General features: G+C 43.0%; 2 protein-coding genes across 2 annotated transcripts in view; both read left to right on the top strand.

Annotated features, from left to right (window-relative positions):
• The window catches only part of LOC118833232 (DEP domain-containing protein 7-like), a 23,933-nt gene extending 5,611 nt beyond the window's left edge, over positions 1-18,322 (top strand). Inside the window, 8 exon segments of the mRNA XM_036740595.1 lie at positions 3,794-4,187; positions 4,942-5,072; positions 5,916-6,105; positions 10,603-10,814; positions 15,349-15,491; positions 15,629-15,754; positions 15,844-15,922; positions 18,108-18,322. Coding sequence (XP_036596490.1) covers positions 3,794-4,187; positions 4,942-5,072; positions 5,916-6,105; positions 10,603-10,814; positions 15,349-15,491; positions 15,629-15,754; positions 15,844-15,922; positions 18,108-18,322 — 1,490 coding nt within the window.
• Positions 18,323-19,229: 907 nt separating this feature from the next.
• Positions 19,230-51,143, top strand: LOC118833236 (proline-rich protein 14-like). Its single transcript, XM_036740600.1, is given in 7 exon segments — positions 19,230-19,244; positions 21,801-21,969; positions 26,169-26,395; positions 30,238-30,292; positions 30,762-30,959; positions 37,066-37,180; positions 49,802-51,143. Coding segments are annotated over 7 exon segments (2,121 nt in total).
• Positions 51,144-72,089: the final 20,946 nt, after the last annotated feature.

The following is a 72,089-nucleotide window of genomic DNA, read 5'->3' as shown; positions in this document are numbered from 1 at the left end:
TGAGGATTCTTAACAGAACAAGGAGCTCACAAAAGAAAATAAAAATTCCAATTAGAAAGTTTTTGCATTAGTAAAATTGGGACCATCAATTGGAGGAAAAAATACTTGGCAACTTATGTCTTTGATAAAGGCCTGATATGCAAGGGAATGATTTGCAATGTTTGATATATGGGGAATTGATACAAATGTAGAAGACCAAGTGACATTCCTCAATGGATGCGTTCAAAAGACACTGAAAAAGCATTTCTAAAAAGAAATTACAAGCTATAACAAGCATAGGAAACATTGCTATAAATTATTAATAAGAGAAATATAAATCAAAATAGCTCTTATTTAGTAAAGTCTCATTAGTAAGTTAGTAAAGCTGACGAAAGATGAGAATAGTCAGTATTGGGTATTTTGGAAAATCAGCCACATTAATACACTGGGAAGTAATGTGGAATTATGCTTAAAAGGGACTAACATGTTTGACCCAGAGATCCCCCTAGAAGGCACCTGCCCTGAGGAGTCAAAAGACACAAAGAAAGGTCCCACATCCACCAGAAGATTCATTGGAGATAAGGGCTAGAGCTGCTTTCATGGATGTGGGAGAGTGGGCTTACCAATGCATTTTCTCTGCAGGATAGTCATAGTCATGCTTTTCTGTGGTAGCAAACAACTAGAAACAAAGTAGGTGCCCATTGATTGGAGGAAGGCTGCCCAAGTTGTGGTATGCAGATGTGTTGTGAATAGGGAGGAAATTCAGAGAGGCATGGGAAAATTTCAACTGAAGCAAAGGGGAATCAGCAGAACCTGGAAAACAACATGTGCCATAACTCCAGCAGTGGGAACAACCGACCAACCCAGACACAGTGACCTCTCGTCCATCCTAATGAGGAAGTCCCCTTCCCTCTTTTTTTGGGTGGGCCAGAGGTCAGCAGCTATGGACATGAAATAGTGAAGTGAATATGCTATCAGACAGAAGCAATAGTTTCACTGAATTTTTTTCCTTCTTCTCATTCTTTGTTATAAAGGGATAGCCCCTGAGTTAGGGAGAGGAGGATATGATATGAAAACAAAGGCATCAAAAAGAATAAGATTGTTTAATATAAATAGCTACAAAAAGTTAGTATATTTTTTGCTTGAAGTGTTCAAAATAACGTTAGCTTTGGGCATGTGAAAAGTTTATAGGTGAAGGTGTGTTTGTGTGTGTGTGTGTGTGTGGGCACCAGTAATTGTCCCTAGATCTGGCTGTCCTTTCTTTCTTCAACTCCAGAGCAAAATGCTAAACTTTTTCAGAACTGAGCCCCAGACAGACAATTCAAACACAGTATGTCCAAAGCTCAGCCTGTACTACATCTCCCAACCGTCTCTTCCTTCTGATTTCCTTCTGTCTATCAAGACAAGAGTGCCTGTTCTGCAATCTTCATAGGCTTGGTGTTGGTTCTAATTCTCATTTACCTCAGAATTAGAGTCACAAACATTTCTTAAGCACCTCCTCTGTGCCACTCATGGATAATGAGGACAGAGTCCTGGTCCACCACTACATTCCATATCTGCCCTATCTCTTAGACTCTGGCAGCTTCTCTCTGCTCCTGCTAGCCTCCTCTTTGTGCAGCCACAAGACTAACCTCGAAGCACTGACCTAGTCTTGTTCTTCATGTGTCAGAGATACTCAGTGGCTCCATATTACTTAACCAAGTCAAATCTAAGCCCCTTTGCCTGGCATCGAAGATCTTCCATTGCCTTGGCATCCTTGAACTCCTCTTCCTTTACTCTCTACTGTAACCAAACTGGATAATGCTCTGTGTGTGCACATACTACACTTTCCAGCCTCCTGTGCTAACCCACTTCCATGCCTGGAGTGCCTCCCCTTTCACCCAGTTTACCTGTTTAATTCCTCCATGTTTTTAAAAAAAATTTTTATAAGGTTTCTTTTCATTTAAAAAAAAACATTTATTTTTAGTATACAAACATTGATTTCTACAAGCTTTTGAATTCTAAATTTTCTCCCTTTCCCTCCCCTTCCCCTCTCCCCAAGATGGTGTGCAATCTGATATAAGCTCTATATATACATTCATATTAAACATATTTTTTTGCATTAGTCATGAAGATTTATAACCAATGGAAAGAACCGCGAAAGAGAAGATACAAAACAAAAGAGACAACAAATAGTATGCTTTGATCTGCATGCAGACTCAGTAATTCTTTCTCTGGATATGGATGGCAGTTTCCATCATGAGCCTTTTGGAGTTGTCTTAGATCCTTGCATTACTGAGAAGGGCTAAGTCTATCAAAGTCAGGCATCGCGCAATGTGGCTGTAACTATGTACAGTGTTCTCCTGGTTCTGCTTCCCTCACTTAGCGTCAGTTCATATAAATCTTTCCAGGTTTTTCTGAAGTCTGCTCCCTATTTCTTATAGCACAATAGTATTCCATTACATTTACATACCACAGCTTGTTCAGCCCTTCCCCAATTTATGGATATCCTCTTGATTTGCAATTCTTGGCCACCATGAAGAGCTGCTATAAATATTTTTGTATATGTGGGTCATTTTCCCATTTGTATAATCTCTTTGGGATACAGCCCTAGAAGTCCTCCATGTTTATTAAAGGCTAACTCACATGCTACTGCTGTATGGCTTTCCTTATTTCTTCCCACTACCAACCTTCTCTTTCCAACCTCCATAGAGTGTTCTCTATAGTGGACTTAAATGCTGGACTTAAAGTTAAGATGATCTGAGTTCAAATCCTACTTCAGACACTTAACAGCTTTGTGGCTCAGAACAAGTCTCTGAGACTCAGTTTCCTCATATGTTAAACAAGGATGATAATAGCACCTACTCATGAGGCTGCTGTAAGGATAAACCAAGACTCAATGTTATAAAAAATGTTAGTTATTATTATTGTTAGTACTCTTATCCTATCTCATATAATTAGGACAGCTAGGTGGCACAGTGGATAGAACACTGGGCCTGAAGTTAGGAAGACTCATCTTCCTGAGTTCATATCTGGCCTTAGACATTTACTAGCTGTGTGACTCTAGGCAAGTCACTACATCTGTCTTCCTCATTTGCTCATCTGTAAAATGAGCTGGAGAAAGAAATGGCAAACTACTCCAGAATCTCTGTCAAGAACACCCCAAATGGGGTGAGGAGTCAAGATCAGATTGAAATGACCGAACAACATGATTGTTGTGTATTATAGTTATCTTCAGTTGTGTCTTATCCTACTAAGCTCCACAAGGGCAGGGACTATTATCTAAACTATTTATTTAGAACATTGCTCTGCATGTTGTAGGTGCTTAAATATTTGGATGATTATTCCTAGCATAGAATTATAATCTCAGAACTACAAGTCAGAGATAACAGAGATCACTTAGTCCATCAAGTTCTGCGGCCTTGAGGCCACATGTGGCCTTTTAGGTCCTTGGGTGCGGCTTTTTGACTGAGTCTGAGTATTAGAGAACAAATCCTTTTCTTAATTGGATTTGTTCTGTGAAGTTTGGATTCATTCAAAGGGCTGCACTTGAGGACCTAGAAGGCCACAGGTTCCCCAACCCTGACTAGTCTAATAGTCATTTTTATAGATAAATAAATTAAGATGCAGGGAAGTGACTTAGCCAGGGTCTCCCAGCCTTTGTCAGGTCTCATGACTGTTCAGGATTCTTCCCATGATACTAGGTCTTCATTTTCCTTGCAGAAGACCAAGCTAAAAACTCATCTGTCCTTGCCGCTGGTCCTGAAAGGTGACTTTGCAGTTGTCATTGGTTGTCTTCCCTGAATCTTAGTTGCTGTGTTCTTTTCACTGCCAGGTTTCAGCGCAGCACAGAAGCCTTTTGGGGCCACGTATATATTTAGCAGCATTGTAAACACCCTTCAAACACAAGTGGAAGTTAAGAAACGAAGGCACCACTTAAAATGGTATGGTGACTGTTTTGTTGGTTCAAATGCTGTGGATGTTGTCTTCTCTCATCTAATTCAGAATAAGTATTTTGGAGATGTAGATATTCCTCGTGCCAAAGCTGTGAGAATATGTCAAGCATTAATGGACTTTGAAGTGTTTCAAGCAGTCCCAACCAAAGTCTTTGGAAGAGACAAAGAATCAGTGTTTGAAGACAGTAGCTGTAGCCTTTACAAGTTCACAGCTGTGCCTGACCAAGAGGATGTTCAGTCAGGAAAAGAGAATAGAGTGTGTTTACCTTCCAGGTTTGTGGCGAGTTCCTCAGTCATTTGGGAGTGGGGGGGTGGGGAGGGGGAGTTAGACTTTATCTCTCTTTAAAAAAAAGGGGGGTAGTTGTCTTTTTGCTCCTTTTCATTAAAATCTTGGGCCTGTGAGTGGTCTCTTAATACAATGAACTCATTGAATTTTGTATTTCATAAACATAACATTTAAGGGGAAAAGTTTATGAAAAGCATTTAAAAAGTGAAATTATTTTTCATAAAATGTGTTTGGCTTTGGAAGGAATTTAAATTTTACTGGGTAAGTAAAGCCTAAATTTGAATCTTCAGTAGGATGAGTGAAGTAGGGAGTCTTAAGTATTTTCGACTACTATACTATATGACAGTAACAAATGTATTAGAAACTTTTTCGTAAGATCACATCGTTTATCTTCGCAGCTTCCAAAGCCACCAGCTTGAGAACTAAAATGCCAAAGAAAGAACTTGGGAGGTGGGTTAGGGGAGAAGCACACTTTCTCTGGGATACTTAGAAAATGCTCAGCCCTGGCTCAATCAAGGCAGCTCAGAAATTGGGCTAATGAGGTGATTGCTTTAATCTTGGGGCCACTGCCCTTTCCTCCATTCTTGTACTAGAAGCTGACAGTTCAGTTCTCAAATGAATAAAAACCCAAAAGATCAGTGAGCAGAGCAGGATGCAGTCAGTGCAGCTTGTACAATTGATGAAGATGGTTGGATTCAGTTTGTAAGTACTGATTTCTGAAATTGGATCTCTTGCTTTAAGATGTGAGAAGACACCATTATTTAATTTATCTGCTTTGAAATCAACAAATTTGGAGCATCTGTGGAAAAATCGGAGTTTAAAGCATGCTAACTCGCCCCGTGTAAATATCTCCACAAACTTGTCTCCTCAAGGTAAGCTAAGGTGATACATGCTGAGAAATTAAAAATGTCTTTAAATAGGATTAGAGTTGTTTTTTCCTTGTTAATGTCATCTACTTGATATTTTCCTAGTCTTTTATGAGAAATAACTCAGAGAGAACATTGTGTTGAATTTGTTTGTATTTTTCAGTTCTAATAGAAGTCTATTATCTCTTTAAAGCATAAATCAGTGAAGCCATTTTTGAAGAATACAGGCTGCTGTTATATTGGCTGGCAGAGAGTCAAAACTGAAGTCTATTTTGCATGCATCTGTGTTAATTATAACTTAATGAGACCACTTAATTATAACTTAAGTGCTTTCTGAAATGCAAATATTTTCTTTTCAAATTGTAATAGGTGTAAGATCAACTAAAAATGCATATCACAATCCTATCCCAGTATTTAGATTTTTATTCTCTGGCTTACTAGTTTACTCCTCTGTCAGTGGAATGCAGCATAATGACTTTTCCTCCCTCTAGCGGAGTTGTAGAAACCCTGAGTGGAATAATCTGCAACCATTATTTCAGAGCTATTTTTTCGTTTCAATGAATCATTCTTTCTTCCAAAGTCCTTATTAGCATAAGTTATGTGCCTTGATCTCTTATTTGACAGATTGGACAACTGGAATTCTTTACATTCTTTGTACAGTGGAAAGTAAAGTCTATTCTCCTATATGTTAAACAAATCATTAATTGTTCCCCTTCTTAGAAGAGAGCATTTTGTGAAGTTTATATATCTTGTATTGGCCACTAAGTTATTGACATATGTCTGTCAAGGAATTATTGGGGTGACCATCTGAATTAGTAATCATTGGTTGTTGCTGTTTTCCCTGTGTAGTTATTAATGAAGTATGGCGAAATGAAATCATTGGGCGCCTGCTACATCTTATAGACGTCCCCTTCCTTGAGTCCTTGCTTCAGCATCAAGAGATGGTACCTGAGGTTCCTCATCCTGAGGCACAACCAGACGAGATCAACACCAGTAGCCATTTGGACCGATGCATTCTCAAGGACTATAGTGACTCTCAGTATGTAGAAATGTTGATAATTTTAAGAGTATTTGTAAGTCATATGTAGAACTCCAAATAGTTACAGCAGCTTACCCGCTCCTTAGCATAATGACAGGTCATTGGGCATATATCTGTAATTTGATTTCCTCTCATTGTCACCAACTTGCTTTGTGACTTTAGGTAACTAAATTTTATTATTAAAAATTCAGCCTGTTCTTAGGCTCTGAGCAGCCTCCAACAACAGTGATGCTCTGAAGGCAATGAACTAACTATATTGGCTGAATTTTTAAAAAAAATTATTTCTACAATCACAGTTCAGTTTTACCAAGATTCTTAAAGTGAGACTTGACCTAAGAGAATTTCATAAATTCCTACCAAGTTTGACATTTTATTGCAGGATTCAGTTGAAAGTAAGCATTCAACAAACTTATTAACGTGCTTGATACCTTCAAGGCACATTGCTAGGTGAATCAGGCATGAAAGTAGCCCTAGCCCTCAAACAGCCTACTGTATTTTACTGGAACATCAGTCAATTCTTAACTTTTTTATCCCAGTTAGGAAGGAGGAAACTGATGGTTTGTAATCAACCCTTTGAATGCCATATATCAATGAATTTATTAACAATTGAATAGCAAAAGATAGTTGACCTTGGTCAATTAGGTTAACTCTAACTTTATACACCCTTTTAATTAACAGCATAGGGATTGTTAATAATAAAAATGAATAACTGAAGTCTTAATTAGAGTAACTTTCTGTATTTGTCTTATTTGGATATAGGATGTTAGTATATAATTTTGGAATGATCTAGGCCAGTGGTGTCAAATTCAAAGAAAGCCACAGATTGACATTATCTGTAGCGTATTTTATTCTTATTTATTTCATGTGGTTCAATCCCAGTTAAAAAGTTGCACCTTTTCCTTCAATTTGACAGATACCTCCAAAGATTAATCCTTTCATTGCATAGATGTTACGATCGAGGCCCTAAAGTTAAGTGACTTTTCTAGGAGTTAACAAATTTACACTGAAATCAAGAAACATTTGTTGAGTGCTTACTATATTCATGGCCCTATTCTAGGGTCTGGGGATATAGAGACAAAAATAAAAATTGGTCAGTGCCTTTTAGGACCTTGAATTCTAGAAAGGTTACAAACCAAATTAATGTCAGAACCCAGATTTCTTCACTCATGGTCCTTTTTCTCCTACTGAATTTAACAACTAAAAAATTCGAATGTACAGGAGTCATATTTTACTTTTCCTGCTGGTGCTTTTAAAAAATTACTTTCTATTTCTGTCTGAAGTTAACATTTTGAATAATAATTTGACAATTAGCTTTAAAGAAAACTTTACCTCTCCTCCTAGCAAAAATAAGAGACCATAAATTATTGTACCATAAGCTCTAGAAAGAAGCAGGCTGGCACCATGGAAAGAATACTGGACTTGGACTCAGTGTCAGGAAAATCTAGTCATAGCTCTAGACTTTGGACTTCAGTTTCCTCATCTGTAAAATGAGAAAGTTGGCTTGTGACTTGTAAGGTCCTTTCCAGCTGCAGAATGTTGGGGATTTTCTTTGTGTTGCCATCTCTTAGCATAGGTGGGAGTATCTTGATCTAGTCTAAAGGCCTTGTCTGTTCCAGGAGGCACACAAGTTTTCCAGCAGAAGTGTACAGTGGAAGCTTGTAGAATATAGGAGCTTTTTCCCTATCTCGGTGGGTCCATGATGTCACCAACAGAGCCACCCTCAGCCTGGCCATTTTAGTCTGTCCATGCCATTTGTGCCCCACGTGCTATAGACACTTGAGGAGCATGGGGCTGTCATTGGTCACATTACTGGCCATTATTGCAATGTGGCCTCATCTGTATTTCCACAGTCCTCCAGCCCTCTGTGGACAAGAAACACTGTAAACAGTAACCTGTTGCTGCACGTATTTTGCCACCCGTTTATGTTGACCATCCATCTCTCCATTGCTCCTTGGGTCACCTGCAGTTTCAGTTCTTTTGAGGCTGTGACACAGCATCACTAGAAAAATATTGATATTTTTTAAAAACAGGTCTGGGCTTTCGGGAGTAAGTTGGCATTGCTAAATCATTACACAATTTCCCAAATTCATTCTAGCCTACTCTTTTGCTCCTTTTGATTTTGGTTACAATTCATTATCCAACTGTGGTGTCTGTCTGAGATGGATGTTCTGGTAGACCAGTTCAGCCAGCTTTCCATAGAACTGCATCTCACAGGCTTGACCTTAAGGGTTCTTCATCCACTTATTTTTTTCTTTGTGGATTGTTTCGAGCAGTGGTTGTTAAAAACCTAATTTCAGAGGCTTTGTAGGGTTCCAGGGACTGATGAAATCAGCATGATGTCATTCACTGGACCCTTAGGAGAACACTTTCTCTTGCAGAGAATCCTTCTTCCATTTGTATTCAGACATTTTCCATGACATGGGCCCATGTCTTTGTTAAGCATCTGAGTCTTGTTTTGCTTTGTATTGGCATTGCTTTGCTTGGAATTAATATTCAGGGGATCATTCAGCATAGTAGTTACTTAACAATGCTTGTGTTACTTTTTAATAGCCAAAAAACACAGTGGGATCTCAAGTCTTTTGTCCTTTTCAATCAGTTGTATGCCCAGTAGGATCTCAGGTTTAGAGCTGGAAAGGACCATTGAGATAATCTTGGTACTCTCACCTAATCCCCTCTCGTGGTAGACTGGGAAGTGGAGTGACTTGTCCCTGTGGTCTTCTGTAGAGTGTTGAGAGGACCTCCCTGTTCCTCTCTTCTTCATCAGGATATGCCTGAGTTCCTGATGTCCGGAGTATTCTTTAAGTTCTTAGAGAGTTGTTAATGTAGGCATGTGGTCATTAGCTATTGGCATCTTCTTGATTTCCTGTTTGGATGGATACTGGCCATGATTTTCTCCTAGCAGCCTCCCGGTGCCCCCAGAGCATGCCTCTAGTCAGGGGGATCCTATGCACTTTCTTTCTCTTTCTTGATATTTCTGCTTCCTCAGGTTTCTCATAAAGTACCATCCTGATCCTCCAGCTATGGTAGGCCCATTGTCATGAATGAAAAGATGTTTGTTATATTATAAAGATGTTGTCAGAGCTTCCTTATTTTTATCAGTGTTTTGCCCTCTCGTTACATTTTTAAATGCTTATGGTCTCATCTAGTTGAACTAGATCTGTGGCCAACTTCCCTGCAAACCCGCTTCATTCCGCCATGCCTTCCTTTTCTCATCTCCCACCATTCCCTTCTGTAAATTCTTCTAGAGGGTTTAGTTGCTGACCTCGTGCTGCACACTGCTGCCCCATTTGCTTAGCTCAAGCATTCCTTGGGCTTGGTCCTCATCCTCATGGTAAACTTTATTTGAACTTGCATAGAGGGATTCAGTGATAGTCTTTCTCAGAATTTTTTAATAAAAATTTGTTTCCCCATTTGAGGGTAAAGGAGCATGATTGGCTTGTTTAAGCCAGAGTACAACTGTTTACACTGCATGCTATGCTTTTTCATCTTACCCTTTTAATTTGGCAGGTTTTAATCTTTGCTCTAGCCAGGTGAAGAAGTTTGACTGTCCATCAGCAATGAGGTCAGAAATGACTCCCACACTACTAACCAATTGTTTTCTGTCAAGGCATAGGCAATTTCCATTCTCCCTGAGGTTCAGAGCCTTCTGACTCTCTGCAAATAAAATATTCATAACATAAAACCAGCATTTTTGGTCATCTCCCCTTGTATTTACCTTTTGCCTTGATGTCGCCATCTAAAAATATATCAATTTAATTTTGGAGGTCTTATAGAGTTCTTCATAGGTTCATTCTTCATACTTCATTCACTTTTCTCCTTTTTATGACAGATGAAGTTAGTATTTAAGCTACATTTATCTTTATGGTAGATATTTTTTGATTGTTTTCATAAGTACTTCAAAGCAAAATGGCCAAGTGTCCTATAAAATACCTGTTGCTATTTGAAAGGTGATTAAGCTATCTAATTCTGCGCCTTTCCAAGGACCTGTGAACTTCCTTCCACTGAGCTCTGTCTTCTTTATTTTCTGACTTCAGTCATAGTAAGACTATCAGTATTAATAGGATCCCGCTCTTTCTGTAGGATGTTGACTTAGAGACCTCACACTTGGAGGACCAACAGTGAAAATGTTTCTCGAGAAGGTCAGAATGGTGCAGTACTTGGCATCCATTGAGGGCTTTTTAGCCTCTCTCCTGCCGTCCTTGCAGAAGTGGAAAAGGGTGGCAGCCTAGGACCAAGGTGCCTTTGCACTTTTCTTTGGCTGTCCTGCAATGCGCCAACCAAGGATTTAGTACTCAGTGGCTTGGCTGTTGGTGAACCTCTCTGAACTTGTCCAAGCTGGTTCCCAGACAGCAGCCAGTCTGCATCAGGAGCAGATGACCCTCCTTCCAACAAGAGCCTGAGCTCCGCTGGCATAGCAGCCCGCTGTGAGGTGGTCCCAGGAGTAGAAAACTCTCGTGTGCTTAGTCTTGTAGTTTTTAACAATATCTGCTTTTCTAGGGATGATGAATGGCTCTCCGCAGCGACTGACTGCTTAGACTACCTTCCAGACCAGATGGTGGTGGAGCTAAGGAGAAATTCTCCTGAGCTGCAAGAGAAAGGAGATGTGTGGAAAGCACGCTTATTTTATGCCATTAGTAAATACTACAAAAATAGGGAACCTCTGTTAAACCACTTATTTGAAATCTACATGGAGATTACAGAACTCCTAGGTAAGCAAAAACTTGATAGTCCTTGTATTTTTGTCTTTTACAGGAGAAAAAAAATCAATTTCTGGATGAATGGTTTTTACTTAAAATCTAAAGCTGACATTGTAGACAGACTTAAATCCACTTAGAAAACTGCCCATTAAAATTCCTACATTTTAATAACAACTCATAAATTTTTGTGACTGAATTAGGGGAGATTCAAAATAATCTAGATATTGAACAGCCGCTAATGAAGTAGAAAGCACATTTGATATGGCAAAGCTAGCTTATTCTACAGTTGTAACTTCCAATCATAGTTAGTAGTGGCTGGGTACCATTCATTCTGTGTTTTTGAACATACAACATAAGCTGGTATTGCCTTCTTATGGATAATGGATTTATACAATGTATTTAAGTAAGGAAAGAAGGTCGGACAGAAATCCGGAGACCCAAGTTAGAATTTTAGCTGTTACTGTGTGGCATGGGATAACTCATTTGGTGTTTGTAAACCTGAGATTCCTCATCTGTAAAAGGGAAATAATATTTCGACAGGGTTGTTATGGTACTTTCATAAAAAAACCTTTTATAGTACTTTGGTAAAACTGTAAAAATAGTGAGGAGTTATTTACACAATAAGTGATGTCTGAAACTATTTTATTCTAAAGGTAGTAAGCCCCCCCCCCAAAAAAAAACCCAACCCAAGCATTTCAATAAAAATGATAAGCTCCAAATTATTCATACCTCATTTTTAAAGGTATATATTTAATAACCAAAAAATACTGTGTGCTTTTATGTTTTGCAGCTGATCTTTTTATTTTAGAATGTTGTTGCCAGTGTCTTTTGATAATTGGTATAGGGTATTTAAAAGTTGTTGGTCACATTCGCCTAAGCTTGAGTGACATAACACTCACCATCTGGCTTTCCATCCTTGAGTGCCACTGGATGGAGTAATCTCAACTAAACTTTCTCTTCAGTTACTCCTGCCAAATTAATTCTATGTCATTTCCCACCTTCTCTCCTCAAGCCTCCCCCCACCACCCTTCCCTCCACCCTGAGCTGGGGAAAATAAACAGCCATTCACCTGGAGTCCCCTCCTTTCCCCTTTGCTGTCTTAGCCCTAATTTCCCTTTCCTTTAGTCCAGTCTTTAGTCCAGGCTTCTTCACACCAAAGCCAGCAACCCCTGGATCCCATCGCCTCCTGCCTCCTCCAGCCCCCAACCTTCAGTCTCTCCCTTTTTACTAGTTCCTTCCGTAAAACATACACAACCTCCTTCACCCTTAAAAGACCTTCATATGATTCTGCCATTTCCCTCAAGTTGGCATTCTACAGCTGTCCTCCCTTTCACAGTAGAACTCAGGGGAAAAATGGCCCGATTTTGTCCTCTTCCTGTTCTGCCCTTCTGTCTGTACCACTCTCCCCAGTGGGCTCCTCGCCCCCTTGACCTCTCTGTCAATCACTACCTTTAGGCTTTTGTGGTTCTTCTCCGAAGCTTCACTCTGACATCACCCACTCCCTCCTGAACTTAAAAACATATATTTTTTATGTAAACATGAACCCTGCAGCAGAACACTAAAAGAAAGTTCAATATGAAACCTTCATCTTAATTTCATACAGCTTCTTCAAAGTATACAAGGAATTCTACATGTTCCCTTCAAACTTGTCTTGCTTGTTCGTGCTCTCTTCTAGACTCTTCTGTGCATTTTTAAAAATGGTACAGTGGCCTTCATTTTGTGCCATCATTGCTACTAACCCTGGGTCCCTTGGCCAATCCCCTCACTTAAAAATGTAGGAGAGAAAGGGGAAAACAAAACAAAACCCTGTGACAAATAAGCCAAGTGAATCCATACTGTAGCAGCCATGGCCAGAAGTGTGTCCCTGGACCTCTCTGCTCCTGGACATTTCTGCCTGGACATCCTGGAGGCATCTCAAACCCTACATGCCCCTGCAGAAGAGAACTCATTCTCATCCCCCCATCCCCCTTTCCCTGCCAAGTTCTTTATTTCGATGGTGCCGTCCTCCAGTTGCCCTGGGACTCATCCTCTCCTCCGTCTCTTGTCTGTCAGTTGTCACATCTGGCTGCTTCTACCTCAAGACCATCCTCACCCAGCGCTCTTCCTTCCTCCAGGACACCTTAGACACAGCTCCCGAAGGGATTTTTGTCAGCATAAGCCCGGCTATCTCATTCCCTACTCTGGCCTATCTTTGGAGCCTTATTATATATTAGTCCCCTTCCTACTTGCCATGGCCCAGCCAAACTGGCCCCTGGCTAACCTTCCCTGTACAACTCTCTGTCTCCCATCTCTGTACCTTAGCACCAGATCACCTCCCTATTTGGATGGCACGTATGATGGCACACTTCCTTCTCCCTCCTAGAAACCCCTAGCTTCCTTCCAAATTCAGTTCAAGCACCACCTTCAAAAAGCTTCTCCTAATTCCACCCTTGGCACGCTAAGGTTGCTAGTGCTTTTCTCTAAAAAAATATTTTAGGGTTATTTCATATATGTTTTGATATGTAAATGTTATATCTCTTGAGAGAATATAGGGTCTGTATAAGAGCAGGGAGTTATTTTCACTTTTGTCTTTGTATTTTCAGTGCCTAGCAGTACCTGGCACATAGTAGGTGCTTAATAAATGCTTGTTAATTGATTAAATGATTACAGTTTCAGTGACTTAAAGGTTTTCTTTTTTCTCTTAAAGGAGAAATATCTAGCATGATGAAATTCCCAATCACAAAAAAAATGCTTTTAAAAACCTGATATAAGCTTAATAAGTGTAACTTTAGTAGTGGTAAGATTTTCCCTGGGACAAATCATCATTCTTCAAGCTCTACCTTAACTATACATATGCATGCTTTCCTTTTGCATCACTTGCTTTCCGAATATAGATGTGGTTTTCTGCAACAATTATTTTCCAAAAGAATTCATAACAAAATAATTCTTTTTATGCTGGGTATAGCTCAGGGTGGACTAATCGTTGTATTATTGAAGCCAAAATTATGAGATCAGCCCCTACTTGATTGCATGAACACAGATGCTACCACTAACTATGAATTGTAAATTGCAACCATGGGGTCATTGGAAGGAGGGACTATTATAAATCTATCATTTCTTGGAAAAATAAAATAGGCCCTTTACTGATAGTAAAATTAATAGCCTCCTCTTCATATATTAAGTATCCTCTGGTAGACTGGGAAAAGTATGTCGATTTGGATTTTAAGTTTAGAGTACGGTAAAGTACTTTTAAATTTCATTTGGATTAACTGGGAAAAACTGATTAATCAAGCTCTCTAAAGGGGGGTTAGTACCATTGCCAGAGGCACGGAATCAAACTACTTTAAGTCTATTTTTTCATGGGGGTTTATTAAGGAGCCACAATTCTGTTGTCCTCAGCCCCGTGGATACTCTCTTAAGGTGACTCACTGGACTTAGCCTTTTATCCCAGAGTTCCTTGATGTGATTGGGAAGAAGCTGTAGAGACAAGATGGATGTGAAACCTGTGGGTTCACAGGTCACCGTAGCTTGGTGCCCACAGAAGGCTCACTGGGAACTCGGGCTCAGAGCAGGCTACATCTGCCAACCATCCTGCACACCAAAAGAGCCCAGGTCCTCAGCATGACCAGCCAAGAGCACATAGAGGACTTCCCCAGCCCATCCGCCTTGGAGGAGGAGGAGGCTGAGAACACTAGGGCTTGGGCATTGGGAGATTCTGTGAATATTTGCTGAGTCAAGACAGACAAGGTTGTGAGATCGAAAGTGCCTTGGTCCTTTCTGCCATTCCATCTCCGTGATCTTTTTTACTTCTCTCCCTCTGTCAGAATTTAGGTAAGCCATATCACAGCGTCAGGTATAACATGTAATAAAAACTTAGTTTCACTTCACTCCTTCAGAGATTTAGAACTGATTTTCTTTGATAGAGTAGCAACCTGAGGGGACCGAGCCTCTTGAGTGTCAGTCCCAGTGAGACTGGGAAGTCTGTTAGTGTTGTGACATGGGATAAATCATTTGGCCTGTCCAAGCCAGTTTGGCGTGTATGGTGGAAAGAGCCCTGGTTCTGGCGTCTAATGATGATAATAACAATAAACAATAACAGCCCCCATTTACATAGCGCTTACTCTGTGCCAGGTGCCGTGCTCAGCTCCTCACAACAACTCTGGGTGGCAGGTGCTTTTATCATCCCATTGTACAGATGGGACCTAGGTTCCAAGCCTGACCCTCATGTTTACTTCTCACATCACCTTGAACAAGCCCCTTAACTTCTCAGAACCTCAGTTTCCTCATCTGTACAGTGAGGGTATTGGGCGAGATGGCCTCAGAAGTCCCTTGTGCAGATTCTTTGTTTCATTCTGCTCCTGGATAGTGGTGTGAGTGGGGATGCCAATGATAACGACTCCTGTAGAGAGCAATTGTGAACAATGACCTTTGTACTCCAAAAAGGAACTTCTTGTTGTTGAAGGCATTGCTTTTTATGGGTAAAGGTAGTAGTTTCATTTAGGAGATGACTTGGCTTTCTTCTCATCTTCCTGTAGTTTGTAAAACTAATTTTCTGCCTTGGTTAAAGTGAATGGGAAGACAGACAAAGCATTAGAAGCCACGAAGCTCTGCCTGAAGCTGTTGGATTCCAGCAGGAGAGAGGAGTTTAGGAGACTGTTGTACTTCATGGCTGTGGCAGCTCGTCCTTCTGAATTTAAGTTACAGAAAGAGGTAAGTCAGGGCCTGTAGGTATGTCTGGGCCTCCACCTTCTTCACCAAGTGAGAGGAAGGCAGCTACTTCAATGATCATGAATGCAGAACCAGGAGGCACTAATCCTCTTCTCTCTGTGTGCTTGGGTTTTTTGTAGAGTGAGAATCGGATGGTTGTGAAAAGGATGTTTTCTAAAGCGATTGTAAACAACAAAAAATTATCTAAAGACAAAATAGACCTTTTGGTGCTGTTTTTAGTGGATCATCAAAAAGATGTTTTTAAGGTAAGTTCTGAAAGTGGCTGGGCTGAGCTGAACCCTGCAAGAGAGAGTTGAGATGAAAGGCTTGAATGGTATCCATTCTGTCTCTTAAGGTCCCAGGACTGCTACACAGAATCGTCAGTGACAAACTCATGGCCATACAGAGCAGAAGAGATCCAGATAGAGACATAGGTAATTTGGAGGTGACTTTCTTCGTGGGGCATTAGAAGCTGAGACACTGCACCAAATGAAAGTGACTTACTGTGGGGAGGTTTGCATTTACTGAATTGTAAGTTTCAGATATTTACTCAATCAACATTTATTAAGTACCTTTCATGTGCCAGGCACTGTGCTAAACACTGTAGGTATAAAGAGAGTCCCACCCTTCAAGGACCTCACAATCAAATCGGGGAGACGGTAGGCAAAACAAATATGTACAAACAAGCTACATGCAAGAATAGATAGGAAATAATTAACAGAGGGAAGGACCTGGAATTAGGAGGGGTTGGGGAAGGTTTTCTGATGAAGAAGACATTTTAGTTGGGCCTTAAAGGAAGCTGGGGAGGTAGGTCAGTAGTCAGAGCAGAGAAGGGAGAGCCTTCCAGGAAAGGGAGGACAGCCAGAGAATAACCAGCAACAAGAGAGAGCTTTGTTTGTGGAACAGCCAGGAGGCCAATGGCACTGGATTGAAGAGTATGTGTTGGGGAGCAAGGTGTAAAAGACTGGAAAGGTGGTAGGAGGGGGCTAGGTATGAAGGGCTTTGAATGACAACTAGAGCATTTTGTGTTTGATCCTGGAGGTAATAGGGAGCCACTGGAGTTTATTAAGTAAGGGGAGGACCTGGTCAGACTTGCTTTAGCAAAATCACTTAGGGATGGATTGGAGTGGGGAGAGATGAGGAAGGGAGACAGACCCACCAGCAGCGATTTCAGTAGTCCAGGTATGAGGTGATGAGTGTCTGCACCAGGGTGGGGGCAGTGTCAGAGGAGAGAAGGGGGCATCTTCAAGAGAGGTGAAATCAACAGGCCTTGGCAACAGCTTAGATATTTTGAGGGAGTGTGGGGTGAGATAGTGAGGAGTCCAGGATGACACCTGGTTTGTGAGCCTGAGGGACCTGGAGGATGGGTTTTCCCTCTACAGGAATAGGAGAGGTGGGGATTGGGGGGTGGGCGCTTAAGGGAAAAGGTAATGAGTTCTGCTTCGGTCATATTGAGTTTAAGATATCTACTGAAAATCCATTTTTGAAATGTCTGAAAGGTGATTGGAGATGTGAGATTGGAGGTCAGCAGAGAAATTGGGGCAGGATAGATAGAGTTGAGAGTCAGCTGTATAGATAGTAATGAAATACACAAGAGCTGATGAGATCACCGTGGTAAGTGTAGTGCAGAGAGAGAAGAGAAGAGGGCCCAGGACAGAAGGGTTCTGTGGGAGTGGTCTAGATGAGGATCCAGCCAAGGAGAGGGAAGAGAACCAAGAGGAGGGTCCCAAAACCCTAGAGAGAAAGAGTTATCAAGAAGGAGAGGGTGATTCAGGGAGAGTTCAAGGAGAATGAGGATTGAGAAAAGCCCATTGGATTTGGCTCTTAGAGATCATTGGTGACTTGGCAGTTGGGGTGGGATAATAAGATCAGAAGCCAGATTGTTAAGGGGTTAAAAAATTCAAGAGGACAGAAAGTGGGGCACCTATTGTAGGTGGCCTTTTTGAGGAGTTTAGCCACAAAAGGCCTAAGAGATGAGAGTGGGGAGGGAAGGATCGAGTGAAGGTGTTTTTTAGGATGAGGGAGACATGGGCATGTTTGTAGGGAATCAGCCAGTAGACAGGGAGAGACTGAAAATAAGTGAGAGTTGGGAGGATGGGAGCAGTCTGTTGGAGGAGATGGGGTGGGATGGGATGGCTTGAGCAGGTAGATGGAGCCTTGGCGAGGAGTAAGGCCACCTCACCGTGTGGGACAAGGGTAAAGGAGGAGATGGCAGCAGAAGGCACTCGACTGATCACAGATGAGGAAAAGGGGAGAAGGGGGAGCCTGTGGGGACTGATTTCAGTTTTGTCTGTCAAACATGAGGGGAGGTTCTCAGCTGGGGAGAGGGGGAGCTGGAGCCATGGGTGGTTTGAATAGGGATGAAAAGGTTTAGAAGAGCCGCTGTGGAGAGCTTGTCGAGTTGGGAGGGCACAGCCCCAGCCCCACCCCCAGGAGAAATGGCTCAACCAGAGCTAGTAAATCAAGGCACAAGTTTAGGATTTGATGGCTGAAGGCTTAACTTGTTTCTAATGAGACAAGAGAAGTTTACACATGGTTTTATGAAATATTGCCTGAATGGCATATATCTATAGGTAAAAAAATCTGAACTTCCCTGACAATTTCTCCCTTTTGTTTAAGGTTATGTTTTCTACCGGACACATGGCCAAAGTGAGTATTACAGCAGTGCCCAGAAAACCACTAAGTAAGAGCTTTTATCTTTGCTAAAAACGATTGATGAGGACTCCGAATTATCTGCCAAAGAAAAGAAGAAATTACTGGGTCAGTTTTATGAGGGTCACCTAGACATCTTTGTTGAATATTTGGGAGATAGAGTCTCAAACATTTTTATATAATTTGTGTATGTGAGAGTGATCATGTATATCTGAAAATAAAATGTATGATCTATATTGTGAGTTTTGAAATGTTGCTTTTTAAAATATGAAACTGTGATAAATACAATATTTGCTTCTATATACACACCTTTCGTGTGTCTGAAACTCAACATGAAGTCTGGAAGTGATAAGCAGGATGTTTTTCGCCATGACTTTTTAAGGTGAATTGATTTAGAACTACAGCTCCCCAAACAGAAGGTAAAATAGCCAAGACATCCCCTAGCTGATGAGTGGTAAGGAAGCTCCTGGGAATGTCCTCCTAAGAGCTCAGGCCAAGACCCATGTTGACAAGGTGCACAGACTCGAGAATGGAAAAGAACCAGATCCAAGTTCCCATCTTCAAGACATCTTGGAGGGTGCAAAGTGCTTGTGAGCGTCATAGTGCCCTCGTACCTAATATCAAGGAACCTGCATTCTGTGGGGGTGGGGAGAGCCACGTGGTCACAGACAAGTAAATACAAGATATCAAATGTGTGTACATATACACACAAAATAAATACAATTTGGAGGAAATGAGAAAAGGCCTCTTAAAGAGGTGGCATTTAAGGCAAGGCTTGAAAGATTCTAGGAGAAGGAGAGCTTACCCAACATGGGCTTGTGCCAGGGCACCAGTGTGGGAGGGAGAATGTCATCTTCCAGCTGAAGGAGGCCAGTCTGTCTGGAATATAACATCCAATTAGCCTGGAAGGACAAGCCGGAACCAGATTGTGAGGAGCTCTCAAGGCCAGATGAAGGCATTTCATTTTTTCTCAGAGGCAATGGACAGTAACCTAGTCAGATAGGAGCAGTTTTGGTGGTTTGTCAGAGGTGGAGAATGGATGGTTTGAAGAGGGGAGGACTTGAGGCAGAGAGATGAAGTTAGGGGGCTATGGCAGGCATCCAGGTAAGTGATAAGAGCCTGCACTAGGGTGGTTTGGTTGTAAGATGGCCAAGGATTGGCCACTTACTGCTCATTGAGAGTGAGAGTGACTGGTGTGCAGAACCAGGGAATTTAGGAGGGGAAAAGATGGATTCTCTTTGGGACATCCAGGCAAAGAGGGCTAGCAGACATACAGCGGCAGAGCTGGAAGGAGCTTCTGACACCAGCCAGTATAATCTGCTTCTTTGACAAATGAAGATGACCTTGGGAAAATTATTCCGGAGTTGGGACTCAAAGCCAAGTTTCTTTATTCCTCATCCAATCCTTTACCTCTCTTACTAGTACTCTTACTTATGCCTACTAGTAAGAGTATTACCTATTTTTAACTTGCTGCTCACACCACCTAGGAAATTGTGGGCCTGGGCCTAGAACTCAGGTGTTCTGACTGAAAGTACAGTTCTTGTCCATAGCCCAGGCTGTAGAGTTCTTTCTAAGAAACCTAAACCAGAGGCAAGTATGAGAATGAAACATGCCAAGAAGACTTTTTAAAAATTCTCTTTGGGGGGGAGCTAGGTAACACAGTGAGTAGAGCACCGGTCCTGAAGTCAGGAGGACCTGAGCTCAAATGCGGCCTCAGACACTTGACATATGTACTAGCTGTGTGACCTTGAGCAAGTCACTTAACCCCAATTGCCCAGCCAAAAAACCAAAAAAAAATCCCTTTGATTTTTTTCTAAGAAGCTGTCACTAAAATACTTATACATCAGCATTATTTAGATGGAATACTCAATTGCCAGTCTTATTGCATTCTTAAGATTCCAATTTAATTATAAAAATAACTAAAAATCTGGTAAGGTTCCAGAAAGCAGAAGTAAAATAGATGACAAATTGCTTTAAAACATCAACCTTAAAATTTTTTAAAAAGATAAATCAAAACTTTTCTCTATGAAATAAAAAAGAACAAAGGAACTGAAATTAAGAAGGGAAAACATCATTTTCTTCCTAGTTATGACACGTCACACACATCTCCTTTGATCTTGATTCTGCCACCGGTAGCAGTAGCTTCCTTCTCTAGTTGCGGGAGCAGCCTGATGCCCTCAAGGGACCTTCCTGTCACTATAATACAGTTAGTCCAAATTCAAACCTGGGTCTGTCCTGATTGTCATTCCTACCCCTCTGTATACCACAGTTACCTCCCTGACAGGTGAGTGGAATACAAGATTGTGAAAGCTTCCCTATGAATAACTCAGGCAAGGTGATACTCAAATAGTACAAATTTAGTTAGGATGTGGACCTCACTAGGCCTAAGTTTTGTTTTCCTGTAAATCATATGATTTTGGGGAAATCAGGTGATATTCCCCTCTCCCCCTCCCCTAGCCATCTTAACATTAAAGTTTCCCTATAAGGTAATTCTGTAGTTTCTGTGCTGGTATTGGGTAAAACTTATTCCTGGTTAGATTGTGAGGCCACCTGTCCCCGCAAATGGGGACAGGGGTCCAGCCTCTGGGCTGGGATTTCTTAGAATTGTTTGTACAAGGACATATATCCCCTTGCTTGCCTTCTCCCCCTTGCCTCTCTTCACTACTATCTCCACCCTGGTAGTGGGAGATGCCCAATTCTCACAAGATTTGATCAAATAAAGCTTCTGTTTTGTTTTTACCTTGAGAAAGCTGAGACACCTCTGATTTTTATTTGAGTCAGTGATCTGTTGACCCACACAGTTTTGGGGGCTTGTCTCGGGATTCCCCTCGATGGGGGGGGGTTATCCTCACCAGGGAGCAGGATCCAGTGCCCGTGCACCAAAAAAGATTTATTGGGGGTTCCTGGTCCTGGTGTGGGGCTCCTCCCCGTTGAGGAAAAATCCCGAAGAGAGAGACTCAGAGGAACAGAAGCTGTGCTAGGCTCCGACATTCCAAAGTGAAAAGTAAAAAGCCTGGCCGGCCGGTGTGGTGAAGTCATAAACAAGTACGTGTACTCTCTGGAGGTAAGCACTCGGGAGGTCTGGGGGTTATCTGTTGAGTCTAAGACTCGGGGAGTGCGGTGACAGCTCCCAACCAAATTAGGATGGGATAAAACCCCAAGGTCGAGGACGCTTCATGGGGGACTTCCGGGGAGTTGGGCGACCCTCCCCATTCGGCTAAGTTCTTCTGAACTTGGGGGGTGCGGTGACGGCCCTCGTAAATTATGGGAAAAAAACAGTCTAAGTCTGTGCAGTCGGAGCACAAGTGTGAGGTACCTGTAGATAGTCCTTTAGGCAATCGATTGCAAAATTGGAATGAACAACCAAAGTATAAAGGAAAAGATAAGAGAAAGATGATTAAGTACTGCTGTTTTGTCTGGGGCGGAATGAATATCGGGGGCGGCATAGCATGGCCGAAATTTGGCTCCTCCGAGGATTGGATATGCCCAAAACTAAATTTATATGTAAACTCAAAGGAGCCCTTCAATTTGGAGGAGAGCTCCTACTCAGCTCTTTGGCTGCCGGGAGTACAACAACTGGTGATTAAGGATAAAAAAGAGTCTAAACTCAGTCCTTGGGATCCACTCCTTTCTCTTCCTCCCCCATATCTGCCTCCTCAGGGTGCAGCTGCTGCAGAGGCTCCCTCTGAGCCCGATCCTGAGCCTAAGGGGGAGGAGCAGGAAGGCAATCTCATTGATCTCAGGGAACCTCCCCACAGGCCCCTGAGAGGAGAATTGAGGCAAAGCCTTAAAGATCAGGAAAATTTACCCCTGGAGCAAAAGAACCCAAGTATGTTCCCCTTGAGGGAAGTCCCCTTAGCTCCAGGAGAAATAGGGTTTGTAAATGTTCCCTTGAATACAACTGAGGTCAGGAATTTTAAGAAAGAGATGAAGATCCTAATGGAGGATCCAGGTGGCTTATCAGAACAGCTAGATCAGTTCTTAGGCCCTAATATTTACACTTGGCATGAGTTGATGTCCATATTGAATATTTTATTCTCTAGTGAAGAAAGAGGAATGATTAGGAGAGCTGCCATGGCAGATTGGGAACGGAGGCACCCGATTGGTCAGGGGGTGCCTGCAGATCAAAAATTTTCCCTGGGGAATCCTGGGTGGAACCATAGTAATGCAGACCACAGGATCCACATGCAAGACCTTAGGGACATGGTGATTGCAGGAGTTAAAAATGCAACCCCAAAGCCCCAGAATCTTAAGAAGGCCTTTGAGGTGACACAGGGGAAAGATGAATCACCAACAGAGTATTTAGAGAGACTAAAAGAAAGTATGGCAAAGTACTCTGACTCAGACATGAACGACCCCACCACAGAGACAATGCTAAAACTAAACTTTGTGACCAATGCATGGCCGGATATTAGTAAAAAGATTCAAAAGATAGACAGATGGAACCATAAAGCTTTAGCTGAACTGCTGGAAGAGGCCACCAAGGTGTATGGAAGAAGGGATGATGAGAAGCAAAAGCAGAAAGCCAGATTAATGATACAGACAGTCCAAAATATAGCAGGAAAACCAAGAGGTTCGGGACAATGGAAAAAGCCCCAAGATCAAAAAGACGATAAAAAGGAGAGGGCACAAAGTCAATGGGATCAGAGAGGGAGTGGAAGAAGGCCTCTAGTGTGTTGAGAGTATAGGAAGGAGGGACATATAATGAGAGATTGCCCCCAGTGGCTGATGGAGGAAAGAATGCGCTCCCTAGTAGAATTAGAAGATTAGGGGTGTCAGGGGTTCATTGAACAGCCCCACCCAGAACCCTTGATAAACCTAAAAGTGGGGCCCCAGTGGGAGGAGATGGTGTTCTTGATAGACACCGGGGCATTTCGGTCATCTATGACCCGCCTCCCCTCTGGGACTAAGTTATCACAGGAAACTCTTATGATCTCAGGAGGAAAAGGTGAAAATTTCCCAGTACCACTCTCTGAAGTTTTGGAAATCCAATATCAAGATACCACAATCTTGAGTTGACTACTACTGGTTCCAGAAGCAGGAATAAATTTGTCAGGGAGAGATCTGATTACAAAACTGACTATTCAACTGACCACTAGGGGGCCCCGGATCATTCCATTTAGAACTTTACTTATGAGAGAGGGAGAAGAAGGATTAATTCATTCAGAGGTCTGGCCAGGCCCCAACAACAGAGGGAGGGTTCAAATGACACCACTAAAAATTAGACTGAGGGATCCAACCATGGTGGCAAGGGTGAGGCAATACCCTATATCCTTAGAAGGCCGATGGGGACTCCAACCTGTCATTCAGGGGTTACTGGAGGGAGGACTCTTGGAACCGTGCATATCCCCTTTCAATACACCCATATTACCAGTCCGAAAAGGGGATGGAACATACTGACTGGTACAAGATCTGAGGGAAACTAATAAGATTGTCTTGCCCTCCTATCCAATAACCCCTGATCCCTACACGATCTTAGGGAGGATAAAAGAAGGTAGTAGCTGGTTCAGTGTAGTAGACTTGAAAGATGCATTCTGGGCCTGCCCTTTAGATATTGAAAGTAGAGACATTTTTGCATTTGAATGGGAGGACCCCAGACCAGGAGAAAACAACAATACAGGTGGTGTGTTCTTCCCCAGGGGTACACAGAGTCACCAAACTTGTTTGGACAAGTCCTAGAGAGAGTGTTGGAAGGGTTTGAAACTCCTCCAGGGACTCAAGTACTACAATATGTAGATGACTTACTGGTAACAGGAAACAAAATACAGGATGTCAGTGCAGCTACTATTAAATTGCTAAATTATTTGGGATCAGAAGGCTTGAGAGTTTCAAAGAATAAATTACAATTTGTTGAAAAGGAAGTCAAGTACCTGGGACATTTAATTAGTGAAGGGCAAAAGAAATTGGATCCAGAACGGGTGGTGGGTATCCTTCAAACCCCACTCCCCAAGAATAAGAGAGAGCTCAGGAAATTCTTGGGGATAGTAGGATATTGTAGGAATTGGATTGATTCTTATGCTACTCTCACCAGACCAATGTACAAGTATTCGTTAGAGGGACAGCCAGATGAAATTGAGTGGGACTCAGAGGGCGAGGAAGGGTTTAGGAAATTAAAGGAAATACTCATCACCCCTCCTGTACTGACTCTCCCATCATTAGAGAAGACTTTTCATTTATTTGTGAATATAGACAAGGGGGTGGCATTGGGAGTCCTTGCCCAAATAGGAGGGGGACAGAGTAAGCTGGTGGCCTTCCTCTCGAAGATTTTAGATTCCGTTGTAAGCGGGTGGCCCACCTCTATTCAGTCTGTTGCAGCCACTGCCATACTGGTGGAAGAAAGTAGGAAGCTCACGTTCGGGGGAAGCCTCATTGTGAGTATCCCACATCAGGTCCGAACCATCCTTAACCAGCAGGCAGAGAGACGGCTTACTGATTCTAGAATTCTAAAATATGAAGCTGTACTTCTTGAAAAAGATGACTTGATCTTATCCCAGGACAATAATATAAACCCAGCTGCCTTCCTATCCTCAAGAGGTACAGATACTGCTACTTTAGAACACTATTGTATTGATTTAATTGATCTCCAAACCAAAGTCAGGGAAGATTTACAGGAATCCCCAATTCCAAGGGGAATGAACTGGTTTATAGATGGGTCCTCCAGGATAGTGGAGGGAAAAAGAATAAATGGATATGCTATAGTGGATGGTGATAGTTTCTCTCTGGTTGAGAACGGTAGATTGCCTAATTCACGGTCAGCCCAAACCTGTGAACTATATGCATTGAACTGAGCCCTGAAGTTATTAGAGGGAAAAGATGGAAATATTTATACTGATTCTAAATATGCTTGGGGTGTGATTCATGTCTTTGGGAAGATATGGGAAGAAAGGGGGATGATAAATAATAGAGGAAGAGACCTAGCCCACGTTACCTTGGTCTCTCAGCTGTTAGTGTTATACCAGAAGCGAGTGAGACATGCCACAGAGTATAAGTTTTAAGTGGAGAATTTATTAGCCAGCGGCCATTGGGGCTTCCCAAATCAATGGCCCTGTTTTAAAGTGAAAGGGTAGTTTTTATAGAGAATACAGGATTCAGTGCTTAATTATCTCTTGAAATGTCATTTTGCAGACTTGGCACGCCTGTACCTTTTATGACCATGATCAAAGGAAACTCCTTAATAGATTGTAGATACAACATATCAGACAGCTGACTAAGTGTCGACTGAATTACAACCCAGAATCTCTGTGTCCAGTTTGCCATACATCCCACAACATGACTCATGAGATAAGAGCTAGGAACAGTCACATAATTCAAAAGAATATCTGGGGCTGAGGCTTTCATCCTTCAAGGCCATAGGCAGACCGAGGGATGCTCCAGCTGGGTTTGTTGAAACGAGATAGAGTCGTCTCTCAGCCCACTCAGGAAAGAAACAGAGATTGCTAAGCATCAGGCCCTTCCCTTGGCCATACTCCATACTCTCAGAACAGTCATGGGGGGGGTGTGTCAAGGACACCCACTGAATGCCAAACGGCAGGAACTAAGTCTGATTTTCTTACACAAACTGGGGTTTGCAGTTAGGGGCTGGGGGCAGGGTTTTTCTAGCAATAGCTGGCTACTCGAGTATCACATTAGAAAGCTTATTATTACCAGAAAATAAATCAATAATCCATGTGAATGGTCATCAATCTGAGCAGTCCTTCAAGGTTAGGGGTAACCACCTTGAAGATGAGGAAGTACGGAAAATAGGAGCTATAGAATCTGAACTACCCGACCATTTGCTGGTACTAATTCCCTCTTTTCCTCTGAGTCTTCCTTCCCCAACCTTTACTACAGAAGAACAGAAGAAGATGTCATCTTTGGGGGCCCAAGAGTGGGAAGGCCGATGGTATCTCCCAGATGGAAGAGAGGTACTGACCAAATCAGGTATGAGGCAGGTCCTTCAACATTTACACCAGGGCAGTCACTGGGATGTCCAGAACCTGTGCGATGCTGTTCTCTCGTGATATGTGCCAACCGGCCTTTACACTCTAGCAAGACAATTGGTGCAGTGCTGCCTTGTTTGTCGAAGGACGAACAAGACTGCTTTGCGCCGAACCCCGATGGTTGGAAGGCCACCAGGTCTTCAGCCGTTTCAAAGCATACAGGTGTACTTTACTGAGCTGCCCCCCATAGGTCGTCTCAAATACCTGCTGGTCGTAGTGGACCATCTGACATCTTGGGTGGAGGCTTTTCCCTCGCCCCGGGCTACTGCCCCTATGGTACGTAAGATTCTGTTGGAACAAATAATCCCACGGTATGGGATGGTGGAATGAATTGACTCAGACCAGGGGACTCATTTTACAGTTAAGATTCTGCAGCTCCTTATGCAAGCCTTGGATATTACATGGGAGTTTCATACTCTTTGGCATCTTCCCTCATCAGGCAAGGTAGAAAGAATGAATCAGGAGATCAAGAGACAGCTTATGAAGTTGATGTTAGAAACATATTTGTCTTGGACTAAGTGTCTCCCCCTGGCCCTTCTTAGAATACGTACTAAACCTCGAAGGGACGTGGGGTTCTCTCCTTATGAGCTCCTGTTTGGTCACCCCTATCCGGGAAAAGGAGAAAATTGGGATCCTATATATGAACAGAAAGATAGGTTTTTAAGGGAATATGTATCTGCCTTGGCAAAACACCTCCGTATTTTACAGACTAAGGGGTTGATTGCTCAGACCCCACCTTTAGGCTTTCCGGTGCATAAGTACCAACCAGGAGACTGGATCCTGATCCGGACGTGGAAGGAGGAAAAGCTTGCCCCGACCTGGGAGGGGCCTTTCCCAGTTCTGCTGACATCAGACACTGCGGTGCGGACCACAGAGGGAGGCTGGACCCATCACTCCCAAGTGAAGACATCTACTAAGCCGCCTGGCGAATGGACGGTTGAACCATTGTCCCAGAGGGACCCATTAAGAATACATCTGAGGTGTAAGCCTCCCACCGGCTGGATGCATGAACCCTGAACACCTACCTGATCCATAAGGTTTCTGACTTTTCTTAGTATTGTAACTTCCCTCTCTTTTTCTTTTTTTGTTGTTACTGACTGTATTTGCATTAGAGATCTTTGCTTGTCTTTCCATCACTCTACATAATCAGTTTGCTTGTAACCAAAGTGTGACACCATGGGGGTACCTATACTTTTATTCCTGCTGGGTCTAGCTCCCCTCACTTATCCAAGCCCGATTCCTTGGCTTCCTCAGGAAAACAGCTTTCAGACCCTTATGCAAACAGTAGCTAATACCTTTAACCTTACTAATTGCTGGGTCTGTGGGGGGCCTCAGAGGTTGGAATCTTGGCCCTGGGTTCCAATTCCCCTAAGGCCTGAGTGGCTTCTCAGTAGCAAATCTACTGTCCATGATGGGACTGGGTTTTGGGATGAGTCTGAGCAACACACCTGGTCCCTCTCTAAAACAAGGAAGGGAAAATACTGCCTAAATCAGACTGGCCATGGGGAGAATTTAGGATGGAGCTAATGCAAATGGACCTTTAAAGGAAAATGGGAAGCAAAAGTCTATAACTGTACTGCTGTCCAGGCATGCTGGAACTCCACCCATATCAGGCTTAGTACTGGGGTTTGGACAAATTGTAGCTCAGGGGGATTCCTTTGTCATCTAGCACTTCTCGTGGTCATCAAAAATGAATCTGAATACCATGCATTAGTATCCATATTTAAGCATCAAAATCTTAATCAAACCCAAGGAATCATCTCCATCCCTTACAGACACTGGAGTTGGGATAATGGCTCCTATTTTGGATATTTTCAGGAGTTTTGGAGCAAAGAGAATATACCAGACCACATCTCTGGGACTCTCAGGTACAGAGTTAAGCAATGAAGGTGGAGGGAAGATCGTCAATCATGGAAGTGTCGGTATAATGAGATTGACACAACCTATTGGGGAGGGCCTTTATGACTCGAGGATCAACAGTACTACCGTTCCGGGATTGGCAATGTCTCTAGGATCTTCCCACGGAGTGAAGGAAGTCGGCCAGCCTTAAAAGGACACTATTGGGTCTGTGGCCACACTGCATATACACACCTCCCTGTAGATTGGACTTGTTATATAGGACTGGTTAGACCTAAGTTCTTTTTCCTCCCTGGACAGGAAGGTAGACATCTAGGGGTGTGTGTCTATGATGATTTAGAGAGAGAGAGGCGGAACCTTGATGCATCTATTGCCCAGACAGGAGATGCTAATGGATGGGGAGACACTTGGCCCCCCTTAAAGGATTGTTAAAGAATATGGTCCTGCCACCCGGGCCCAAGATGGAAGCTGGGGCTACAGAATCCCAATCTATATGCTAAATAGAATCATTAGACTCCAGGCAGTTGTGGAAATTGTGGCCAATCAGACACGTGATGCCCTACACCTACTGTCTTACCAAGCAGATCAGAGTAGAGAGGCAATTTTACAACATAGATTAGTTTTAGACTATCTATTAGCTGGGGAAGGAGGCGTATGTGGGAAGTTGAACTTATCTACTTGCTGTATAAAAATTGATGACAATGGCCAACTAGTGAGAGATATTGCAGACGACATTTGCAAAATAGCCCATGTCCCTGTACAAACATGGTCCTCCCCTTTTGGGAAAGGGTGGTCCTGGTGGTTGCGGTTTAGTGGACCTTGGTGGAGACAGGCACTGTGGTTCTTGCTAATAGCTGTAAGTGGAGTTGTACTCCTTCCAGTTTGCCTTCCATGTATGGTGCAATTGATTACCAGTATGATAAAAAGGACTTTATCAAAGATGATTAAATTAGAAGGAACAGCCAGTGGATCTGTCAGACTGATGATTCTCAAGGGGCAGGAATGGGAACCAGTTGAGCAGGAGGACCGACTAGATCCTGAAGAGAAGACCAATGAGTTAGATTGTGAGGTTGAAGAAGTGTACAAGGATTGGTGTGGGAAGTTTTCAACTATGGAATAAGAGGGGAGAATTTGAGTGGAATATAAGATTGTGAAAGCTCCCCTGTGAATAACTCAGGCAAGGTGATACTCAAATAGTACAAATTTAGTTACGATGTGGACCTCACTAGGCCTAAGTTTCATTTTCCTGTAAACCATATGATTTTGGGGAAATCAGGTGATATTCCCCTCTCCCCCTCCCCTAGCCTACTTACAAACAGCCATCTTAACATTAAAGTTTCCCTATAAGGTAATTCTGTAGTTTCTGTGCTGGTATTGGGTAAAACTTATTCCTGGTTAGATTGTGAGGCCACCTGTCCCCGCAAATGGGGACAGGGGTCCAGCCTCTGGGGTGGGATTTCTTAGAATTGTTTGTACAAGGATATATATCCCCTTGCTTGCCCTCTCCCCCTTGCCTCTCTTCACTACTATCTCCACCCTGGTAGTGGGAGATGCCCAATTCTCGTGAGACTTGATCAAATAAAGCTTCTGTTTTGTTTCTACCTTGAGAAAGCCGAGACACCTCTGTTTTTTATTTGAGTCAGTGGTCTGTTGACCCACACACAGGGCATGATGAGAGTGAGTGACGTTCAACTCTCCTGTTCCTTAGTCCTTATGGCTTGGACTTTACATTAAAATCCAACAAGTTACATTAATGTCCCTTCTTAAAAAAGTATCGTGAACTCATCTGTTGAAATGTAGACGTTTGCAAAGCAGAAATGATTGTATGTGAATTTACAAGCCGTTAGGTTTTTCCCTCCCCTGCCAAAGGATTTTTAATTTAAGACAGTAGCTGTCCTGCTTCCCTATGTGCCCTCCTGAAATTCTTTCAGCCCTCCCCAAAACCAGCTCGTTCTCAGATGTCTCGGGTCATAAGCAATCTGGGGAGACTGAGGCGTGGGAAAGAAGTCTGGGATGACTTAGGAGTGAAATAAAGTCCTCTAAAAGCCCTGGTGGGAGGATATAGCTAGACTCACTTTGTGGATGACTGAAGAGTCATTCAGGAAACAAGTGACTAAAGGACACCTCTTGGGGAAGTTTGTGTGGCTGTGGCCAAATAGCTGCAGGATCTCTGCCAAGAAAACCCCCAATGGGGTCACAAAGAGTCGGATGCTAATGAAAACCACTCAACGCCATGCCCACCTGTCCCACCCTCCTGTTAGGTGGAGGAAGGTCGTGAGTGGAGTGACCATGGTCACTGGGCTAGGGGCCGGCCAGGTGGGACGTGCAGAGGAGATGCTCAGAACGTCCTTAGGAAGAGGTGCATGAGAGGGAGAGGGGCTCAATCTGGAAGGAAAAGGTCATGGGGTGTTCAGGTGGCTGTAGCCATCCCTCAGCCGGATGCCCCCTCCCATACCTTCTAAGCCCAAGGGAAACTTATTTGGGGACCAAGAGCTATTCTGGGTTGTTTTTTTTTTAAGTGGAGGAGGTGTTAGGGTAGCAGGAAAACAAGGGAAGATTGAGTGCCAGATTCAAGGGGCGGCTTTGGACGGGGTTCAAATACTTCCTTTGCCATTGATTTCTTGTGTGACCAGGACCCGTGGTTTAATTGAATTTCTCTCAACTATAAAATTTAGGTTGTTGCTCTCTACCTCTAAGGTGTTTTCCAGCACCAAATGCTGCAATCCCTTTATAGATCAGCTACCACTTGTTCTTCCTCTTCTCTACGCTCCCCTCCCCAATCTAGAGAAGGCCAAAAGGGAGGGCTGGGGGAGGGGGGCCCACAGAGAACAGGCTGCAACCCGAAGCTTCAGCTGCGAGCTAAAGCGGGCCTCGAAGTTCTGCTCCCAAAAGGATAAAGAGGAGCCCACGGGCAGGGAGGCCCTCCGACCAAGGGCAGAGGCAGTTTCAGCCCCGATGCCGCCTGCGCTGACGTCATTCACACGTAAGCATTGCTAAGCAAGGTTTGTGGTACTCGTGGTTAAGATTCTCCTTTCTGTTAATAACTGTTTTTTAAAAGAAGGGCTGGCAGCGTGTGGGCCCTAGGGTTGCTGTGGCCTTTGCCCCGAGGGGATCACGAGGCGGGGCCCGGCGGAGCAGCGGCGCCCTAAGCGCTGCTGAGGTGAGGGACCAGCAGTAAAGAGTAAGACATCTGTGTTCATGTGTATTCAATATGATGGATTGTTTTGCCTTATATTTACTTGTTATGAGAGACCTTCTATTTGGGCGTGGGGGCAGAGTGAGATGCAATAAATGAATAAATGACTAAATAAATGAATAGATAAACGTGTCAAGAAAACATTAAAAATATATATATATAACAAAATAAAGTTCAGAAGGGCCATGTGGCCATTTGGTTATTACCATTTCTCGTTTAGTGCATACATTAAACATAAACTGTGAGAGGTTCACAATTTTTATATACCTTTGGTGTGTTTGGTTTACTGAAGCGTTCTTGGTGACTGTTAATATCATAATGAATTTTTTAAAAAGATTTACTTGAATCCAGTCTGATATTTCTGGACTTCCAAGAGAAACTGTGTGATTTGCTCTGAGGGGCTGAACTCAAAGTGAGGAGACGAATTCAGATTCCACCTCTTTCTTACTAGCTGTCTAAGCATGGAGCAAGCCACTCAACTTTGGCCTCAGTTTCCCCATTTGTAGAATGGAGATAATATTAGTTCTGGGTTCTTGTAAGGAAAAGAGTTTTGTGAATTTTTTAAAGGAAAGACAAATGTAGAGCCTTATGTCCAGTCTTGAATTTTCATTAAGCGCTGGTTTAGCCAGAAGTGAATACACAACATGGACATACTATATGTAGGCAATAAACTCTTGGCTCAGTCTGCCATTCTGACCAGTCTAGGGCAACTGCGAATTAAAAGCAATAATTAATACCAATTATTGGCTGATTTTCTCATCCCTTGCACTTTTGAAAGACATGAAATAAAGAGGAGAGTGAAGGAATAAAGGCTTTTCACAGGTGCCTTTAACACATCATCTGGCTTTCAATTGGTCCTGGGTGGCCCAAGACAAAGTTTCTCCTCTGTTCATGAGAAGCACAAACAAAAGATAAAACACATTTTCTAAACATGAGTGACTCCTTGGCTTGCGTGAATGCCCCACCCTTCCCTCGGCCCCACTTTGGCTCTGTGTCTTCTGAGAGCTCAGTTCACAATGAAGCTGAGCTGTTTCCAGATCAGATCACTCCACCTGGGGTCTCTGAGGGCTCAGCCCTCTGCTATGTGGGCTCAGAAGCCTCAATGACAATAAACAGAGCAGATGGAAGGAGAGGACAAGGCTTCCTTTTTACTGCCTCTTAGAAACCATAATTCAGAAGCTATTTCAATCAACCAATCAATCAATAGACATTTATTAAGCACCTATTGTATGCCAAAACTAATTCTGGTTCACAACTAAGAAACTGATTCATCAATTTTATGAGTAGCATCTGAACCACCACTACCCCTTCCCCCAAAAAATGTTTTAAAGTTACAAAAAAAGAATAGTTTGAACAGTCTGGGAGAATGAATAGCATTTTGATTTTCCTTTTTAAACTTCCCATTCTATTTGACTTCCATATCCTTGAGTACTGACAAGAGGGAGCTGGGTAGGTTGGTCACCAGGTGCAAACGGAACGCTATGGTGTAAATTTGGCTTTGAATTCATTTTCAGTATTTCTGATGGTTTAATGCTCAAGAAACTGCAGCGCTGAGAGGAGGGAAATGACACTCCACCCACGGAACGCAATCCCCACCACCTACCTTATAGCCAAGAGCCTTCAGTTCACTCGCAGAGCAGGGATACAAATCCATGAACTTGTACCTAGCGACCAATAATGCTGTTTCCTTGCCTTCGTATTCTTCCTTGAATGTTGTGAATCATCTTTTTTCCACTTTCAGGATACTGGCTAGGTCACCAATGTTACTTACAAAAGCAAGCAATCTGGCCCATATTTCCCTGCCCAGGAGAAGAAAGGAGAGGAGAGATAGTTCCTAGTTCTCTTGGAACACGTTTTAATCCATCTTCTGTCTTTCTCATTTCCCGTGTCCCAATTAAGCAGCTGTTCTGTAGGGAGCGAGTCCACAATCCCCTCGACTCAGCTAGGGGCTGGACAGAAACCAAGGGCCCCTGGGCATCATCAGGCAGCCTCCCTATTGGGGAGGACAGACAGCCTGTGTCCTAAAAAACTAGAGGTTGGCAGATCTTTGTTGAGTTGTTTGGTTTTGAAATTAGTCTTAAAGCAGTATAAGTTCCTAATATCAGAAAGGTTCTTTGATTAGGGAGAATTTTGGATTTGGGTTGGGGAGTGGAAAAGATCATCCTATCTCTCCATTAAGTGAATCAATAAGCACTGCCATGGGTTGTGTATCACAGGTGAGCTGGGAAATGTTTAACAACTGGGTCCCCTTCCAAATGTGTGTATGATATACTTTAACATGTTCTCCATCACTTTCTCAAGTCTGTACAGTCAACAACAATACATTAATCCTTGACTTGTAGCGTTTGCTGATTTTCAGGCTCTAGTGGAAGATGTGGCAATTTGGGTGCAGGGAGCCAGGATGAGCCACTGCAGCATTCCACTGGTTCTGCCTTATTCTGTTAGCAAGGTAGGTTAATCCCAATTTCTACGTAACAAAAACTTGACAATCTTCCTCAAACCTGACAATGTGGATGCTTCCAGAAAGGCAGAAGATTTGTAAAACTTTTAATTTTTGGCAAGACCAGCCAAGGGGAGGAAGTGGCATTTGTCAGCTGCTTTCTTAGTGGTGGGCACATGCCACCCCCTCTCCAAAAAGACAGAGCTTGGTGTAGCCACGCAGGCAAAGAGCTGCTTAAACCTGTGCCTCAACCTTTTCTCCAGTGACAGAATCATTAAAAAACTGGCTCACATTGGAGCCACGTGTAGTTACTATATAATGTGCCCCCAAATTCCTCTTTCATTATGCTTCACGGGCCCCAGAGAAGGACATCTGGTTAGTGTACTCTTGGAGCACAGCAGAGGCAATTAAGTAGTATGAACTGAATGCATGGAATTACCAAAACTTGGGCTAGCATAATGACAGCCCCCAAACTAACAGAGCTTCTCCTGTATCTCCAAGGATAGAACAGTACAGAACTACCTGGACTTTTTGATGCTAAAAGAATACATTGGACACCAAGATAAAAGCTGAAGGGATTGTACTTTCTTGGAGAAAGCTAAGATAAAAGAAAACTAAAAACAATTAGCAAGAACAATTGAATATCAAAGTAGAACAAAATACAGATGAACAGGAAGGCCTAGAAGGACTTCTGCTTGGGGAGAATATTAAAATGGACATCTCTGTAGTAACAGTGTATTCTAGGGCCAGAAATGGGCAGGGACATGGCACCAAGGTAATAGAATAGTTGAAGAAGTTAAAGTGAAAATTAATAAATATATAAGTGCCCACTATGTGCCAGGCCCAAACAGAGAAAGACGAAGAAGAAAATATCCCCTATTGTCAATGAACTTAAGTACATTTACAGCATGTCCCAAAAGAATGAGTGCCCTTTTAAGTTGTTTAAAAGTGCACTCACACTTTTGGGACACCCTCTGCAAGAATATACACATTAAATATAAAAAGATTTGTACTAGTTAGGGAGGGTAGGCACTAAATGGTGGGAGAATCAGGAAAGTTCATCCAAAGGTGATGCTTAAACAGCATCTTGAAAGAAGAAAGGGATTGATTCTATGAGGCGAAGGTGAGGAGGGAGTGCATTTCTGGAATGAGGGACAACCTTGGAAGGGAGATGGAGGGCTGTGTGTGAGAAACTGAGAAGGATGGCTTGGTTGCACAGCAGTTTTCTGGGAGGCAAGATGTCTTCAAGGGGAGTGGAAAAATAAGGCTGGGGCTAGAATGTGAAGGGCTTTAAAACCTAAATAGGGAAGGTTATAATTTGTCCTAGAACCAAGAGGGAACCACTGAGGTTGGCTGAGTAATGGTACGGTAAGATCTGTGCTGATGGAAAATCACTTTGGAAGCAGTGCGAAGATGGATCACAGTGATGAGAGAAAGCAGACAGACCAATTAGGAGGGCAGTGGTGATGAGAGAGCACAGAGAAAGAAGAGAAGGGGGCACAGGGTGGGGCTTCGGGGAACACCCACAATTAGGAGCCAGCAAAAAGAGACTGAGAAGTGGTCAGAAATCATGCTACTTTGCTCTGGGAGACACGATTTGAAAGACATTTAATAAGGAATATATTTAAGCTCCCCCCCCCATTTTCTTTTTTTCTTTTTATTCAATAACTAAGATTTTTTTATTTTTTGTTTACAACACTCAGTTACACATAATTCTTAGTTACAGATTTTCTTCGCCCCACCTCCCCAAGACGGCATGGAATCCAATATATCTTCTAGATATAAATTCGCATTGAACTTATTTACACAATAGTCAAGTTGTAAAGAAGAATTATGACAAATGGAATGAATCATGAGAAAGAAGAAACAAAATAAAAAAAAACCAACCAAAAACAAAAACAAAGGAGAAAAAAAACAAAGGGAAAAAAGGAAAGCATACAGTGTGCCTCAATCTGCATTCAGACTCCATAGTTCTTTCTCTGGATGTAGATAGCTCTCTCCATCATGAGTCCTCTGGAGTTATTTTTGCATGTTGCATTGCTGAGAAGAGCCAAGTCTATCAGGGTTAGTCATCACAGAATCCATATATCTGTGGTTGTGTATAATGTTCACCAGGTTCTGCTGAGCCTTTATTCCTAAATCATGAACACATTTTATTTAGTTTCCAATTAATCTTTAGCTTATTTTTCCATGTTTCTTTATTACAAATAATTTTTACTGCATCATGATCTGAAAAGGATGCTTTGAGTACTTCTGCCTTTCTGCACTGGATTGTGAGGTTTTTATGCCCTAGTACATGGTCAATTTTTGAGTATGTGCCATGTACCACTGAGAAAAAAGTATATTCCTTTTTAGCAGGCTGTAGTGTCCTTCCTTATCTCTTTTAATTAGATCTATCTTTTATTTTGCTTTGTCTGAGATTAGGATTGCTACCCCTGTGTCTTTTTCTCCATCCTACTTCCCCTGTTTATGGTTTGATTTCTCCCTTTCCCCTTCCACTCCTCAACAAAGTTTTCCTTTTGATCGCCACCTTCCTCAGTTTACCCTCCCTCTTGATTCCCCTCCCTTATCTTACCAGTTTCCACTTGCTACTTCTTCCCTCCATTCTGACCACCCACCTCACTTTTTTTCCCTTTCCCCTCCTACTGCCTGTAGACAAGTTTGATTTCTATACTTATCAGGCTATGTTATTCCCTTCTTGAACAAAATCCGATGAGAGTAAAGCTCAAATGATGCTCTTCTCCCTCCCTTCTTTCTCTCTACTACAGCATGTTTTCGTGCCTCTTCATGTGATATTATTTACCCTTTTCTACATCTTAATTATATTTTCATCATTATATCAGTTATTTTATACTGATATCCACATTCTATGAATATCCCTTTTGATTGTCATAATGAGTATGCTATTCTCAAGATTGACACATACATATATATATACATATATATATATGTATATACAAAACAAAATAATCCTATATAAGGATGTGATTAATAAGTCTTATTGATTAACTAGGGGTTTTATTCCCCATTTACCTTTTTATGTCTCTCTTAAGTTTTGTATTTGGAGATAAAAGTTTCCATTGAGCACTGGCCTTTTCATCAGGAAAGTCTGGAATTCCCTTATTTCATTGAATGTCCATCTCCTTGCTTGGAAAATTATGCTCAGTTTTGCAGGGTAGTTGATCCTTGGTTGTAGTCCAAGCTTCTTTGCCTTTCAGGATATTGTATTCCAATTTCTCCAGTTATTTAATGTACAAGCTGAAAAATCCTGTGTGATCCTCACATTAGTTCCATGATAATTAATTGTTTCTTTCTAGGTGCTTGCAGGATTTTCTCCTTGACCAGGTAGTTCTGGAATTTGGCTATAATATTTCTTGGAGTTTTCAATTTGGGATCTTTTTCAGGGGGTGATCGATAGATTCTTTCGATGATGATTTTACCTTCTGGTTCTAGGACCTCTGGATCCCCAGGCCCCCCAACACAGGACAGGATTCTGTGGAAGCAACGAGAGGCAGCAGGGCAAGCCACCGGCCATAAGACATAAACTACTGAGGCTTGAAGCCCAAAGGTGTGAAAAGCATCTTCTTGAACTTCTGGGTGACATAAAGGCCAGGTAAATGGCTTTAATCCTTCCCCCCCCTTACCCAGAGAATTCCTCGGGGAAAAAATGCTGGAAGAGAGGAGACAAGAGTGGGGCTTCAGTGGCCGAGTAATGGGAGTTCCTGAGTCCCAGAGGGGCAGAGCCAGCAGGGGCCAACACCAGGAGCCCAGATGTACCATTGTACCCCCAGGGGAAGTGGCAGACACCAGCTCAAACAACAAACATCTGAGACCATTGCTGAAGAGCAACAGTGCTAGAGAGCAGCTCCAGGGGAAGAGGAGACTTCAGGAAGCCAGGCCCCTCCCCCACACCTCAGGAAACTGAAAGCCAGTAACTAGACTCACAATCCCCAGAACAAGAAACCTGGGACAGAGAGCCCTGAGCCCCCAAAACAGAAATTCACTATGAAGCCAACAAAAAGCTAGCCAACATGAAGAAGAACACACAAAAACCAAGGACCATTGATTCTTTTTATGGAGACAGGCATGATCAAAACACCAATTTGGAAGAGGATAGCAATGACACTATACCCATACCTGATACCTCAAAAGGAAATATGAATTGGTCTCAAGCCCAAAAAGCATTACTGGAAGAGCTAAAGGAGGATTTTAAAAACCAAATTAGGGAGGTAAAAGAAAAAATGGAAAAAATGAAAAAAAAACACTGATGAAATCAAGTCCTTAAAAAATAAGATTGGCAAAATGGCTACAGAGATTCAGAATCTAAATAGATAAAATGACACCCTAAGAGGTAAAATTGACCAAATGGAAAAGGAGACTCAAAAACAAAATGAAGATAGCAACTCATTAAAAATTGGAATTGAGCAAGTGGAAACCAATGACTCTATGAGGCATCAAGAAGAAGTAAAACACAAGGTAAAGAATGAAAAAGTAGAAAAATATGTGAAATATCCAATTGCAAAAGCAACTGACCTGGAAAATAGGTCCAGGAGAGACAATTTAAGAATTATTGGTCTACCGGAAATCCATTCAATTCTATCATAAGTAAAATATAGATAAGGCTTCGAGAGATGAAGGAATCTTGACTCAGTAAGAAGGCAGATGAAATTCAGTTTTATGCCGACGATAACAATCCAAAGTGCTTTTATGATTCCCTGAATACTATTTATGGGCCAAAGGCCTATGATGCATGTCAACTACTCAGTGCTGATGGAGCCACATTGATTAGTGATAAGGACATCATCCTAGAAAGATAGGCTGAACACTTCTTTAGTGTTCTCAACAGACCAACATCAAGCAATGCTGAAGCCATTGACCATTTACCTCAGGTGGAAGTCAATCCCTCCCTAGCTGAAGTTCCAACTGAAGAAGAGGTTTTGAATGCCATTAGGCTCTTTTTATGTGGCAAAGCACCTGGTGCTGATTCTATTCCAGCTGATATTTACAAGGTGGTAGGTCTACTTCTCATGCAAAAGCTGACTGAAATTTTCTGGGTTATATGGCAAGAAGTTATCCCCCAGGAGTTCAAGGATACCTCCATTATCCATCTCTACAAATGTAAAGGAAATTGAATGTCCTGTGACAATCACAGTGGGTGGGGGGTGGGGTTCTGTCTCTTAGTCATCACTGGCAAGATTCTTACCAGAGTCCTCTTTAATAGGCTGATCCTTTACCTGGAAGATGGTTATCAACCTGATAGCCAGTGTGACTTTAGAGAGGGCCAAGAAGGGTCAATATGGTGTTAGCTGCCTGACAACTCCAGGAGAAATGTGAGGAGCAGAACAGAGGTCTGTACAAAATGTTTGTAGATCTGTTGAAGGCCTTTGATACTGTCAGTCATGAGGGCTTAGGTAAAATTCTGATGGCAAATTCTTCTCCTTGAAAAGGGCACAAGCCAAGACTAAAGTGGAAGGAGTGTCTGTACATGATTTTTTGCTTGCAGATGATTGTGCACTCAATGCAGCCTCTGAAGATGAGATGCAACCAAGTATGAATTGATTCTCTGCTGCTTGCGCTAATTTTGTCCTAACAATTAATACCAAGAAAACACAGGTGCTCCATCAACCAGCACCACATCATCCATACATGGAACTATCAGTTAAATCAAATGGAGAAGTTTTGAATACCATGGATAAGTTCATTTACTTTGGCAGTATACTATCCAAGGATGGATTGACAATGAGGTTGATGCATGCAGTGCCAGAGCTAGCTCAGTGTTTGGGAGACTTTGAAGGAAAGTTTGGAAGAGAAGAGGTATTCAACTGACTACAGTCTACTGGTCTACAGAGCCATTGTGCTGACCTCATTGTTGTATGTCTGTGAAAGCTTGACAGTATACCAGATCCATGCCAGGAACCTCAATCCCTTCCTTTTGAATTGTATTGTGAAGATTCTCAAGATCACCTGGCAGGATAAGATACCTGACAGTGAGGTTCTTTATTGAGCTAAACTGCCAAGCATTCAAACTCTTTTGCAGAGAGCTCAACTGTGATGGGCTGGCCACATTGTTCAAATGCCAAATATATGCTTGCCAAAAGACTATTTTACATATAACTCACACATAGAGGTCCAAAAAGAGCAATACAAGGACACTTTCAAGGTCTCTGTTAATAACTTTGGAATTGATTACATGAAGTGGGAGACACTGCACAGGACTTCTCATTATGGAGTGTCCTCATCAGAGAAGGTGCTGTGCTCTATGAGCAAAGGAGAATTGAAGTAGCTCAAAAGAAATGTGAGACGCACAGAATTAGAGAATTCACCACAAACGTTCACATGGTCTGTTTGTGCCCGATGAGTGTTAGAGCATTCTGAGCTCATATTGGTCTTATCGGCCACATTCAGACACACTGTAATTTGACTCTAACATAGTGATGTCATTTTGGTCCACTTCGAGAAAGAAGGACAACTACCAAGAATCTCACCTTCTACAAGAAGCCTTTCATGGGCCTCCTTAGCTCTGGGGCCTTTTGTGCTCTTGCTCGTTTTCAATTTTTCCTTTATATGGTTGGTATACATACATTTGCATATTGTCTCCCCTATTAGACTGTGAAGTTCTTGAGAAAAGGAATTGTCTTTGGCTTTTCTTTTCCTTTGTATGAGCCTGACACTTAGTAGGTACTTTATGAATGTTTATTGACTGAATAACCAAGACACCATAGTTTTCTTCATCATCTGATGGCATGAATTTTAGACTCTTTACCATTCTGTCCATTCTATCTAGATACTCTCCAGCTCATTAAGGTCTTTCTTATTGCATAACCCCTGTCTTGGTTGACTCCCCAATCCCATACAAGTACTACCAAATGTAGCTGCTACTATACCCAGGGTACTAACACTAGTTGAAGCACCCTCCCTCCTGTGTCTCCCCTTAACAATCAGACAGTAGACTTTCTTTCCTAGCAAAGCCATTTAAATGGCACAGCAAGAACACTAGTTACAAAGCATTTACTCCAAAGCCATGGATATGCACTTGAGGACCTGAAGCCTCAAATCCTTTCCATGTGGAATATTTCTTCCCGATCTGAAAGGCCTTCTCTTTTGTCTTTCAGTATTTCTGGCTTTGCCCCCTTGCACCCTTAAGTATAGACTGGTTGAAGTCTAAACTGGGCACACTATTGCAATGAAAGGAAGAGTAATCTTGCAGACTTGAAAATATATTCATCAATCAACCACTATTTTTTTGAGGGGGGAAGGCAGGGCAATTGGTGTTAAGTGGCTCTCCCAAGGTCACACAGCTAGTAAATGTGCCAAGTGTTTGAGGCCAGATTTGAACTCAGGTCCTCCTGACTCCAGGGCCAGTGCTCTACTCACTGCGCCACCTAGCTGCCCCCAATCAACCATTATTAAGCACTTAGTATGTGCCAGGCACTGTGTAACCTCTTTTACAAATATCTGATTTGATTCTCAAAACAACCCTGTGAGACAGATGAATTTCTTCTCCCCATTTCAAAACTAGGATGCACAGTTGAAGTCACCTGTGCAGCATCACACAGCTAGTAAGTCCCTGAGGCCAAATTTGAATACAGATCTTCCTAAATCCAAGGCCAGTGCTCCAGAGGGATATCGAAGTGTCCTATGACTGCTCTGTTACTGTCTATGGCTTCTGGTAGGTCAGTTAATGTTTCCATTACGAATTGGGATGCTAAGGCTTTGGAGTGTAAAAGGTTGTTATTACTGTTACTGGTTTGCTGTTTATGGTTCCTGTCAGTATAGTTTTCCTATTTATCTTTTGTATTGTTTGAACGTCTGCTTTCGCTTTTTTTATTTCAGCTGTATTTGGTTTATAAACCCAATTTAGCTTTTTAGAATAAAAATTTGAAGAGAAGTATTTCTGTAACTGTGTTTCCAGGCACTTCAGATGATCAATTATAACTCTTACAGCTAAATCTTTGGGAAGGTTATTTTCAATTATAAAATCATCTGTAGCTGCAAACATTTCTAAAGAACCATTTTGTACCCTATTCTTCCGTGTAAACTTTTTTTAGGAAAACTTTCAATTTTTATCTTTTACATGCTGGAGAAGATGTGGGAAAATTGCAACACTAATGCATTGTAGGTTGAGTTGTGAACTGATCCAATCATTCTGGAGAGCAACTTGGAACTATGCCCAAAGAGCTATAAAAATGTGCATACCCTTTGACCCAGCAACACCACTTCTGGGGTTGTATCACAAAGAGATCACACAAATGAGAAAGGGACCCACATGTACAAAAATATTTATAGCGGCTCTATTTCTGGTGGCAAAGAACTGGAAATTGAGGGCATACCCATCAACTGGGAAATGGTGAACAAGTTGTGGTATATGAATGTAATGGAATACTATTGTGCAATAAGAAATGATGAGCAGGCGGACTTCAGAAAAACATGGAAAGACTTATATGAACTGATGCTGAGTGAGGTGAGCAGAACCAGGAGAACATTACACATAGTTTCAGACACTTTGTATGATGACTAATTTTGACAGACTTGGCTCTTCTCAGCAGTACAAGGTTCTAAGACAACCTCAAAAGACTCATGATGGAAAATGCTATCTACATTCAGAGAAAGAATTACAGAGTGTGAATGCAGATCGAAGCAAACTATTTGCTCTCTCTTTTTGTCTTTTTTCTTCCTTCTAGTGGTTCATTCCATTGGTTATAATTCTTCTTTGCAACATGACTAATGTGAAAATATGTTTAGCGTGAATATATATGTAGAGCCTATGTTGGACTGCATGCCATCTTGGGAAGGGGGAAGGAAAAGGAGGGGGAGAAAATTTGGAAATCAAAAATTTGTGGAACTGAATGTTGTGAACTAAAAATGGAGAAACTAATTTGAAAACAAAGCAAAACAAATATGTTCCGATTTTTCCTTGATGTGACATGTTTAAATCATCGAGTTTTTTGAAAATATCTCACAAATAATGGTTTTGAAAGCCATTTTGTCATTGTGAAAAAATTAACAAAATCGAACTTCTGCTCAGGCAGAAATATAAGAACTTCATCTTTCAATTTCAGTCATCTGTTTAAACTTGGCCCTCTTGATAGCCATATGATTTGACATATTTTCTTTTTCTTGTGAATTGTGATGTACTACAACATGGTAGTGAAGACTGCTACATTGGACAATGGTAGCTGTCCTCACATATCTCAAGGGCTGTCACAGGGCAAAGGGTTTAGACTTTGTGTGACTTCAGAATGGAGATCTGGAATCAAAGGGAAAGATAAAGTTCCTGACACATAGTAGGTGCTTAATAAATATTTCTGGGATCGATTGATTAAGGGGTTGATTACAGGAAGGCAGCTTTGTCTGAACATAATGAAAAACTGAACTTTCCAAAGGAATGACCTAGGTTGGGAGGTAGTGAGGTCCCCATGAATGAAGGACTCCAAGAAGAGTCCTTCTTGTCAGTGATATCATAGAGAGGATTCATTGTGTCTCAGGTAGGAAAAGAGAGACTGACTTTCAGTCCTTTCCCGGTCTAAAATCCAAGGCTTCTGTGAGATGTCTGCTTTGGCCTTTTGGAGTTTGTGGGGAGGGGTATCTCCGTGTCTTTACTCTTCTCTCCTAGAAAGCTGGTAACGTCTCTTTCAAGATCAAATACCCTGGTGCGCTTGTTCAATCCCTTCTCCATAGGGGACCTGGAGCTTGGCCCCAGAGATTGTTCCCAGGTGGGCTTTGTGCTACCCTTTCTATAATGTCTTCATGATCTCCTACCTGCTACATCTCTTTTCTGCCTTTATCTTCTTAGAGTGACATCATTTGTGTAATGTCTACAGGCTCTGTGTCCCCAGGGGCCTTGAGGCAGCACCAGTGCCTCCCCTCTGGTTGGGACAGGCTTTTTTCTCCATGTCCTGGCTCTCTGGCTCCCTTCCTTTGAGTTGTACAGGAAATCCCTTTTCCCCTCTCCTGCTCCCATTCCCACCTGCCCCTGCCCCTCTCTTAGTGGCCCAGACTCCGGGCTTCCTTTCCCATCTCACTGGGAAACCGATCCTTCCCAGGGCTCAGCCTCCCCTCATGCCTAGTGTTCCCTGGTATTTCCAGTACTTGGGCTACTCACTTTCAGTTCATTCCTAGTCCATGTACAACCTTCCCTCTCTTTTGTCTCCTAGCCCTAGGACTGAGATCCCTTGAGATAAGAATAATGGTAGAAAAACTCCTATTTCCATACAACTCAGAGATGGATATAGCACTTTCCCTACAAAAACCCAATTAGGTAGGAAATACTACCACTTTACAGATGGGGAAACTGAGGCTTAAAGAGTTTAGTAGACCTGGATGAGAAAATGTCAAAGAAGTTACCAGCCAGTGCTGCTAGAAGGAATGGCCCCCTTCAGAGCTGAGCTCTTTGTCCCCACCTATTCACTGTAAGAGCCTTGACCAATAGATGGTTCATATGTCTATATAGCTTTACTGGACAGAGATCAGGGCAGTTAGGTTGCTCAGTGGATAGAGCCTTGGGCCCAGATTCAGCAAGACCTGAGTTCAAATCCGCCTCAGACACTTACTAGCTGTGTCACCCTGGGCAAGTCACTTAATCCTGTTTGCCTCAGTTTCCTTATTTGTAAAATGAGCTGGAGAAGGAACTGGCAAGCTACCCCAGTGTCTCTGCCAAGAAAACCCCAAATGAGGTCATAAAGATTCTTACACAACTGAAAAATGACTAAATAACAAAAGTATACAGAGAGCCGCTCTATGGAAGGAAAAAAAAATTTTAAAGAAAAATTCAGTAAAATGAATCAATGCATTGAAGTTATCTGAAAATAAATCCATGCTGCCATCCCTGTGGACCTTGCACCTCTTTTTGAGGGCCATGCTTATTCATGGCTTATTGGGATGGACTTTTGTCTGAGGGCAGGGACTGTTTCCTTTTTGGCTTTGGACTCCCAGCACCCAGAGCGGAGTGTGGCACAAAGTAGGCTTTTAATAAATGTCTTTTGACCAATTTAGTGCCATTGAAGATTATGTCAGTCTTTTGTTGCTATCTGGTGGTCAAAAAAAAATGTACCAAATTATAAAAGTCTTTTCCTATTATCTAGTGGTCAAAACTGACATCGCAAAATTTAGTAAGTGCCATCTTGTGGACAGATGGAATATTGAATATCAATGAAAGTTTTATGCCGGATTATACAATTGAGATCCCTGTTTCGTGGCCAATGCAGATATCACACTTTTAGTCTGCAGTCTCGTATCCAAACCTCCGACTTATTCTAAACTATATTTTTGTTGAATGTTAGCCCATCTTACAACTTCTTTCTGGTTAAGCAGGCAGAATGGAACTAAATAAAATACTAAATGTACGAAATGAAGAGAATACTGAATTCCTTCAGTGTCAATGTGAATTCAGACTAAATTATTTAGCATTAAAACTATCTATTAAACTCTCCATCATGTGAAAAGCCATCTGACACACGATAAGCCTTCATAGCCGTGGTGACAGCATGGAGCTGATTTTACCCTCCATTGTGGAGAGGGGGATAAAGTCTTAAGGAATCAATAATTTTGAGAACATAAATGCAAAACATGACTGCTCTTTGTTTTGAAGGAAAGTTATGAAGGACGTATCAAGTTTGACTGAGACTTTATTAGTGTGAAATCAGTAATTCAGGCACATACTTGCCCAGTTGCCCAGGGCTTGCTATTGAGTCACTCAGTTATGTCTGACTTTACGTGATGCCATGGACGTTTACGTGGGAGGTTTTCTTAGCAACGATACTGGAGTGGTTTCCTATTTCCTTGGCCCAAATGTTCCCATTTTAGCCATGAGGAACAGAGGCATATGAGGGGTAAGTGACTTGTCCAGGGTCACACAGTAAGTATCTAAGGCCAGACTTGCACTCAGATCTTCCCAGCTCAAATCCTGGTGTTCTATCCATTGCATCATCTAACTGCCCTGTCCAGGATTAATGGAAAAACAACAGCAATAACCTTATGTGCTACAGCTGTTGTCATTACCCTCAGTAGTAGGGCTTGGATTCCAATTGGGCTTTTTGATTTCCAAATCTCATCTTCTTGCTGAGAGAAGTTATTTTTTCTCTCATATTAATAACAACTTATCAAATTAAGATTAAGGTTTTTGTCTATTTCCTCATTCAGGGACCATCCCTTGTAAGTCAGTCAGTCTCTGAAGACATTGCTGATAAATGAGATTTTCACATCCTCAGGGAAGATGCTCCTTGATACTGAGCAGGACCTCAACCAAGTAGAAGGTCTTACTTCAGTTTAAAGTGTAAACAGAAGTGATCTAGGTGAATTCCAGCACTAAAGAATTAAGTCTATGACCTTCCATTCCCCACCCACCCCCACCCCACCACTCCCACCCCTTTGTGGTTGAGGGTATCCTAGCTCATGAAGGAGAAAACCATCCAGAGTGGTCTGGGTAGAGACAGATTCCTTTGCCCCAATTGCTGCAGGTGTCTGCATAACCGTGATCTCAGCAGGAGGAGCTGAAGACTCTGAGCCCACCTGCTCATTAATTGTTCACCAATCAGGGTTGTTTTTCACCTGTCTGGGGAACCTCCTTTTCCAAAGGTAAAATTTAAGCATTCAGTGATGTTCTTGGTTTTGTTTTTGATTACAGAGAGAGAACGCTGAACATCGATTTATTGATTATCAGCTAGCCTAATTAATACATTGATTATTAATTACCCAGAAACTGTCTCTCAGGCTTTTCATTCATCTCATTGCCCTGAAACATGTTGTCCATTTCTCTCTGATACACCCCATTGTGAAGAAAGATATTATTTTTCTTTCATTCACTACCAACATTCACAGATGTATGGTGTACATCTGTGGCTTTGTGCTCTCTCTTTCCAGTCATTCCTTCAAGGGCTTCAGTGGATCCACAGGATCATACAACCCTAGATCTAGAGATAGGAGGGACCTCAGTGACCATCTAGTCCAATCCCCTCATGTTGCAGAGGCGATCTGCCCAAAGTCATGCATGAGATTTTAGATCAAGAGCTACAATCAGAGATAATCTATCCAACCTATTCAATTTATAGATGAGGAAACTGAGACCCAGAGAGAAGTGACTTGTTAAGATCACACACAGGAATACAGATCTGGTGCTGAAAGGGATCTCAGAGGCTATGTAATGAAACATTCTCATTTGACTGGGAACTGAAGCTCAGAGACCTTAAATGACTTACTCATGGTCACACAGGTCATCAGTGAGAGGCAGGATTTGACCCCAGGCCTCTTTGACTCCAAATCCAAGCTCCTTCCATTCTACCACAAAATGTCTCCATTGCCAATCCCCACTTCCTCTTTCTGTGTCCATGTAAAGAGTTGTTGTCAAAAAGCAGTGTCTAATTTGGTGACTTCAAGGGAGGGGAAAAGGGAAGGAGAATAAAAGAGCAGGGCCATTTCCTTTTGGGAAGTAAGTTGAGACAAGACTTTCCAGGGAGTGCTGTTCCCTTAACCCTCACACTTCATCTGTCTCATTCTCTACCTTCCCCTCTCCACAGAGCCAAGCTCTGTGCTGGATAGGCACTAAGGACTGAACAAATGAGGTTTTTCTAGAGTGAACTGACTTAAAAGCCAATGAACAAGGAACTGATTTTCTTTGGCCATCATCTTAGTGCTTTCTCAGATTTTAGGATCCTAGGAAGTCTTTGCTAATTGTTGCAACTCTTCCACATAGACTAAGTTCTTAAAGATTTTTCTTGCTCTTTCTGTCCCCTGCTAGACCTTGGAATGGGAAGCTGAACAAAATACTCTGGTCAAATTCACATCAGCTCTTTCCTAAGCATAGCAGATTCACTGTCAATGGCTCTGTGGTTTTTTGAGACTGGTCACCTGTCATCAGAGGGCAACTGGGCTCAGGTGTTCCATTATTCCATTTCCTTAGCACAGCAGCTGTGAAAAGAAGGAGCTTTTCTAGGAAGTGATCATTCAGGACCCAGGTTTTATCCATAGTCAGTCTTTCTGCTCTTTAATGACAACGCCTATGGTAACCCTAAGCTATATGGAGTTGGGTGAGGAGATGAAGCATTCCTATCAGACTCTGCTAGACAAAATATTTTCCTGAGAACCACAGAATGGTACTGAAACTATGTCAGCATGGGACCCCTGGGATGCATAAGTGAGTGTTATTGGATTCACCTGTTTCCATGATAGGATGCCTGCAGGAGATTTACATCATCTTTGGTGCTGAAATGATGATTTTTATATCTGTTACCATCTCATAACATAAGCTGCTGTATAAATTCTTTCAAACCTCTCAGATCAGCAAGAGGCAAAGCTGGGGTAAAGGAGGTGACAGCTTCAGGATAGTGTTCTGTAGACAGGAAGCCAAAGAATTCAGTTCAGGTTAATAAGGATCTTTCCATATAGGGGAAGGTATTTTTCCTTTAACACCAAAAAACACAAACCCTTCCTTATACCTTTAGTCTCAGAACTTCTAGAGGGATGACAGTAGTTTGGTAAGATGAGAGAGTAGAAGGCAGCAAAACCCAGGTTCCAATCCTGCCTCAGACACAGAGTAGGTGTGTGCTCTCAAATAAATCACTTGACTTCTGTGGTATTCAATTTCCCTCTTTGTAAAATTAGGAGAATGGAGCTAGATGGCTTCTTAGGTCTTTTGTAGCTCTAGATCTAGGGTCCTGTGATCTCCTGGACTTATTGAAAGTCTTAAAGGAATGACTAGACAGAGAGAGAACTGAGGCAACATATATATATATATACCACATAAGCTTGGCAGTGCCTTAAAGGAGGGAGGGGGAGGGATGGGGAGATAAGGAGAGAGAAAGAGAGACAGACAGACAGAGACAGAGATAGAGACAGAGACAGACAGAGACAGAGGGAGAGACAGAGAGACACAGACACATACCCAGAGCCAGAGAGAGAGAGAGACAGAGAGAGAGAAGGAAGGAGGGAGAGAAAGGGAGAGGGAGAGAGAGACAGGGTTGTGGTTTTGTTAAGAATGGAACATAACAGCAGGAGACAGATAGTTTCCCACCTAGCATTTGGATGTAAAGGAGCCAGATGGTAATTCCTGCCTTACTACTGACCACAATGACTACATATGTAGCCTCATTTACTCAATTCAATAAGTATTTATTGATCACCTACTATGTGCCAGGTGCTTTGTGCCAGTCACGAGGGTCTTAATAAGTAGGTAATTACAATAAAATACATGAAGGCAAAGAGTATATAAAAGGCTATAACTATGATGTGAAGGGCTTTAAACGACAAAAGAAGTCTCTATTTGATGCCATCAGTGCAGGGAGACAGTGGAGTTTATTGAGTAGGTTTGTTGACCAGAGACCCAAACATTTCACTGAACTGCAACATCGCTTCTGACCACCAGGGAGCAGTGAAGGACAGTGAAATATTCCTCAATGCCAATTAATTGGTCAACATTTATTAAGTGCCTACTTTGTGCCAGTCATGGAGAACAGCCTTTTCAAAGGTACATAGGTGGGAAACGAACTGTCACGTCTGAGGGACAACAAGCAGGTAAAGCACCTGAAGGGTAGTAGTACATAATAAGACTACAAGGTAGGATATAACTAAAATATGAAGGGGCTTGTGGGTTTCCTGAATAGGTTTATTGACTAGTGCTTTAAACATCTCACTCAACATGCTTTTGACCTTGAGAGGTCACCCAAAAACTGAACTATGACCTCAGGGGCAAATAATCCATCAATTAAGTATTTATTAAAGTGCCTCCATTGTGGAAGTCATGGGGAGCAGCCTTTTCAAAGGTATGTAGATGGGACAGGAAGTGTCACATGGGAGGAACAGTAAGCAGGCAAATCTTGCTGAATAGAGCTCCTGAGGGGGAATAGCCCCCTCCAACCTTTCCAGAGTTCTTGTACTTTAGTCTTTGAACCAGGACACTGGCCTCCCGGCTATTTCACAAACGGGACACTCCCCCTCCCCCATGCTTGGAATGCTCTTCTTTCTCATCTCTTCCTACTAGCTTCCTCATGAGGCTTTCATTAAGACTTTACTAAAGGCGGTGATAACTCAATGGCTGTTGGGACGTGGGGACAGCCGAACCGGAAGCTTCCCTTAGACTATTGGGCTCTGCCCTAGCTTCGCCCCCTTTATCCCCACCCCCGAGGAAGCTTTTTTTAACAGCTTCTCTTTATTGCTCTCTTAGCAGATGAAGCCACTTTGGCCTCTCCCGCTCTCATAGCACTTTCCTCTTTGCCCTCAAGCATGATGGCGAAGGTTTTGGCTTCGTGCCCAAGGGGAAGATAGCCTCAGCGGCTGCTTCACGCCCTTTTTTACCCCCCCCCCAACCCTCCACCCTCAAGACTCTGCCCAGCGATTGGGCGGCGCCCGTAGGCCAGGAAAGGTGTGCGGCGGTTGGTCCGGGTCAGGAAGGGCAGGTTTTAAAGGAGCCGGAGGTGGGAGCAGTCCGAGAACCGGGATCAGCAGGAGGCGAAGGTTTGCCAGGCTCAGAGCCAGAGACCCTGTCTCCCCTGCCCTCCAGCCTCTTGTGGCCACGCATGAGCCCTTGGGGCCTGGCACCACTCTTCCGCGCTGTCCGCTCTAAGCTGGGGAGCTTTGCTGCCATCTTCCTCACCCCAACCAAAACTCTCCAGGCCCCACCCTCAAGCCCCACATCCCCAGCCTCACCCATGAAGCTGGAGCTGAAGACTGGCATCTCGGAAGCCCCTGAGTCTCGGAGAGTCCAGGTAGAGGAGGGGGAGGGGCCTGTAAGCCCCCGTCCCCCCATCCGTCGGTGGAGGGCCCGGTATCCTGGCCTCCCTGCTGCCACCAGGTGTCGAAGCCACCCCTGCCTGGACCTGGGGCCCCCTGGGGAAAAGGGATGTGCATGGTCAGCCTTCCCTCCACATCCAAAGAGGCCTTGACCCAGAAGGCACACAGTTGGGGGTGGGGAGCTGGCTCGGGCCCCACCACCTCCCCAGCCTTGCTTTCGAAAAGAGGGTTTACCCTTGGGAGGGTCAAGTGCACCCCCAAACATTGTCGCCACCTGCTCTCCTGCTGCTTCTACTTCCTCCTCTTTCTCTGACCTGCCAGAATCCAGGGATTGCTCCCCACAAGGGGAGAAACAACAGCGCCCAAAGGTCTTGGTGCTGTCAGACTCTGAGACCAAGGCTGTGGGAAAGGTCTCTTGCTTTCCGATCCACAGGACACCACCCAGGACTCAGCCCAACCTCACTCCAATGGGGCTGCCTCGGCCAATCAGGTTGAATAAGAAGGAGTTCAGCCTTGAGGAAATTTACACCAACAAGAATTATCGGTCCCCTGCAGCCAAACGGTCCTTTGAGACTATCTTTGAAGAGCCACGAGAGAGGAATGGAACCCTGGTCTTCACAAGTTCCCGGAAGCTTCGAAGAGCACTGGAATTCCGAGATCACAGCCTCCCTCGGCATCGAAGACCTTCCAGGGCCGTGCGCCCTGCCCCAGGCCGAGCCCCCACCCCTGACCTCGGACCTTTGCTGCAGCAGAGGCTGGAGGAATTAGATGCCCTGTTGTTGCAAGAGGAAGAGGAGCCAGGCAAGGGTTAGGAGTTTTAGTTTTTACGTCCAACCTTGGAAAGTGGGCCCTGACCTTGCCAGGAGGGGTCCTGCAGGGGTGTTCAGTCAGAAGACTGTTTTTCTCCCCAATGTTATTTACTATATTTTTACTATACAATGTTATTTATCATATGGAAAAAAAGACTTACCTAAAATTCCATCTTGTAGAAGCCTTTCCTAACTCCTCTTAATTTCAGCGCCTTCCCTTGGTTTCCTATATATTTCCTATATATTCTGTATGGAGCTTCTTTGTACGTATTGGTTTGTTGTTTCCCCTCTTAAGAGTTGGAACTCATGGAGGGCAAGAACTGTCTTTTGCTTCTTCTTGTATCCCCAGTGCTGAGCACAGTGCCTGGCACATTGTAGACACTTAATAAATGTTTATTAATTAATCATATTATGGAGTAGTATACAATAGCCATGCTATAAAGGTAGGATGTAGTCAGGGTGAAAGGGCTTTAAGTGACCAACAGAGGTGTCTGAACTTGATCCTAGATGTATTGGGGAGCCACTGCAGTTTATTTAGCAGATTGATTGACCATGGCTTTTGCAATATCCCCTTTGTCTGCTGAGGGAATGATGGATCTTAGAGGGGGGAAAACCTGACGTGAGAAGTCCAATTAGGGGACTATTAGAAATAGTCCAGGTGAGACAGGATGAGATCACGTGAGAGGAGAAGCAGTGCATGCAAGACACTCTGCGGAGGTGGTAATAACAAAACTTGGCAAACGACTGAGGAGAATGAAGGTCATGGGATAGAGCTAATGGCCAGGAAGGCAGGTGGAGACTGGTGTCATGCAAGTTTAGGGTAGAATTTGGAGGAGTCTTTGCATTGCATATTGCATCCAGCTGCACCATAATGTCTCCAAATGTTTTGTTGACTCTCATAATAAATACCCTTATAAGTATAGCATAGGAGACCATGGACAGATGAGTAGTAACTTAGCTAGGGATACAGTTACCTGGGAACATAGACCTGAAGCAAAAGAGAGGTCCCTCAGTATTAACCAAGATGGCCTACTCAGGAAGGTGGAATCGGAACCATGACCCACTGGCAAACTCGTGGGACACTTTCATCCAACTACACTTATTACAACTGGAAATGAGCCTTAAGCCTACCAGCCTTGTATATCAGGAACTGTCCTAGTTTTAGAGCTGGAAGGGAATGCTTATACAGCCAAAAGTACAGCATTTAATTTCTGGTGCCAATTTACCCTAAAGCTGAAGAGGAAGCATGAGTGGAGGGAAGGGTCACCATTGGTCAGTGACATAGCTTAATATTTTGGTGCTGCTATTTTTAAGAGAATTTACAAAAAGTGTGTTCACTGCCATTAAAGTATCTGCTAATTGTGTCCAAAACTACTTCCTAAACCCCAGGGGAGTTGGCTTGTCGGCCAGCCTTCAGGTGGTAGGCTGAAATCCTGGTTGTTTGACTCTTCACTCAGAAATCATAAGCCACAGATTAAATATTCCTCTGGTGCAAGTTGGGGGAGGGGCGTATTGGAGTGCATATGGATAGATGACCACTGTAGATAGAATTAAATGAAAAAATTTCCATCTGTCCATCAGGTATTCCTGGGACACAAAGCAAGCATACCACAACATTCCCTGCTGGAGCAACCACCTGGGACAGTCTCACTAGTGTATTCTGGTTTTGTGATAGAGTCCCTGGAGGGCTCAGACGAGGACTGACCCAGAAGTATTAATATCTGGGCGGAGCCAAGATAGCGGCTAGAAAGCAGGGACTAGCGTGAGCTCCCTGCCAAATCCCTCCAAAAACCTATAAAAAATGGCTCTGAACCAATTCTAGAACTGCATAACCCACAAAACAGCAGAGGGAAGCAGGGCTCCAGCCCAAGACAGCCTGGATGGTCTCTGGGTGAGGTCTATTGCACATGGAGCTGGGAGCTGGGAGTGGAGCAGAGCAGAGCCCAGAATGAGCGGCTCGGAACAACCAGACCAGGAGCCAAGCGGAGCGGGCCCTAGCGCCCTGAATCAATGAGCTGCAGCAGTTACCAGACTTCTCAACCCACAAACACCAAAGACAGTGGAGAAGGTTAGTGGGAAAAGCTGTGGGAGTGGAAGGAGTTCGAGGTTCGGCCACCGCCCAGGGGCAGCGGAGGTGGGGCAGCTACAACTGCTGTTGCTTCCGGCCCCAGGCCCACCTGGTGAGAGGAATTAAGTGGCGGATCAGAGCAGGAGTGCGCAGCCTGCTGAAGATCTAAGCCCAGTCCGGGTTGGGGGTTCTTGGGAAAGGAGGAGTGCTGGTGTGGCAGAGCTGGCGCATCCCCCTTAAACATGGAATATAGAACTCTTTAGTCTATAAGCAGTCATACCCCGCTGAAAAACTCAAGGGTCAAGTTAGTTCGTTGGGAATATGGCCAGGCAGCGAAAACATACCCAGATTCAGTTGCAGACTTTGCATTCTTTCTTTGGTGACAAAGAAGACCAAAACATACAGCCTAAAGAAGTCAAGAAAGTGCAAGAGCCTACACCAAAAGCCTCCAAGAAAAACATGAATTGGTCCCAGGCCATGGAAGAGCTCAAAAAGGATTTGGAAAAGCAAGTTAGAGAAGTAGAGGAAAAATTGGGAAGAGAAGTGGGAAGGTTGCGAGAAAACCATGAAAAACAAGTCAATGGCTTGCTAAAGGAGACCCAAAAAAATACTAAAAAATATACTGAAGAAAACAACACCTTAAAAAATAGACTAACTCAAATGGCAAAAGAGCTCCAAAAAGCCAATGAGGAGAAGAATGCCTTGAAAGGCAGAATTAACCAAATGGAAGAGAAGGTCCAACAGTCCACTGAAGAAAATACTACCTTAAAAATTTGATTGGAGCAAGTGGAAGCTAGTGACTTGATGGGAAATCAAGATATTATAAAACAGAACCAAAGGAATGAAAAAATGGAAGACAATGTGAAATACCTCATTGGAAAAACCACTGACCTGGAAAATAGATCCAGGAGAGATAATTTAAAAATTATTGGACTACCTGAAAGCCATGATCAAAAAAAGAGCCTAGATATCATCTTTCAAGAAATTATCAAGGAGAACTGCCCTGATGTTCTAGAGCCACAGGACAAAATAGAAATTGAAAGAATCCACCGATACCCTCCTCAAATAGATCCCAAAAAGAAATCTCCTAGGAATATTGTCACCAAATTCCAGAGCTCCCAGATCAAGGAGAAAATACTGCAAGCAGCCAGAAAGAAACAATTTGAGTATTGTTGAAACACAATCAGAATAACCCAAGATCTGGCAGCTTCTACATTAAGGGATCAAAGGGCTTGGAATACTATATTCCGGAGGTCAGTGGAGCTAGGATTAAAACCTAGAATCACCTACCCAGCAAAACTCAGTATCATGCTCCAAGGCAAAATATGGATTTTCAATAAAATAGAGGACTTTCAAGCTTTCTCAGTGAAAAGACCAGAGCTGAATAGACAATTTGACTTTCAAACAGAAGAGTGAAGTGAAGCATGAAAAGGTAAACAAGAAAGAGAAATCATAAGGGACTTACTAAAGTGGAACTGTTTTGTTTACATTCCTACATAGAAACATGATGTGTATGATTCATGGGACCTCAATATCATAGTAACTGAAAGGAATATGCATATATATGTTTATGTATATATATATATAAGTGAATGTGCATGTATGTATATATGAGAGAGAGAGAGAGAGAGAGCGAGAGGGAGAGAGAGCGGACACAGGGTGAGTTGAAGATGAAGGGAAGATATCTAAAAGAAATAAAATCAAATTAAGGGATGAGAGAGGAATATATTGAGAGAGAGAGATAGGGAGAGATAGAATGGGGTGGATTATCTCTCATCAAGGTGGCAAGATGAAGCAGTTCCGTGGGAGGAGGGGAGAGGGCAGGTGAGGGGGGAATGAGTGAATCTTGCTCTCATCAAATTCGGCCTGAGGAGGGAATACCATACATACTTAATTGGGTATCTTACCCCACAGGAAAGAAGAGGGAAGAAGATAAAAAGGGGGGGATGATGGAGGGGAGGGCAGATGGGGGTGAAGGTAATCAAAAACAAACACTTTGGAAAGGGGACAAGATCAAGGGAGAAAATTCAATAAGGCGGGATGGGTTGGGAAGGAGCAAAATATAGTTAGTCTTTCACAACATGAGTATTGTGGAAGGGTTATACATAATGATACATGCGTGGCCTAGGTTGAAGTGCTCGACTTCTTAGGGAGGGTGGGTGGGAAGGGAAGAGGGGAGAGAATTTGGAACTCAAAGTTTTATAAATAGATGTTCAAAAACAAAAACAAAAAAAAGTTTTTGCATGCCACTAGAAAATAAGATACTCAGGCAATGGGGCATAGACATTTATCTTGCCCTACAAGAAAGGAAGGGAAAAGGGGATGGGAGGGGAGTGGGGTGACAGAAGAGAGGGCTGACTGGGGAACAGGGCAACCAGAATATACGCCATCTTGGAGTGGGGGAGGAGGGTAGAAATGGGGAGAAAATTTGTAATTAAAACTCTTGTGAAAATCAATGCTGAAAACTAAATATGTTAAATAAATTTAAAAAAAAAAGAAGTATTCATATCCTCAATACTAACCTCATGGTGAGGTGAGGGGTGGTTGCCAGTGGGGAAACAATGGGCCAGGGTTCCCAGTGCATTCTGGGCCATCTTGATTCATCCTGATCTATATCTTTGCTCTGGAACCAGATGGCTCTGGAGGAGAGGGTGAGACTGGTGATTTTGCACAGCCCTGCCTCATTTAAATCTGATTCACTTGTAAGTCAAGACATCACCTTCCTCATATCATTGGTCCTCTTTGAGAAGGAAGAACAAAAACAGTGACAATTTGACAGGTCACAAATCAGGTAAATCAAGGAAAACATCAAAAGAAAAAGCAGGAGGCAGGTACTGTTGATCTATCCTTTAACTCCTCAGTTAAGCAAATGGATAGATAATTTATGATGATCTCCTTCTCCCCTGCCCCAATTCTTTGTGTGTCTCTGAAGGTCAGCTTCTTGTCCCACTAATCTGAACATCTCCTTTCATTTTTTCATTAGCTACGGTATATTGTGTCCCCTGAGAGACTATCTTCTCAGGAACCCACCTCTCATTCCCTGCATCTTTCTACCAGAGTGGTTCACTCACCTCTCTGGGTGGGTGAACAGAGTAATTTCCTCAGGATTTCCCTGCTTCCTATTGGTTTCCCTGATTGCAGGTCAGGTGCTTAGGAAAAACTAATGATTCTGGGGAGAGAAAATACTATGGAAACCTTCCCCATATGAGTGATTGTAATAAAATGGCTGTGAGGGTTTAGGGCTTCTTGGTTGTTGTTGGCACCCCTGTATTTGCAGAGCCTGCCATAAAGAAGGTGCAACCCCCCATTTTTGCATGTTTTGGTGTAAAAAAGAGAGGGCTCTCTGGATATGGATTTATACACCAGAAATATCTGTCCCTTTTAATATAGTCCTCGAAATGCTAGCATTAACACAAGAAACACCAAATGGAGGAATAAGCATAAACAAAGAAACAAAATTATTGCTCTTTGTAGAAGATGATATAATTTACTTAGAAAATCCTGAAGAGTCAACCGAAATTTAAATGAAATAATGAACTCAATAAAGATTCAGGATATAAAATAAATCCCTATGAGCTAGCTGTATTCCAGTGTGTGAGAGTTAGAATGAAAAATTCCATTCAAAACAGGTATAGAAATTGTAAAATATATGGTCATGTATGTAGCAAAATAATCCAGGAACCATATGAATTCAATCACAAAACACTTTTTTGCACAAATAAAGACAGATCTAAAGAATTGGAGAAATATTACGTGCTCAGGAATAGGTTGAGCCAAAATAAGAAAAGTAACTATATTATTTATATTAATTGACTCATTAAATACCATCCTAAATTATGAAAGCAATATTTTATGGAGCTAGAAAACATAATTTTGAAATTTATATGGAAGAATAAAAAATGAAGAACCTCAAGAGGGTTAATAATGAAAAAAAGTGTCAAAGAAAGGGAAGTCTATCAGTAACGAACCTCAAACTATACTACAAAACAAGGATCATTCATTTGGTATGGGTGAAAAAAGAAAATGAGAGAGGTCAAGAAGTAGAACAGATTAAATGCACAACATACAAAAACGGATGAAAACAGTAGCAGAGTGTTCAAGAAACTTGAACACTCTGGTTACCAGGAAAAAAAAACTATTTGATAAAAAAATATTTGGGAAAATTGGAAAGCAGTTTGGGGAGAAATTGGTTATGAAATAACAAATCAAAAGAGTAAGGAAGAGCTGACCTTTCAAGTATATGGATAAGGGAAGAGTTCATGGCTACATAATTGATAGAGTAGATCCCAAAAGACAAAACCGACAATTTTGATTATATAAAAATTGAGAAAGTTTTGCACAAACTCAAGTGATGGAGTTAAAATGAGAATGAAAACATGTAAGGGGGGTATCTTTGCAGTCACTTCCTCTGATTAATTTTGCATATCCCCGATATAAAAAGAATTGATGCCTCATCTCCAGCATCCATGGAGGAAAGGACAAATGCCCTTCCTCCTGATGCCAGGCACCTCCCTCTTTGAGGTAAAGGGAGACAATAACATTCCTTCAAAGATGAGAATCCTCCTTTCCAGAGAAGAGAAAGGCTGTTTTATTAAGTCTCCAGCCTGAACAACACCATTCCAGAACTTGCCACTTTGACTGATCTATCTGAAGTCCTAAGGAAACTGTACCGTTAGCCTTCACCTCTTTGGAAAATGAAAACTTACCTGAAATCATTTCTCAGTGATTAACAGACTCTGCCCCCTGGTCACACCCTTCCTATTCCAGTGATTCTGCTCTCCCTCCTTTCCCCCTCAATACTCAAACTCAGTTCTCCATTCTCCCTTTTCCCCCACCACTCATCCCTCCACTGCATAGATCAGTGTCCCATTCTAAAGCGACCCACCTCTTCGATTGTGCCTTCAGGAATGCAAGCTCCAAAGGGGAAAAAATGTGTTTTCACCTTAAATCTTTCCCTTTCCCACTCTGAGATCTACTTGGCTGCCTCTTGGTGGCGCAGCCTCCCTGGCCTCCCTTTCAAACACTGGTTACATTTTCACTCATTCAACCTACTCAGTAATTAAGCCACGAGAGTCAGAATACTCCTTGCTTTTCACTGTCACTTCCAAGCTCTCCTTCTCCACCATCACTCAATAGCTTCTCTGAGGATCACTCAATCTACCACTCATTCAAAAATCTGGTAGCTGTTGTCTCCAGGCCTCTAGGACACTGGACTTCTTTCTCTATTGTGTTCAGTATCTGGCTCACTGGCTTTCTCTTCTCCTCAACTTCTACCCTCATATTAGTGATGAGTTCAGGATGCAGCCCAAGAATATTGGGGTGCCACCCGGAATGATGGAGTAAAGATGCATGGGTCCTGTTGTCCTGAAAGTTATTTACTCAGTTCTCCAATTTAAGGAAAGAAATTTATTGGGATGATGCACTCAAGCAGGCCTCCTCCTCTAAGGGAGGCAGAGTGGGCCCTGCTCCCCAGCGGGAGGCAAAGCAATTATTTGGGTTAGGTGTCTTGTCTATACACAGTTTTATGGGATAGGGGAAAGGGGAGGAAGGGCAGGCACAGCTCTGGAATGCCAGGGATAACAGGCAATGCTGAAGTCCCTTTGTCACACAGAGAAACAGGGAGAACAGGAAAGGGAAAAGAGGGGTGCTGCTCTGGATTCCATACAGATAAGCAAAGGCAGCAGGAAAGGGGAGGAGAAGAGTTGTACTGGAATATCAGGTAAGGAGGTGCCCTGCAAAAGCACACAGGTAAGAAGACAGTGGGGGCTTCAATGCATAGACTTCTTTGACCACTTTTTTCTGGCTGGTCACATCGGGTATCTAATCTCATATCTCACACCCTGCATCCTGCTTTACTGTATCTGCCTCATGCACTCCATCTCCCTCATCATTAGGGGACTTCAACATATATGTTGATAGTCTCTCCAACAGCCTTCCCTCACAGATTTCCTCATTTTACTCATTTCACATGACCTGCTACCCTGCCTCAGCCTCACATAAAGAAGGTCATATCCTTGATCTTGCCATCACCCACAAATAAGACACCTCCATGTTCAAGAAATGTGAAATATCCTCATCTGATCAGAATCATTATCATTCTACCTCTCCCTCTGCCTTGCAACCCCAAACCCATAACCATCCCCATCCCTCAACCCCTCAGTTGTTTCCCAGCTCATCACCCCTACCCTGGCTACACTCTCCTCCCTTCTAAATCTTGTTCCCTTGGTGAAGTAGTTGAACTCTGAACTATCCTCTTTTCATGAGTTTCTCGCACTCTTCCTGATCTTGACCCTACCTTCTTTCCTTCACACAGGCTGCTGAGTGAAGCTGGAGAAAATCAGGAAATGATGATGACTGACTCCTCTATAATTTTATGTTACATAACCTCAACTGGGCTCTTCCTGCAGCAAGGCAATCTTTTTTACACTTCTCTAAGTAACTCATGACCCCACTCACCACAAAAGCTATTACAAACTTTTTCATCTCTCCTCAAACCCCCCAGTTGCCCTTCTTCTACACTATCAGTTGAGAACATTGCCTCAGAGTTTACTAAAAACGTTGAGGCCATTTGCTGAGAGTTCCCTCCTCCCCTCCTTCTCATCTCACAGCACCGACATGCCTTCTGCCACTATCTCTTCCTTCACTCCAGTCTCACATAATAAGGCGGCTCTTCTCCTCACCAAGGCAAACCCCTCTGCATGCGCAAGGGAACCCATCTCATCCTATCATCCAGCAGACTGCCACTTTTATTATCCCCACATTCACTAATCTTCAATCTCTCCTTGTCTATTGGCTGCTTCGCCACGGACTACAAGCACGTTCTCAGGTCCCTCATCCTCAAAGAACCTCATCTGATCTATCCATCCCTTAGCCCTCCTGCCTTTGGCTGCTAAACTCCTGGAGAAAGTCATCTGCACCAGGTGCCTCCACTGCTTTTCCTCTCACTCTCTTCTTAACTCCTTGTATCCTGGATTCCTACTTCATCATTCAACTGAAAGTGCTCCCTCTACAGTCACTAATGATCTCTTAATTGGCCTTTTTTCAGTCCTCATCGTTCTTGAACAGTTTTTGATACTGTTGATCACCCTCTTCTCCTTTTTATTGAATTCTCTCCATGTTTATGGGACACCCTGGTTTGGCACAGAAAGCCCTTCAGAACCTCACCCCCTTCTTACCTTTCAGTCTTCTTATACCTTATACCCTGTGTCCCACATATTTTTGCAGTCCAACCAAACCAGCCTCCTTTCTGTTTCTTGAGCAAGACACTCCATCTCCAGACTTCAGGCATTTTAATTAGCTGACGCCATGCCTACCATGTTCTCTTTCCTCATCTCCACCTCCTGGATCCCCTGGCTTCCTTCATGACCTGGCTAAAATCCCACCTTCTATAGAAAAATCTTTCTCAATCTCCCTTAGAACATAGAACATGGAATGGCAATGCTGAGACAAACCAGGGATCTTAGGACACAGAATGTCAGAGCTGTGGGGAACCAGGGACATTAGGACATGGAATGTTAGTGTTAGGAGGGACCAGAGAACACAGAATATGAAAAGTCAGAGCCAGGAGGGGCCTTTGAACATAGGACATGGAATTTCAGGACCAGGAGGGACACAAAAGGCAGAGCTGGACAAATGCTTGGAACATGGGCTGTCAGGGTGCAAAGGCATCTCAGAAACTTCTGTGGTTCCTTGGCTGCTCCTGAGGGTCAGCTATCTCCCTGCAGCACCACCACAGGCACCTGCTGAACTTGGCTGCCTCAAGCCCACGACTCCATGTCTCCTACCAGCCCACCTTGGCCCTGCTGCCACCCCCAGGCCAGACTTCAGAATTCCTTGATCAAGAACCAAGAACCTCCCCAACAGCAAGAACTCCACCATCATGCCCCAAAAGAAACATTTTATTAATCTACCCTCAGAACTCTGGAGCCCAACTAGAACTAGCTACCTAGCACTTAGGTAGAGGTGGGGGGGTCGAGCTCACTCCTACCTTCTCAGGGTCTCGGTCTTTGCTGCCCCCAGGCCCAGGGCCCACTGTAGCCAGGCAGCCTCAGCTCTAGAAAGACCCCAGCTGACATTTTGTTTGCCTACACTAAAAAAAACCTCAATTCTTAAACATGTATACAGTCACTTGGAATCCACAGGACAGCCAAGAGGGGCCTCTCCACCCCCTCCTCAGGGCTTCTTCAGGCCTTAGTACAGGCCCACAAGGGGGTGGGCCCCTGGCAGCAGTGGGGAATGCCAATTAGCAGAGCTGGTGCTCTTGGGGTAATTCAGTTTACTTTTTTTAATTGAAAGATTAATTTTATTTATTTTTATATTTTATATATATATATCAATATATAATGGTATAAATTACATTTAAATTTACTTTTACTTTTCAACATTCACTTCAATAAGTTTTAAATTCTTTCCATCTCCCTCCCCTACCTGCTCCCCAAGACAGTGTGCAATCCTATATAAGTTCTCATGTACATTCTTATTAAACAGATTTTCACATTAGTCATGTTGTATGGAAGAATTAGAATGAATGGGAGGAACCATAAGAAAGAAAAACCAAAACAAAAGAGAAAAAGAGAGCCAACAGTTTGCTTCAATCATGAGTCTTTTGGAGTTGTTTTAGGTGTTTGATCCTGCACTTTACTCTTGTTGAATATGTCCTCGAGCCTTGGACGGAGGAAGGTCCCAATGAGCTGGTCCGTGTCAGGAGGCTGGTAGAACTGACTGATGAGGGTCTGACTGAGCTGCGTCCCTGGGCAGGAGAGAGTCAGGGGTTATGCCAGAGAAGGTGGCTCATAGGGTGATGCCACCCAAATCCTGGTGACTCCCTGTAGCCAGAATGGCCTTTGTTTTCTTTGAATGACTCAGCTTGCCTCATTGGGCTTCCCTGGACGCTGGGGCTTGCTCTTCCGGGGCAGGACCAGAACTTCCTGTGTGATGAGTCATGGGGCTGGCTGAGGGGAGGTGTTAATGTCTATGCTAGGGGGAGGGGCCAACTCAAGAACCAATCAGCCCTGGTCATTCGGGCGGAGCTTGATGATGTCAAAAACCCTATAAGAGGGGAGAGGACAGCTTGAAGATCTTCTTTTCCTTTTCCGGTTGGAGCCAGCGACAGTTATATCGTCAGTTACAGCGACCGTTACATCGTCAGTTTCAGTTGCAGCTTCAGTTACAGACACAGACACAGCTGAGGCAGGAGCTGCCAGTAGCAGAGCTGATCTACGGGAGGAAGCTGAACAAAGACTTCAGGCCAGTGGGTAATCTTATTACCATCGAGGGGGAAGCATGATTTTGCTTTACGCAATCATGCTTCTCTGTAGCCTCCTGGTTACTCTTGCAAGGCGTACTTATTGGGCCTGGAAGATTTTGATCAACATATCAAAATGGGGCTTCTGGTTCATGGGTTGGTTACTGTGGAGCCTAAATAAATGTTTTGATTCTTCTGCCTTCTACTTTGAGAGTTTCTTATATCCGGCGGTTCCGAACCTTTCAGACATGTTTATGATCCTCTTTGAGATTATAAACTCTGCCCTCCTGATACATTTGGCGTCACGAACAGGATCGCTAGGTATAAGATCTCTATTTAGAAGCAGAACAATTTCAGAGGAAGAGATGAATATCCCAGGATGGGAGGATCCATTTTATTCCTCCCTAGCAAAAGAATTGGCTAAAAAAGCTGGACCCTGTGAAAACTGGGAACCAAGGCTACGGAGAGGAGATCCTAGGGATTTGGAAAAGTGTTTACGAGAAGTTGGGATTCAGTCAGGGGCATCACTATCTAGGCAAAGCTGGATAGTGTTATCAGCCTACCGGCTAGTATACGAAAGATTGAGATTAAGTGAAAGACATGGGGGCACTCCTACCCCACAGGAAGAAGAGGAATCTCAGATAGCAGGAGACCAAACTGACTCAAATGAGAACTTTTCTATTAATGTGGCTAAGAGCAACAGGAGACCAAAAAAGCCCAGAGTGCATTTCAACCCAGCCCAGAAAGAGCCTGACTGCCTGCTTCGTCCTAGCCATGGTGGCAGAGGAAGTGAGTGGGGAGAGAATGAGACAATGTTAGGGGCTGAGGCACAAAACACTACTGGGGTTCAGGATGTGCCTCACACAGAGAATAGGAGATGGTTAAATGATCAAACAAGGGCTCGACCCATACAAAGGAGGAAGACAGAAACCCGAGGTGAAGATTCAGTTACAAGGGAAATTCAGGAAGATTTCTCACCGCAAGAGGTCACAGATATTTTGAGTAGATTCAGCCAAAGAATAGGAGAACCATTGATATCTTGGATGGTAAGACTCAGTGATCAAGGGGCCGGTGGAATATCAGTAGATGGGACAGACTGCATGAGATTCATAGGTATCAGCCATGATCCTCTAGTTCAACAAGCTTTTAGGGAACATCATCAGCAAGGAGATGGTGATAGCAGGACTACTCTGTTGGCATTAGCCGCTGTGGGATGCAATAAGAGATATGCTACTGATTCTATGTGGCCCACTGAGCACAGACCCTGGTATTCACTTAGAGATTGTATCATGAGACTAAAGGAGGAGGTAATGAAGATTGCCATTATGACAGGAACTGCAGACAAATATTACAATGATTCAATGGAACTGCCTCATAGGAATTTAATAATTAGGACAGCTCCCCCTGCTTATAAACAACTAATTTTGAATTTATTACTTGGAGAAGTAGGGAGCCGTCTTACAACAGTGATAAATAAGATTTTACAGTTACATGACTTAGGTGACTGGGGAGGGGATAGATCTCCTCGAGAGAGAAGGGTGAATAACCAGCAAACTTGGCGCCAAAGGAGAGTAACAAGGAAAGAAATGTTTACTGCTTTATTGAGAGCAGGAGTAGGTTTTGAAATGATAGATGGAATTCCAACCAATGAATTATATAGAATGTACAGAGATAAAGGCCTTGATAACAGGAGAGATAGGGAAATCAGAACTGCTCCTGCAAATACTACAGATGTTGAACCTTCAAACCCAAGTGAATCATATGAAAGGGAATACTAGGGAACAGGCCGAGCCCCAGTCCAAATTAAGGAAATACACAGGCTGGATTGTAGACCTCACATTAACTTGACCATATATTGGAAAAATGGGTCAAGTACGGTAACTGAGGCATTAATAGATACTGGGGCCGAGGCCACCCTTATTTATGGAAATCCAGACAAATTCAGCCATGGAACTCCTATTACCATCACAGGACTAGGAGGGACTGAAATATCAGCCAGACAAGTTAAATTGATGATGAAAATTGGACAGTTGCCCAAGAAAGAATATAGTGTGGTTATTGTGCCTATTCCTGAATACATCATTGGAATAGACATTTTGAAGGGTATGACCTTAAATTTACCTGAAGGGAAATACCAATTTGCTGTGAGGAAAATAGGCATTAATGCAGTCTTAGTGGGGAAAATCAAGATGGATCCAATCACTTTGCCCGAACCTTCTAAAATAATTACTTTGAGGCAATATCGTGTGCCAGGTGGGCAAGATGAAATTGCCAACACTATAAGAGAATGTGTTGAGGCAGGAGTGTTAGTCCCTACAACTACTCAATGGAACAACCCTGTCTGGCCAGTCCGAAAGTCAGATGGAACATGGAGGATGACAGTAGATTATAGACAGCTGAACAAAGTGACTCCTCCCTTGTATGCTGCTGTCCCAGACACGGTTACTTTAATAGAGAGAATACAAAAACGTGAAGGGACTTGGTATGCAGTTATTGATTTGGCCAATGCCTTCTTTACAATCCCAATAGACCCCAAGCAATGGAATCAGTTTGCTTTTACTTGGCAAGGCCGACAGTATACATTTACATGCCTGCCGCAAGGATATATTCATAGCCCAACTATTTGCCACAGGATTGTAGCTGAACATTTGGATGAATTAAAGTTACCTGGTGTACAGCTTACACATTACATAGATGACATCATGATACAGGGAAAGAATATAAAGGAGGTGGAGGAGAGTTTAGTATTATTAATTGACCATATGAAAAGCAAAGGATGGGAAATCAACCCCGCAAAGGTTCAAGGGCCAGCTCAAACTGTAAAATTCTTGGGGATACAGTGGAATAGAGGACTGCGAGAAATTCTCCCACAAGCTCGACAAAAAATCCAGGATTTTCCCACCCCTACCAATAAGAAAGAGGCCCAAAAGTTCATAGGGCTGTTTGGTTATTGGAGACACCACATCCCACATTTGGGACAGATTTTAAAACCCTTGTATAAAGTCACCAGAAAGAAATATGAATTTGACTGGGGACTTGAACAAAGTAGAGCTTTTGAGGAAGCAAAGGCTGCTATTCAATTAGCTCTAGACTTATGGCCTATGCAAAATGGGCCAGTGGAGTTACAAGTGACTGTACAAGATGACTATGCAAATTGGAGTCTGTGGCAAAAACAACACAGCCGAAGTGTACCTTTAGGCTTTTGGTCAAGGAAACTGCCCTCATCTGGAGTGCAATATACACCTTTTGAGAAGCAGCTGTTAGCTGCATATTGGGCTTTAGTAGAAACTGAGCAACTAACTCTGGGTCATGAAGTGGTATTAAGGCCTGGAATTCCAATTATGACTTGGGTAATGAGTACCCCAGCTTCTCACAGAATTGGACATGCACAAGAGGCAAGCATAATCAAATGGAAGTGGTATATTCAGAATAGGTCCAGAGCAGGCAAAAATGGAGTTTCTGCTCTACATGAATCTGTGGCGAACATTGATACTGAGAGCAATGAAAAGCCCCTTGAATCTAAGCAACAGATGGTACCATCCTTAGTGAAATGGAATAATGGATATGACGGACTAAATGAAGAACAGAAGAAACATGCTTGGTTTACTGATGGGACAGCAAAATATTTAGGACAGAAGAGACATTGGAAAGCAGTAGCCTATAACCCCTGTACAAGGAGAACTCTGGAAAGTTCTGGGATAGGTGGAAGTAGCCAATATGCTGAACTGATGGCAGTGCATCAGGCCATCAGAGCAGAGAAAGGAGGACAGTGTCATATATTTACTGACTCGTGGGCGGTAGCTAATGGATTAGCTACGTGGATGCCTATATGGAGGAATCAGAATTGGGAGATTCATGGCAAACAAGTTTGGGGTAAAGAGTTATGGGAAAATATATGGGACATGTCTTTGGTTACAGATCTGTCAGTTTTTCATGTTGATGCTCATGCAACCCTGACCACACCAGAACGTGAGTACAATGCACATGCGGATCGACTAGCAAAGATTGCTACTGAATGTATTGTCCCTACTCCGACTCCAACTGATGACCCAGCCTTAGCAAGATGGGTCCACCAGACTGCTGGCCATTTAGGGGTCCAGGCCACCCATCGATGGGCACAGGATCGAGGTATCAGTATTTCTCATGCGTTGTTAAAACAAATAACAGAGGAGTGTTGTATATGCCAATTAGAAAAAGAACGAACTCTTCCTAGGATAGTTACTGGAGAAATAGCAAGGGGAAAAGTTCCAGCCCAAATTTGGCAGATAGATTATATTGGCCCACTACCCCAGGATAAAGGATGTAAATATGTATGTACGTGTGTTGACACCTATTCAGGTGTACTAGTGGCTTGTCCTTATAAAGACGCAACTCAGAAAAACACCTGTAAAACTCTAGATATTGTAAGTTTATATTATGGAACCCCAATGCAGATTCAAAGTGACAATGGGTCACATTTCAAGGGCAAAGAAGTGAAAAGATATTGTGTGTTGAATAATATAGAATGGATATATCATATTCCATATTACCCACAAGCATCTGGGCTAATTGAAAGAATGAATGGATTGTTGAAAGAACAGCTGAGAAAATTAAGCTCAAATAATTCATATCGACATTGGAAGGATAATTTGTCTATTGCCTTACGTAATTTGAATAATAGGCCCTTAGGGGGGAGTACACCTCTAGCCAGAATGATGACCCCAAATCTGCAGATCAGAGAACAGCAAACATGTGAGATCCAAAACATTGAATTTTGGACTGTGAGGGAAGATGTCCCACTACCAAGTCCAGGAACACCTGGTTCAGCAGGATATGATTTACATTGTATAGAGAATTTTAGGTTAAATAGGAAAGAGATAAGAAAAACCCCTACTGGAATATGTATGAGAATCCCCAAGAATCATCTTGGACGGATATTACCTAAACCAGGATTAGCGGCTCAAGGAATACATGTATTGGCTGGAGTGATAGATTCTAATTATCAAAAAGAAATTGTTGTGACACTCCAGAATATGGGTAAAAAACCTGTACAATTTTGTAGAAATGATAGGATGGTTCAAGTCATTATTATCCCCTGTGAAAAAATACCCTTTGTGAAAACTGACCCTCCTCCCAAAATAACTACTAGAGGGGCAAAAGGGTCTTGCTCCATTGATAGAATAAAGTCAGGAGCTAAGGTATGGGTAAAACGGAAGCCAGATGATATTCCAAAGGCTGCAGAAGTTATAGCCCATGGGAAGGACAACACTGTAACAGTTGTCTATTCAGGGGAAAATAATTACCAAATCGTACCCCTGAACCATATATTTTACCGTGAATAGGTTATAATAATAGATTCACAGACTATTCTTTTTGTCCTTTGTTTTGGCTAACCTTGTTGCTAGTTTTGTTTCCTTCAGGCTTAAGCACCCTGCACTTTCCGGTGACTGCCTAAGCATGTAGCATTCTTGGAATTCCTGCCAGCTTGTTAAAGAAATGACCTCTGGAATGGGACTTTTTGGGGGCAGGGCCATCTCTACATCCAATTTCAGCATGAAGAAGCTATGGAAAATGAGACCTTCACCCCTCACCCCAAGATTTTGAGCCCCAATCGTTCAAGGGGGGTGGAAATGATGATAGTGTTCTGTTTACTTATTTTGTGTTATCCTTGCTGTGTTGTTTTATTGTTATGATATTATTGATCCTATGTAATGGATATAAGGATTTAGGGGTGGACATTTGAATTATTAATAATTATTTTGGGGATGATTGATTGAAGAGATTATTTTGCTGGGATCTAGGGGTGGATCGCATTTGAATCGTTAACCAATGTTTGGGAATGTCACTGAATGATATGTTTTGCTTTATAATGAATGATATGTTTTAGTTTCCTTTGTAATTGGATCACAATGTATGTTCTAGGATACATGGCTGATTAGATTATGTATCCTATAACAAGGGGTGGAGTGTAGCCAGAATGGCCTTTGTTTTCTTTGAATGACTCAGCTTGCCTCATTGGGCTTCCCTGGACGCTGGGGCTTGCTCTTCCGGGGCAGGACCAGAACTTCCTGTGTGATGAGTCATGGGGCTGGCTGAGGGGAGGTGTTAATGTCTATGCTAGGGGGAGGGGCCAACTCAAGAACCAATCAGCCCTGGTCATTCGGGCGGAGCTTGATGATGTCAAAAACCCTATAAGAGGGGAGAGGACAGCTTGAAGATCTTTTTTTCCTTTTCCGGTTGGAGCCAGCGACAGTTATATCGTCAGTTACAGCGACCGTTACATCGTCAGTTTCAGTTGCAGCTTCAGTTACAGACACAGACACAGCTGAGGCAGGAGCTGCCAGTAGCAGAGCTGATCTACGGGAGGAAGCTGAACAAAGACTTCAGGCCAGTGGGTAATCTTATTACCATCGAGGGGGAAGCATGATTTTGCTTTACGCAATCATGCTTCTCTGTAGCCTCCTGGTTACTCTTGCAAGGCGTACTTATTGGGCCTGGAAGATTTTGATCAACATATCAAAATGGGGCTTCTGGTTCATGGGTTGGTTACTGTGGAGCCTAAATAAATGTTTTGATTCTTCTGCCTTCTACTTTGAGAGTTTCTTATATCCGGCGGTTCCGAACCTTTCAGACATGTTTATGATCCTCTTTGAGATTATAAACTCTGCCCTCCTGATACACTCCCCCCTCAAGGCTATTCCAAACCTTCCCTTCTCTCCTCAAGCCTCCCACATCACCCCTGTACACCCAGACCTCACAGCTGAGAACCTTCCTCCTCCTCCTTCTCCCCAAGTTACCCTTCTCCCCTTCTAAGGCCCCTGACTTCAAGCCCTAAGCTCGCCTGTCCTCCCATCTCCCATGAGGAGGTGGTCCTCCTTCTCAGTAAAGCCAAGCCCTCTTCAGGGGCCCTGATCTCAGCCCCTTTTCTCTAGTCTTCTCCCTTCTCCAGTTTGGCTGCTTCCCCAGTCTCCCTTATCCCTGAAGGAGCCTCAGGAGAGCCCGTCCTGCTACGTCTCTCTTCCCCTCCCTCTGCCCAACTCCTTTAAAAAGCCAGACTCTCACTGCCCCTTCCTCTCTTCAGCTCTTGCAGTCTGGCTTCCAACTCATCATTCAACCTCAGCTGTCCCCAGAACGTCCTAACAGCCAAACGAAACAATCCTTCCCTGACCCACATCCCTCCTGACCTCTCTGCCACTGAGAGTGCTACTAGGCACCTTCTCCTGTCCTGCTTCTCCTTCTCAGCCTTCTCTGTTGAGTCTATGTCCAGATCATGCCTGCTAACCACAGGTATCCCCTGGGCTCTGCCTTGGGCTATAGCTGACCATTGTGCTGACCATGCCAACCCACGAAACAATCCAATTTTGTAAGGGGGGAGGCATGGCTAGACAGTAGCTCACGTGAAAAGGACCCAGGGCTTGTAGGGGACAGAAAGCTTAGAGTGGGTTGGTTGAATGACACAGCACCCTGGAAAGCCAGGGAGAGAGCCATCAATGCCCCAAGAAAGGCCAGTAGGCAGGGCTTCTAAAAATAAGGAGGAGGCACTGGTGCCCCTGGCCTCTGCCCCCCTCCCAGGCTCAAGCTACACCCAGAAACTTGACCTTGATAAGCTAGACCATCCCCAGAAAAGGGCAATCCAATGCCAAAGGACCAGAGACCACTGAGCCGGGAGGAGAGATGACTGAGAGGCAACACACTTGTTCTGTCTCTTCACGTCCATGCACACACATGAGGCTTAGAGGGCAGAGTCATGGGCATCTGGGCACCTCCTGACACCCAGAGCTGTCCAAAAACACAACAGGCTGGCTTAGCAAGTAAAGGGTTTCCCTGACTTTGGGAGGTACTCAAGCAGATGACCACTTGTGCACTGGAAAAGGAATAAGGGTAGGCTTGGTAGTGGCTGAAGAGCCTCCTAGGAGCCTGCCTTTCTATAGCTCTGGGCAGTTCACACCTCCAAGCACCTGTATGGACTTGCCTGGTAAGAAGGGGTAGGGGCAAGGAAGCTGCAAATGGGGCCTACATCCACTGTTACATTTAAGAATTTGTTACTGAGGCCTTCCACAAGCCAAGATGGCAGAGTAAGTATAAAGTCATTCTCACCTTTCCTTATTCACCTTGAAATACCCACAGATTATCACCCCAGGAAAAATCCTGGAATAGTCCAGCCAGCAGAAACACGGGGTGAAGCAGTCATTTAGCTCAGGAGGCTAGGAGGATTAATGGGAAAAGTCTCTCTTGCTGTAGCTGAAGGGGGATCAGTACAAGACTGGAGGTACCCCAGCAAGCCAGCAGCAAGCCCCACCTCAGCAGATGAATGGGAGATCCTGAGCCCCAGGGTGGAGGATCAGGCAAGCACCAACATCAGGCACACACCAGCCACCACCAACGGCTCCAGCTCAGCACCGGGTAAGCTACCAGATCACAGCCTCCAGCTGCTAGCACCTGAGGCCCCAGCACACAAAGCCAAGCCCCTAGTACACCACCTGGGACAGTGCCCCCAGTGCCCCAGAAGCATAGATCAACTTTAAACCCAGAAAAAAAGGTAAACAACATGAGCAAAAAGCAAGAAAGAAAAAAATGACCATAGAGAAGTGTCTTGGTGATGGGGAAGATCAAAACACAAATTCAAGACAGGACAACAGTGTCAATAAAGCCAGAGGCAAAACCTCAAACGGAAATGTGAACTAGTCTCAAGCCCAAAAAGCATTCTTGGAAAAGCAAGTAAAATAAGAAATGTAGAAGGGGAAAAAGTACACACAAGAAAACAGCTCCTTAAAAGGTAGAATTGGCCAAAAGCAAAAAAAGGTACAAAAGGTAACTGAAGAAAACAATTCATTGAAAATCAGAATTGGGCAAGTAGAAGCTAATGACTATGACATATCAAGAATCCATCAAACAAAATCAAAAGAATGGAAAAATAGTAGAAAACTCAAAATACCTCATTAGAAAAACCAAGGACCTGGCAAATAGGTCCAGGAGAGATAATTTAAGAATAATTGGTCTACCTGAAAGCCATGATAAAAACAAAGTAGATCCTGGACAGCATCTTTCAATATATCATCAAGGAAAACTGCCCTGAGGTCAAAGAACTCCAGGGTAAAATAGAAATTAAAAGAATCCACCAAACACCTCCTGAAAGAGATCCCAAATTGAAAATGCCAAATGATATTGTAGCCAAATTCCAGAATTATCAGCTGAAGGACAAAATACTGCAAACAGCCAGAAAGAAATAATTCAAGTCTCACAAAGCTACATTCAGCATTACACAGTACCTAGCAGCTTCTTCATTAATGGACCAGAGGGTTTGGAATATGATATTCTTGAAGGCAAATGAGCTTGGATTACAACCAAGAATCAACTGCCCAGAGAAACTGAGCATAATCTTTCACAGAAGGAGATGGACATTCAACGAAATAGGGGACTTCCAGACCTTCCAGATGAAAAGAGCTCAACAGAAAGTTGGGTCTTCAAATATAAAACTCAAAAAAGGCATAAAAAGGTCAACAGGAAAGAAAAAAAACATATTATTCCATAAGGGCAAACTGTTTACATCCATACACAGGAAGATGACACCTATAACTCTTGAGAAATGTATAGTTATTACGGTATCTAGATAGGAAAGACATAGACAGAGGGGGTGGGTTTAAGTTGATTTTATGGG

Source organism: Trichosurus vulpecula, assembly GCF_011100635.1.
Source record: "Trichosurus vulpecula isolate mTriVul1 chromosome X unlocalized genomic scaffold, mTriVul1.pri SUPER_X_unloc_5, whole genome shotgun sequence".
NCBI lineage: Eukaryota > Metazoa > Chordata > Mammalia > Diprotodontia > Phalangeridae > Trichosurus > Trichosurus vulpecula.
Note: the sequence above shows the minus strand (reverse complement) of the source record. Positions and strands in the feature narration are given on the sequence as shown.